Source organism: Garra rufa, chromosome 12 (genome assembly GCF_049309525.1).
Source record: "Garra rufa chromosome 12, GarRuf1.0, whole genome shotgun sequence".
Classification (NCBI taxonomy): Eukaryota; Metazoa; Chordata; class Actinopteri; order Cypriniformes; family Cyprinidae; genus Garra; species Garra rufa.
Genome location: NC_133372.1, coordinates 19,860,469 through 19,925,675, shown reverse-complemented (window position 1 = coordinate 19,925,675; position 65,207 = coordinate 19,860,469). Strand labels below are relative to the sequence as shown.

The following is a 65,207-nucleotide window of genomic DNA, read 5'->3' as shown; positions in this document are numbered from 1 at the left end:
GGAGGAGGACCATCTTCCCACAGTAAGTTCCAGCTCAGAGCCATAGCCTAAGATGTCTGCTAGTCCAGAGCCTGTTCGCAAAATGGCTGCCCCTCCAGAGTCTGCAAGCAAGATGGCTGCCCCTCCAGAGTCTGCAAGCAAGATGGCTGCCACGCCAGAGTCTGCAAGCAAGATGGCTGCCACACCTGAGTCCCCGGCCAAGATGGCCGCCAAACCTGAGTCCCCGGCCAAGATGGCCACCAAACCTGAGTCTGCACCTAAGATGGCTACCGTCAAATCAGAGTCTCCGCCGCCAGAGCGCCCTCCAGTGACTGCGCCGCCAGAGCGCCCTCCAGTGACCGCTCGCTCAGAGCTTGCTCTTCCAGAGTCTCCGCTGGAGACGCCCAGCCCTCCTGAATCTCCGCTGGGGTCGTCCAGTTCTCCAGAGCCCGCTCCTCAAGAGCATTGTCCAGAGCCCGCTTCACAAGAGCGTCGTCCAGAGCCCGCTTCACAAGAGCGTCGTCCAGAGCCCGCTTCACAAGAGCGTCGTCCAGAGCCCGTTCCTCAAGACAGCCTTCCAGAGACTCCGCTGGTTCAGCCCAGCCTTCCAGAGCCTCCGCTGGTTCAGCCCAGCCTTCCAGAGCCTCCGCTGGTTCAGCCCAGCCTTCCAGAGCCTCCGCTGGTTCAGCCCAGCCTTCCAGAGCCTCCGCTGGTTCCGCCCAGCCTTCCAGAGACTCCGCTGGTTCCGCCCAGCCTTCCAGAGCCTCCGCTGGTTCAGCCCAGCCTTCCAGAGCCTCAGCTGGTTCCGCCCAGCCTTCCAGAGCCTCCGCTGGTTCCGCCCAGCCTTCCAGAGGCTCCGCTGGTTCCGCCCAGCCTTCCAGAGGCTCCGCTGGTTCCGCCCAGCCTTCCAGAGGCTCCGCTGGTTCCGCCCAGTCTTCCAGAGACTCCGCTGGTTCAGCCCAGCCTTCCAGAGACTCCGCTGGTTCAGCCCAGCCTTCCAGAGCCTCCGCTGGTTCCGCCCAGCCTTCCAGAGCCTCCGCTGGTTCCGCCCAGCCTTCCAGAGCCTCCGCTGGTTCCATCCAGTCGTCCTGAGATTCCTGTCTGCCCGGTTCTGGTCACGGAGGCCATGCATGGACTGTGTGGGTTCCCACCCACCCCCCCTGCTGCTCCAGTCCCGCCACCTCTGTCTCCTGACAGTCCCTCTGCTCACCCACATCCCACCTTCGGTGCAAAGAACTTGCCGTGGGACTGCCAGTCTCCATCGGTGTCCAGACTGAAGGATCCCTCACCATCACCTCCAGTCCCAGTGTCCTGGACTCCACCTCGGCCCTCCGACCCTGCGGCTCCACCCCGGCTCTGTGCTCCCTCGTCTCCGTTGTCGGCCGTCGGCCCACCAGCTCCTCCGGGCTCCATCGTCTCTCCGGCTCCGCCCCGGTCAGTCGTCGCCCCACCTTCGCCTCTGGACTCTACTCCTCCGGCTGCGCCTCGTCACTCCGTCCTGCCGGCTCTGTGGACCTCCTCCCTCCCGTGGGCACAGCCTCGATCCTCTGTCACTCCGGCTCCGCTGCGTACCTCCGGACCTCCATCTCCGCCGGGGTCGCCAGAGCCTTGGGCTCCGTCTTGGCCCTCCGGATCCTCGGTGTCACCTAGGACCATCGACTCTCCGGTTCCGCCTCCGCTCCACCACCCTCCAGGTTGTATTAGGTGGTTAGAGCGTCTGGAAGCCGCTCCTTGGGGAGGGGCTCTGTCACGTATCTGGTCTATCCTGTCATCATGAACTCTTGCACCACACTTCATGGACTTCATTCCCCACAAGCCACTGCACTAATCACTGCATTCACCTGCTCTCACTTTACTGATTACCGCTCACAGCTGCACCTCATCACACTGTCTGCATTTAAGCCACTCACACACACAGCCACCTTGCGAAGTCTTATTGTTCCTATGGTCGTAATTCTAGGCGTTTATCTCTGTGTTGGATTCTCTGTGTATGACTCTGGACTGTGTACCCCGTTGACGATTCCTGCTACCTGCCATTGCGACCATTGCCTGAGTATTGAACTGTTTACTGGATTTCCTACGTTGTTCCTGTTTTCCGGTGATTACTCTTGATTGTTGACGATTCTCAATAAATGCTGCAAATGGATCCGCACGTCTCAGTCTGACTCCCTGTGACAATAATAATAAAGCCTTATGCCTAAATAAGTTATGTTCCAAATTTGAGGTCGATATAAAAAAATTGGGGTTCCTGTGAGATTTTATTTAAGGCGTTATACCACAAACAGCCACCGGGTGCCATCAAATCTCCATTGAATTTTTTTATGCATTTTTCTGTCACAAATGTCTACATTGCTGTCAAAAAATAACCATTGTTATTTTTTTAAAACCATGTATTTTGTCAAGATTATAAAAAAAATATGACACTTGACTCCACCCACTAAGGTAAAAGATTTTAAAGTATCATTTCCATGGTAAGGCAACATCCGATTTAAAAATGGTTTCCTCAGGATGAATTCTGAGGTTTTAATATTTCAAATGATATACAATTTATGATGATTATTGAAAAAAGACAACAAAAACATCTCACAATAAGTAGTTCACACCTACATGACAGTTTGATTTATAGTAGCAATCAAAAATAATAATATAGAAAAGTACAATTTTCATGTATCTAGCAGATATACTTTTATTTAGTAGAGACTGTGCTTGAATTTGATTAAATAGAATGCTTGGCTACTAACTTAGTGTTGCAGCTTGACTAGTGTTTATTGCATTACCCTAATGACTTGGATTGAAAAATGAGGGCTTTGTTGGGTAAACCAATAACACTTAACAATAAGGTCCCGTTAATTTAACTTAAGTTAATGCATTCAATAACATTAATTAATGATTAACAATGCTTTTGTTACAGTATATTTTCATCTTTGTAAATGTTAATAAAAATACAACTGCTTATTGTTAGCTTATGTTGGCACAGTTCCATTAAATATAAATATTAACAGAGGCAAATATGATATTAATAATGTATTAATAAATGCTGCAATTAAAATGAGCCAGGATTATTAAAGTATTTGTCATTGTTAGTTCATGTTAACTTATGTAGTTAACATAGTTGTAATCTTATTTTAAAGTTTTAACTAATTACAGAATGAGTTTGAGAGATTGTTTCGAACATTAAATTTCATTTTACACTATCAGTCAAAAGTTTTTGAACAGTAAGATTGTTTAATGTTTTTTAAAGAAGTCTCTTCTGATCATCTGCATTTATTTGATCCAAAGTACAGCAAAAAACAGTATCATTTCGAAATATTTCTGCTATTTAAAATAACTGTTTTCTATTTTGAAATTTTTTAAAATGTAATTTATTTCTGTGATCAAAGCTACATTTTCAACATAATTCTTCAATGTCACATGATACTTCAGAAATCATTCTAATATGCTGATTTGCTGTTCAAAAAACATTATTATTCTCAATTTTTAAGACAGTTGATTACATTTTTTTCAGGATTCTTTAATAAATAGAAAGTTCCAAAGATGAGCATTTAACTAAAATAAAAAAAAGCTTTTGTAACTTTTGTATACACTATACCATTCAAAAGCTTGGAATGTCAGGGTTTACTGGTGGTGGCAGGCGTTAGAGTGATGACTCGAGATGAACAGAAGTCGATCCAATGAACGTGTTTATTAAACAAACTTGAAGAGCACAAAGACCAGTAAACATAACTTTAAGACGACACAAAGCAAATGGAAAAGGAAACGACTTATAAAGGGTGAGACTGATTACAAACACAGGTGACACAGATGACTAATAATCAAAGACAGGTGATACAGATAATGATTAAACAAGGACTAAACCAAATGATCAACAACAGACGGGGGAAGACAGAGGGAGAAACCAAATGACCAGTGCAAAACAAAGACAAACAACCAGAAACATGAGGATTTTCGTGACACTACACCCCCCTCCCGGTAGGCGCGTCCCGCGCCGTGACGGAAACACCAGGGAGGGAGGGCGGGCGCCCTGGAGGCCGCTACGGGACAGGACCTTCCTGGTTTGGGGAGGCCTCCAGGGCGGGACAGGCAGCCATGGCGGATCAGGGGGCCACGGCCGAACAGTCAGTTCCTTTGGCCATGGCGGGTCAGGCGGCCACGGCCGGACAGTCAGTTCCTTTGGCCATGGCGGGTCAGGCGGCCACGGCCGGACAGTCAGTTCAGGTGGCCATGGCGGATCAGGCGGCCACGGCCAGACAGGCAGTTCAGGTGGCCAAGGCTGGGCAGTCCCCGTGGCCCTGGCCTCAGTCCTCGGCCAGACCACGTGTACTCGGGGTATGTAGCCCCCCCCCAAAATTTTCTTGGGGAGGTTCAGCAGTTCATAGGGGGGATACTCTGGACGGCTGGACGGAACCAGCTGAGACACTGGACGGCAGGAAGAGACCAGCTGAGACACTGGACGGCAGGAAGAGACCAGCTGAGACTCCGGACGGCTGGACGGGGCCAGCGAAGGCTCTGGACGGCACTCTGGAGGAGCGGGCTCAGGACGGTGCTCTTGAGGAGCGGGCTCTGGACGGCGCTCTTGAGGAGCGGGCTCTGGACGGCTGGACGACCCCACGACCCCAGCGGGGATTCAGGAAGGCTGGGCGTCTCCAGCGAAGACACAGAATGAGTTAGCTCTGGGCGAGCGGTCACTGGAGGGCGCTCTGGTGGCGCGGTCACTGGAGGGCGCTCTGGCGGCGCGGTCACTGGAGGGCGCTCTGGCGGCGCGGTCACTGGAGGGCGCTCTGGCGGCGCGGTCACTGGAGGGCGCTCTTGAAGGCTGGACTGGACCAGCGGGGTTTCAGGAAGGCTGGACAGGACCAGCGGAGGATCAGGAATGCTGGGCAGAACCAGCAGAGGCTCAGGAAGGCTGGACAGGACCAGCGGAGGATCAGGAAGGCTGGACAGGACCAGCGGAGGATCAGGAAGGCTGGGCGGACCCAGCGGAGTTTCAGGAAGGCTGGACAGGACCAGCGGAGGATCAGGAAGGCTAGGCGGACCCAGCGGAGTTTCAGGAAGGCTGGACAGGACCAGCGGAGGATCAGGAAGGTGAATAGGTGCTGTGTACTCCTGAGAAATCGCCATGTCCATCAGAGCCATAATATCCTCCTTGGCCGGGAACTCAGGAATGGAGGCCATCTCGACCGGAAATGCCTTGGTGTCTCCGGGTTGGCAGGTGGCCGGAACCATTGGTGGGGTATGTGGGGGGTCCTGGCTTATGGAAGGCTGGCACGATGTGCTGTGTGGCAGAGGGGGCTGGATGATGAGACTCAATCGGACTGATAGAATCAATTTCTTCAACTTCGAAATCAGACCCATTTAAAAACAGAATGAGATTGACTAGCTCGATCAAGGGGAATTGACAGGTAGGAAGATCGCAGCGAATAATCTCATCATCCAGTCCCAAAACAAACACAGCGCCGAGTGAAGCATCGTGCCAGCCCACCTGATGTGAAAGCTCGAGGAACTCCTCCACATACCTCTCCAATGTCCGACCACTCTGCCGTAGTCTCCATAGCCTGTCCTCAGCCATCTTTAATGTCTTGGTGTCGTCTTCTGTCAGGGTTTACTGGTGGTGGCAGGCGTTAGAGTGATGACTCGAGATGAGCAGAAGTCGATCCAATGAACGTGTTTATTAAACATAAACTTGAAGAGCATAAAGACCAGTAAACATAACTTTAAGACGACACAAAGCAAATGGAAAAGGAAACGACTTATAAAGGGTGAGACTGATTACAAACACAGGTGACACAGATGACTAATAATCAAAGACAGGTGATACAGATAATGATTAAACAAGGACTAAACCAAATGATCAACAACAGACGGGGGAAGACAGAGGGAGAAACCAAATGACCAGTGCAAAACAAAGACAAACAACCAGAAACATGAGGATTTTCGTGACACTACACCCCCCTCCCGGTAGGCGCGTCCCGCGCCGTGACGGAAACACCAGGGAGGGAGGGCGGGCGCCCTGGAGGCCGCTACGGGACAGGACCTTCCTGGTTTGGGGAGGCCTCCAGGGCGGGACAGGCAGCCATGGCGGATCAGGGGGCCACGGCCGAACAGTCAGTTCCTTTGGCCATGGCGGGTCAGGCGGCCACGGCCGGACAGTCAGTTCCTTTGGCCATGGCGGGTCAGGCGGCCACGGCCGGACAGTCAGTTCAGGTGGCCATGGCGGATCAGGCGGCCACGGCCAGACAGGCAGTTCAGGTGGCCAAGGCTGGGCAGTCCCCGTGGCCCTGGCCTCAGTCCTCGGCCAGACCACGTGTACTCGGGGTATGTAGCCCCCCCCCAAAATTTTCTTGGGGAGGTTCAGCAGTTCATAGGGGGGATACTCTGGACGGCTGGACGGAACCAGCTGAGACACTGGACGGCAGGAAGAGACCAGCTGAGACACTGGACGGCAGGAAGAGACCAGCTGAGACTCCGGACGGCTGGACGGGGCCAGCGAAGGCTCTGGACGGCACTCTGGAGGAGCGGGCTCAGGACGGTGCTCTTGAGGAGCGGGCTCTGGACGGCGCTCTTGAGGAGCGGGCTCTGGACGGCTGGACGACCCCACGACCCCAGCGGGGATTCAGGAAGGCTGGGCGTCTCCAGCGAAGACACAGAATGAGTTAGCTCTGGGCGAGCGGTCACTGGAGGGCGCTCTGGTGGCGCGGTCACTGGAGGGCGCTCTGGCGGCGCGGTCACTGGAGGGCGCTCTGGCGGCGCGGTCACTGGAGGGCGCTCTGGCGGCGCGGTCACTGGAGGGCGCTCTTGAAGGCTGGACTGGACCAGCGGGGTTTCAGGAAGGCTGGACAGGACCAGCGGAGGATCAGGAATGCTGGGCAGAACCAGCAGAGGCTCAGGAAGGCTGGACAGGACCAGCGGAGGATCAGGAAGGCTGGACAGGACCAGCGGAGGATCAGGAAGGCTGGGCGGACCCAGCGGAGTTTCAGGAAGGCTGGACAGGACCAGCGGAGGATCAGGAAGGCTAGGCGGACCCAGCGGAGTTTCAGGAAGGCTGGACAGGACCAGCGGAGGATCAGGAAGGTGAATAGGTGCTGTGTACTCCTGAGAAATCGCCATGTCCATCAGAGCCATAATATCCTCCTTGGCCGGGAACTCAGGAATGGAGGCCATCTCGACCGGAAATGCCTTGGTGTCTCCGGGTTGGCAGGTGGCCGGAACCATTGGTGGGGTATGTGGGGGGTCCTGGCTTATGGAAGGCTGGCACGATGTGCTGTGTGGCAGAGGGGGCTGGATGATGAGACTCAATCGGACTGATAGAATCAATTTCTTCAACTTCGAAATCAGACCCATTTAAAAACAGAATGAGATTGACTAGCTCGATCAAGGGGAATTGACAGGTAGGAAGATCGCAGCGAATAATCTCATCATCCAGTCCCAAAACAAACACAGCGCCGAGTGAAGCATCGTGCCAGCCCACCTGATGTGAAAGCTCGAGGAACTCCTCCACATACCTCTCCAATGTCCGACCACTCTGCCGTAGTCTCCATAGCCTGTCCTCAGCCATCTTTAATGTCTTGGTGTCGTCTTCTGTCAGGGTTTACTGGTGGTGGCAGGCGTTAGAGTGATGACTCGAGATGAGCAGAAGTCGATCCAATGAACGTGTTTATTAAACATAAACTTGAAGAGCATAAAGACCAGTAAACATAACTTTAAGACGACACAAAGCAAATGGAAAAGGAAACGACTTATAAAGGGTGAGACTGATTACAAACACAGGTGACACAGATGACTAATAATCAAAGACAGGTGATACAGATAATGATTAAACAAGGACTAAACCAAATGATCAACAACAGACGGGGGAAGACAGAGGGAGAAACCAAATGACCAGTGCAAAACAAAGACAAACAACCAGAAACATGAGGATTTTCGTGACACTAATCAGTATACTTTTATTATCTTTTTATTCTGTGTTTCTATCAAAAGTGATCAAAATGTGATGATAAAGACATTTATAATTACAAAATGTTACAAAAATCATTAAAGAAACCTGACAAAATTCTACTCAGCTGTTTTCAACGTAATTAATAATAATAATGTTATTTTTATTTTTTATTTTTTTGAACAGCAAATCAGAATATTAGAACGATTGTGAATGAAGTAATGATGTTAAAAATTCAGCTTTGAAATCACAGGAATAAATTACATATTAAAATATATTCAAACTGAAAACAGTTATTTTAAATAGTATTAAGTATTTCAAAATTGTACTGTTTATTTCTGTGCTTTTGGATCAAATAAATGCAGGCTTGGTGAGCAGAAGAGACTTCTTTAAAAAAACATTAAAAACCTTACTGTTCAAAAACGTTTGACTGGTAGCGTTTGTAAATTAAATTCTGTATGAAAATATTTATTGACCTCATTCCTATGTTAAAACTGGAATTTTCTGCTCCTTTTATTTGAAAAAAAAAAAATCTTAAAATTTGCAAGCACTTCATTAGATACAAGTTATCAACTTTTGTTGTTTAAAAAATGTTTTAACTTTATACTAACTTTGCAGAACCATTTTGTAAATGAACACAGAGAGCAGATTATGAGTTTAAGTCAGTGAGTTTATTATTTATTTGCTTAGAAAATCAAAATGGTGCAGAGCTGGTTCTACCGTCTTAGATGCAGTGTTTAGGAAGAGATACAAAAAAGTGTACAATATTGAAACATCACTTTGTTTTATCATACAGGAAGATCAAAATAATGACATTCTCAAATGTTTAAGCCAAATATAGTCAAAGATACAAAAAAGAATATCTTCCACTAAGACAACACTACCTGAAAGAGACATGGAGGGGTTTAGGACTCCCATAAGACTGTGTTACAGAGAGTAGCAAATCCGATGATACAAACGACTGACAACCCCACAGCTCGGTCTCAAAAAGACATGGCACATCTTTTATGCTGCAAAATGGTATGTCGAAAGGCACCACACAATACAACTTACTCACAGATATTTTGCAACACACTTTTAAACACTGTCACCAAGAAACCTTAAGGCGAATGTCATGTGCAAACTTGAGAAAAATAGATTAAACACACTACTCTCTACGCAACCCCTCCAATTACAAATGTGCTTTTTCTGCTTCACTGAAGTTCGATTTGCTTTGTATATCCTACATTTATCAAATTTAAAACAATGATTGCATTAATCATTACATTGGTTTGTTTTCACAGCCATTTCTCTGGTTCCCTCTTCAGGCAACCTCAGAGGGAGAAGGACCCCATTATAAGTTCCTGTAGTTTTTCCGGCCTTCTCCCTCCTTAATGAAAGTCCACATGAGAGTATTGACGATGTCGGGCTGGTCTTGTTGAAGCCAGTGACTGGCTCCAGAGATGATGTTGAGACGGAAATGGTTTCTGATGTACAGGCGGCAGGCCTCGGCCATGTCCTGCTCCAGGAAGGCGTCTCTCTCTCCCCACAGCAGCAATACAGGAGATTTCACCTCACTGTGACTCAGTGGGAGGACACTGCACAATACAAATGATACTCAAATTAGAGCTGTCAGCTGATTCCAAATTTCTTAAATAATTGCACATACAGTGCCTTGCAAAAGTATTTTTAGTAAATACTGAGTTAAGGGTGTGAACACTTATGCAATGGAATCATTTCAGTTTTTATTGCTAATAATTTGTTACAAACCTGTTTTGTGCTTTGTCATTTTGGTGTATGGAGTGTACACTGATGTGGGGGAAAAAAACGATTTAAAGCATTTTAACATAAGGCTGCAACACAACAAAATGTGAAAAAATGAAGGGGTATGATTACTTTTGCAAGGCTCGGTAGTGTTTGCTGATAAAATCTTGCAGATGAAAATACAACAAATAAAATTTTGAACAGACATTACAAACAACTGGCTTTAGAAACTAGAGAAACTAATAGTTGAATTTATAAAAATCACCTTGTTCAAAAGTTTACATACACTTGATTCTTAGTACTGTGTTGTTACCTAAATTATCATTTTGTGTGTGTGTGTGATAGTTGTTCCTGAGTACCTTGTTAATCCCGAACAGTTAAACTGCCCACTGTTCTTCAGAAAAATCCTTCATGTCCCCAAAATTCTTTGGTTTTTCAGTGGTTTTGTGTATTTGAACTCCTCCCAACAATGATTATATGATTTTGAGATCCATTTTTTCACACTGAGGACAACTGAGGGACTCATATGTAACTATTACAGAAGGTTCAAACGCTCACTGATGCTCCAGAAGGAAAAAATATGCATTAAGAGCCAGGGGTGTAAACATTTGAACAGAATGAAGATGTGTACAGTCGTGGCCAAAAGTTTTGAGAATGACACAAATATTAGTTTTCACAAAGTTTGCTGCTCAACTGCTTTTAGATCTTTGTTTCAGTTGTTTCTGTGATGTACTGAAATATAATTACAAGCACTTCATACGTTTCAAAGGCTTTTATCGACAATTACATGACATTTATGCAAAGAGTCAGTATTTGCAGTGTTGGCCCTTCTTGTTCAGGACCTCTGCAATTCGACTGGGCATGCTCTCAATCAACTTCTGGGCCAAATCCTGACTGATAGCAACCCATTCTTTCATAATCACTTCTTGGAGTTTGTCAGATTTAGTGGGTTTTTGTTTGTCCACCCGCCTCTTGAGGATTGACCACAAGTTCTCAATGGGTTTAAGATCTGGGGAGTTTCCAGGCCATGGACCCAAAATGTCAACGTTTTGGTCTCCGAGCCACTTAGTTATCACTTTTGCCTTATGGCACGGTGCTCCATCATGCTGGAAAATGCATTGTTCTTCACCAAACTGTTGTTGGATTGTTGGAAGAAGTTGCTGTTGGAAGGTGTTTTGGTACCATTCTTTATTCATGGCTGTGTTTTTGGCAAAATTGTGAGTGAGCCCACTCCCTTGGATGAGAAGCAACCCCACACATGAATGGTCTCAGGATGCTTTACTGTTGGCATGACACAGGACTGATGGTAGCGCTCACCTTTCCTTCTCCGGACAAGCCTTTTTCCAGATGCCCCAAACAATCGGAAAGAGGCTTCATCGGAGAATATGACTTTGCCCCAGTCCTCAGCAGTCCATTCGCCATACTTTTTGCAGAAGATCAATCTGTCCCTGATGTTTTTTTTTGGAGAGAAGTGGCTTCTTTGCTGCCCTTCTTGACACCAGGCCATCTTCCAAAAGTCTTGGCCTCACTGTGCAGATGCGCTCACACCTGCCTGCTGCCATTCCTGAGCAAGCTCTGCACTGGTGGCACTCCGATCCCGCAGCTGAATCCTCTTTAGGAGACGATCCTGGAGCTTGCTGGACTTTCTTGGACGCCCTGAAGCCTTCTTAACAATGCAGTGGAAAGTTATTTTCGGGATTAAGTGAATTTTCATGGCAAAGAAGGACTATGCAATTCATCTGATCACTCTTCATAACATTCTGGTGTATATGCAAATTGCTATTATAAAAACTTAAGCAGCAACTTTTCCAATTTCCAATATTTATGTAATTCTCAACTTTTGGCCACGACTTTACATTTTTCTTATTTGGCCTAAATATCCTATTTTGAACAGAATGAAGATGTGTACATTTCTCACTTAGAAGCTACAGAAGATACTTAAATGTTTCTCAGGAGACAAAATAAGTTAAATTTACCCTGATCTTCAAATGCAAAAAGTTTTCACCCCTGGCTCTTAATGCATTGTGTTTCCTTCTGGAGCATTGGTGAGTGTTTGTCCTGTAATAGTTGCATATGAGACCTTCAGTTGTCCTCAGTGTGAAAAGATGGATCTCAAAATCATACAGTCATTGTTGGAAAGTGTTCAAATACACAAAAATGCTGAAAAACCAAAGAATTTGTGGGACCTGAAGGATTTTTCTGAAGAACAGTTCAGGGACAAACAAGGAACAACTATCACTAAAAAAAAAAAAAAAAACACAGCAGTGGATCATTCAGGTAACAACACAGTACAAAGAATCAAGTGTATGTAAACTTTTGAACAGGGTCATTTTTATAAATTCAACTATTATTTTCTCTTGTTTGTCTCTATATTACTTTCTGACAACCCTAAAAAAACAGAAGGTTAGACCATGTTTAAAGGTTTGGACACACTTCTCTTCTCAGTTCTGCTTTGGACTTATGTGTTCTAAGTTTCTGTAGAAACTGTTATGTCAGCGCCCTCCTACACACACCCACCTGCCCACCTACACACACACACACACACACACACACACACACACACACAAACAGTCAGCGCAGCTCTGCCCTGAGACATAATCAAAGTGTGCTTCAGGAGCAGATGGAGGGCTCAGTCATGCATGCACGTCTCACATGCTCCTAACACATGCACTCTGCAAGCAAATTAAAGCAGAGTATTTACACCAGGGTGTCCACAATTGTTTGGGGTATATTTAAAATGAATTGAAACATCCGGTTTGATTGTTTAGCATTCTCAGTGACACCAAGCAGCTGATTGGATGCTGATATGAACTCATTGTAAAAGAATATCATTACAGCATAGGCAGGGAGTTAACGGCTGTTCATGCACAGTTCAGAGAGCATGAAATCAATCTCTCACCCTCCTGACAGGGACACATGCACTTATGAAATTAGTTCTTACTCTGTCCGACTAAGTCGTGACGTTATAGATTGCTTTGATGTTATGTCTATAACATTTTGAAATAAATACATCACTTTTTTCTTTATAAACAATAAAACAAATCTGTTTTGTTTCATTACTGATGCAACAGTTGAAGTAAAAGCAAATTGTTTAATATATAATATTAAATAAACATAAATATTCATTTCAGACACTAGAGGGCGATATTTTCTGTAATATTAGCTAAGCAGCTTGTTTGGCATTCAAGACACCAAGAAAGCTGTATCAAAAATACCTGAAGACATTTCTGAAGTAGTTGAGGGCCCCAGTGAGGGCCCCTGGCTGTGAGAGGGCATGCAGGTATGCTTCGAGGTCTTCTGTGGTCAGCCAGCGGCCCTTACAACTAATACCTGTGTTCCGGCTGGTGAATAGACTCTTCAGTGCCTATAAATCACCATTAGCAAGCAATGAAAAAGCAAAATGAGTTTGAATAATTCTGTCCTACTATATATTATGTAATCAAGATTACTTAAGATTACTGATATTATTACATGCAGGCATTTTTAAAATGTAAAATCCGTACATAACTGCACTGTATTAAAATATTGGTACATAAAAAGACACATTATATAAAAGTGGGCTCCATAATTCAACCTGGTCCCATCAAAATAGAGCTAAAAAGAAAAAAAAAACATTGATTTTATAGTTGCTATGCAAAATAAGAATATTTAATTTGACAAAAGTTTAAATATTTTTAGCTGTTTTATATTTTACTAGACAACTTCATACTGGATTATTAACCATGCTGTATTTTAACGATAGTTGTTACTATAGGCTGGGCAATTAGAACGCATAATATGCATAAAATAATCATCACACTAAAACTAGTGTGTATCCAGAACTGATTCATAATGACTAAGCTGTGTGTGCTGAAGACAGATGGATAATCTTGGCCTACTGATTCACTCTGTATTCGTAATTCTTACACAAACAAATTCACATGCTGGACCCAAAAGCTGGTCAGTTATGCAAAATGTTGGTTAATTAAAATCATTCCACATTCTAATGTAGTATTTCTCAGTTTATACATATGTACATTCGTGTCATTAACTCATAAGTAACAAAAAGCAAATACATTGTAAGATTTTTAAATGATTTTAAAAGTAGTCTGCAAGGCTGCAATTATTTAATCAAAAATAAAGTAAAAACAGTAATATTGTGAAATATTACTAAGTATAATTCTATTTTAATATATTTTAAAATATAATTTATTCCTGTGATGGCAAAGCCAAATTGTTAACAGCCTCCAATTTTCAGAAATCATTCTAATATGCTGATTTAGCACTCAAGAAATTATTATGCATGTTGCTTAATTTTTTTTTGTGGAAATGAGACTTTAAAGATGATGATGAGGTATCATATTAATCACAAGTGCAGTATGGAGTACCACAAGGCTCAGTACTAGGACCGTTGCCTTATTTAACGCTTTATATGTTACTCTTGTGAGGTATCATCAGGAAAGATGGTGTTAGCTTTCGATGTTACGCTGATGATACTCTATATTTCTTTGTGACTTGACGAAGCATACCAATTCGCAAAACTAACAAAATGCATAGTTGATATAAAAAACTGGATGACTAGTAATTTCCTACTGCTAAATTCTGAAAACAACAACAACAGGTGTTAATTATCTAAAATCCTCTGCATGTAAGTAGCAACCTGATCTCATGACGAATTCTTGCGAAAACGTTTACCTGTGGATGCGCAAGATCCACAATGATGTGAAATACATACCGCCATGTACGTTTCGTGACATATTCAATGTGAAAAGTCCACTGAGTGAGCCTAAAAAAAGTGTTAGCAAGCTTATTACATTCTGGAAGTGAAACATATGGAGCTGTAAACATAACCGTGTACGAAAACTGCCTCTAGTGTTCATTTCTGTTGGAAACTGCAGTGAATTTGTACTTATTGGTACGTATTTTGTGTCTTGCGATAAAGTTGCCATAGGTAGCCTAGGTTTTTCATCATGAGATCAGGTAGCAATGTCTAACACTTGATGAACTTGGAATATGGAGTACCACAAGGCTCAGTACTAGGACCGTTGCTTTTTACACTTTACATGTTAACCTTGAGAGATATCATCATGGAAACATGGTGTTAGCTTTCATTGCTATGTTGATAATACTCTATATACTCTATATTCTTCGTGACCCGACAAAGCATACCAATTTGCAAAACTAACGGAATGCATAGTTGATAGAACTTTTTTTGCAAGACGCAAAATATGTACCACCATGTACGTTTCGTGACATATTCAATGTGAAAAGTCCACTGAGTGAGCCTAAAAAAAAGTGTTTGTTTTTTCCCCTGGAACAGGTAAACATACATATGGTACATTTTATGTGACATTGTTTTGTACATGTGACCGCAGTTCTGACTTGAAAAGTCTGCTGAGTGGTGCTGTAACTCTAATGCTGTACTATCACTGTAGTATCAAAAGCGAATGTGACGTAAAAACACCACAATTGCAAGCATGCCGTTTTAACTTGTTTTTCGATCTCTTATCTTTTAGCTCTTTCATCATGAGTCATGTTTTTCACGGGATTCGTACCCAAGGATTCCACAACCCAAGTCCAATTCCATGTCAGCTGAGCTACCGAGCAAGCTTATTACATTCTGGAAGTGAAACATATGGAGCTGTAAACATAACTGTGTACGAAAACTGCTTCTAGTGTTCATTTCTGTTGGAAACTGCAGTGAATTTGTACTTATTGGTACGTATTTTGTGTCTTGCGATAAAGTTGCCATAGGTAGCCTAGGTTTTTCATCATGAGATCAGGTAGCAATGTCTAACACTTGATGAACTTGGAATATGGAGTACCACAAGGCTCAGTACTAGGACCGTTGCTTTTTACACTTTACATGTTAACCTTGAGAGATATCATCATGGAAACATGGTGTTAGCTTTCATTGCTATGTTGATAATACTCTATATACTCTATATTCTTCGTGACCCGACAAAGCATACCAATTTGCAAAACTAACGGAATGCATAGTTGATAGAACTTTTTTTGCAAGACGCAAAATATGTACCACCATGTACGTTTCGTGACATATTCAATGTGAAAAGTCCACTGAGTGAGCCTAAAAAAAAGTGTTTGTTTTTTCCCCTGGAACAGGTAAACATACATATGGTACATTTTATGTGACATTGTTTTGTACATGTGACCGCAGTTCTGACTTGAAAAGTCTGCTGAGTGGTGCTGTAACTCTAATGCTGTACTATCACTGTAGTATCAAAAGCGAATGTGACGTAAAAACACCACAATTGCAAGCATGCCGTTTTAACTTGTTTTTTGATCTCTTATCTTTTAGCTCTTTCATCATGAGTCATGTTTTTCACGGGATTCGTACCCAAGGATTCCACAACCCAAGTCCAATTCCATGTCAGCTGAGCTACCGAGCAAGCTTATTACATTCTGGAAGTGAAACATATGGAGCTGTAAACATAACTGTGTACGAAAACTGCCTCTAGTGTTCATTTCTGTTGGAAACTGCAGTGAATTTGTACTTATTGGTACGTATTTTGTGTCTTGCGATAAAGTTGCCATAGGTAGCCTAGGTTTTTCATCATGAGATCAGGTAGCAATGTCTAACACTTGATGAACTTGGAATATTGAGTACCACAAGGCTCAGTACTAGGACCGTTGCTTTTTACACTTTACATGTTAACCTTGAGAGATATCATCATGGAAACATGGTGTTAGCTTTCATTGCTATGCTGATAATACTCTATATACTCTATATTCTTCGCGACCCGACAAAGCATACCAATTTGCAAAACTAACGGAATGCATAGTTGATAGAACTTTTTTGCAAGATGCAAAATATGTACCACCATGTATGTTTCGTGACATATAAGATTGTGAAATGTCAACTGAGTGGTGCTAAAATAGTGTTCGTTTTATTCGCCCCGGAACAGATGAATGGTATTATGTGGCGTTGGTTTTTTTACATGTCACGGCAGTTCTGACTTGAAATGTCCATTGAGTGGTGCTATAACTCTGTGACATTTTAAAATAACAAACCATTTGAACTACACCTAAACTTACCCCCAATAGTATGAACAAAAGCGAATGTGACGTAAAAAGACAATCACAAGCATGCCGTTTTAGCTTGTTTTTTGATTTCTCATCTTTCAGCTCTTTCATCATGAGTCATGTTTTCATTGGATTCATACCCAAGGACAGGGGCGGAGTTTTTTTTTTTTTTTTATCTGGATTAAAAAAAACACAAAACAATTTAGCGCTTCGGAATTTTTACAGATATAGCTGATGGAAATGTCTTATCGATAAAATTTCTCATGTGTCGACATAATCTTTTTCCGTTTAACTTTAGCACATAAATTCTAAATCCATACTTCAAATGTCGCAAAAATCTGTTTGGAAACACTTTTTTGTAGAGAAAAGGGGCTTTGCTACGTTGCAAGTTAAAATTTATTCATTTTGTTCTGAAGATCTTGTTTTACGTGGATATTGGAATGATAAGTACAACATTTTAAATTAACTTGTTGGCTTGTTAGCTTTTTATATTTTTGTTCTTGTGTTATGAGTATTGTTCCATTAAATTTAAAGGCTTTGTTCTGAAATAAAAGGGGGAAAATAGCATGTATTTATTTTATTTATTTATTTACTATTTATATAAATAGTTTTTCAATATGTTTGGCTGACTGTATTTCATTATGACAATGAAGCTGCGTTGTCGAGTTAGTAATGCTTAACTGCGCGCAGGAGGCGCCGACACGATCATTTGTTTTTTTTTCCCCCTTGTAAAAGTGGAAACAACTTACAATAGCCTACTCCTTCGTTTGTGGTCATATAAGAGTAAGACATTGTTCCAAACTATTCTAAATATTTATTTTATTAATGCACATTCACAATAAAAACAAACAGTGTGCTTTTGTAAAAAGGAAACAAACAGGATGCCTCAAGAGCGCATCAGAAAAATGAAACTAAATTCTGCATAGCTTGATATAGGCTGCTAATTGTTTCTAATTTTTTTCTTTCGTTTTGTTAATTCATAATTTATTTAGAAAATAACTTTATTTTATTTATTTTATATATAGCTGTATAATGTTTTCCTCCGTTCGCAGAAGCGCTGCAGGTGCGTTACCATGTGAATCCTCACACTTTGTTGTTTATGCTGCTGTTTGCGTGTATAAAATTAATCCATGGAAAACAAATGTAGGTATTTTTAATGGGTCACAGCTGCGTATTAATTAAAATATCCTTTAATTGTAATTTAACAATCTTGTAAGTTAACGGTTAAAAATGTCTTAAAGGTCCCATATTGTACACATTTCTGGAGGTTTATTTTAGTTGTTGATGTCCTTAAGAATATATATTTTCGGTATAAGTGCCAAAATCCATCTCAATATATTTTTACAGCTCATTTTTTAGGAGCTCTGTCAAAAACAGGTCGATTTTGGCCCATCTAATTAATATTCATGAGCCTCTCTTATGATTGGCCTGTTGTTTTCTGAGTGACGCACAGCCAGGCCAATCACAGATAACTACGGTCATGTATCGTTGTAGCCGAACCCAGAGCCATAGAGAGAGCCTAGCCTGCTGATACTCAACAGGATATTTCAGAATGATCATTAATGTTTTTTCTTTTTCAAACACCGAATGCAGTAAGCTACATAACTGTTGCTTTAGTAAAGCCCCTTTCACAATGCGCGCTGATTCTGGAAAATTACAGGAACGAGCGCTGTGTGAACAAAAGCCAGAACCATAAAGGCAGTGTTGTAGTGATGATGCACGTTATCATGCGACTCTTCACGACGAAAAAATATGTGCAAAGTGGAATGAAGCGGGAGGGCCGGCACTGATAGAGAGTGAGAAACTGATATAAATATTGGTTGGACGTTTAGGGGGGAGTATGTGGGAGTATTTGGCTGCTATTCGCAGAGAATTTAGTAACGTCAATGATTCTAATAAGCTCAGGCCGGTCGCGTTCACCTCGGCGCCCGCTCAATTTGTGATCCGCTGTGTAAATCCTTCGGCCGGCCGACCGGGAAAAGTCTCGGTCGTCCCGATTGCCACTCCGCCCCTGCCCAAGGATTCCACATCCTAAATCCAATTCAATGCCAGATGAGCTACCAAGCAAGCTTGTTATGTCCAAAAAACGAAACATATGCTAAGACTTGATGGCTGCTATATCAATTCTTTCTTATCAGTTAGAAACCTAGGTGTGCTATTTGATAGCTATCTTTTCTTTGAAAACCATGTTTCTAGCATTTGTAAAACCACATTTTTCCATCTTAAAAATATATCAGATTTACGACCTATGCTTTCAATGTCAAATGCAGAAATGCTAATTCATGCATTCATGACCTCAAGGTTAGATTATTCCAATGCTGCACTGGGTGGTTGCTCTATACGTTTACTAAAAAAAAATAATTGATGATGTTTAATAAATAGAAAATTCTAATTGTTGTAACAATGTAAAAGCCTTTACTGTCACTTTTGATCAATTTCTTTCATCTTTACTGAATAAAATCATTTTTTATTATTAATTTCTTCAAAAACAGTAGTATATTGACAGCTCACCTTGAAATCATTGATGGACAGCATTAGCTCTGGGAAATATGGCAACTGGAAAAAAAAGTAGTAACTTGACTTGAGCATCTGACTGGGGTGATGAAGGGCATAATCTGGAAAGAAAAGAGAGAACATATGACCATCTTAAGCAAAGGAAACCTCATTGTACACTCATTGTACCCATCATTGTATAGTGTGGCCTCAGGGTAACAAACCCATACAGATCTTACAGAGCTGAATAAATAAGCTTTCAACTGATGTACGGTTCGTTAAGATAGGACAATATTTGGCCAAGATACAACTATTCTGGAATCTGAGGGTGGAAAAAAAATTTAATACTGAGAAAATCACCTTTAAAGTTATCCAAATGAAGTTCTTAGCAATGCATATTACTAATCAAAAATTAAGTTTTGATATATTTACAGTTGGACACTTAAAAAATATCTTCATGGAACATGACCTTTACTTAATATCCTAATATTTTTGGCATTAAAGAAAAATGTATAATTTTGACCCATACTGTGTATTGTTGGCTATTGCTACAAATATACCCGCGCTACTTACGACTAGTTTTGTGGTCCAGGGTCACATATAAATTGGCAATAAAATAGTTAATAATGAAGAGGTGAACATTTTTTTGGTCACACTACTGTAGATCCTGGAAGTCGTTTTAAAATCATTTAAAATCTGGCAGCGTGCTCTATGTTGAGGACACACATTTTTGTTCTGGAGAGCTGCCCTCAGAAAAGCTAATCTTATTGATTTTTCAGCCACCAAAAACACATTACACTTTTGTTAGCGGATAAACCTAAATGTAAAACATTTATAGTCTTATACATTATCTGAATGTTAAAAATGTGTCTTCTGCCCATGAGAAAAAAACATGCAACATTGGAATAAATATGAATGCAATGAATATACAGAATATCTACCTTCTAAGTATTACTTTACATAAAAATGAGAGTTTTATTCCAATCCTTATTTTTTCTTTCCTTTTTCTTTTTTTTTCACAGTGTTGTCTCTAGGCAACATACCTTTTTGATTTCAGTAATGAGACCCATGTTATGTAAGAAATTGGAATCAAATCATGCTTCATAACACGTGCAATAGAGGGTTAAAACCGAAGACACCCTATTAAGCGAAGATACATTTCAAAAGAACAAGAAAAGCAAAAGGTGTAGTCGTGTACGTGTCACTCTTGTCAGGTACTGAGTGTTATTATAAGAGGGTCCCGTGTCTCTGCCAGAAGCCTGCCTGTAATTACCTCCTCCTCCAGGCTGGAGCTTTGCGAGACAGATGGAGGGCAAAGCCCCGTGATTCCCTGGGCCTAACCACAATATTTCATTGTGAATGATGTAGAACATACTAATGAGCCCCAAAAACCAAAACAGAGCCTTTGGGGCAGGCATGATAGAACAGAAAGTCTATTTGTCAGATGTATAGGGCACTTACCAGTGAACACACAGGGGTGAGGGCTGTTCAGCACTATGAGTTTTGTCACCATTTCAGGGTAGTGAATTGCACAGAGCCATGCGATGATGCCACCCCAGTCATGCCCCACGAGAAAACATCTGTTGTATCCTGAGGAGAGGACCAGAAGGAGAAAGCTGACATGTTTGGGTTTGTGTATGCCTTATAATTAATAGGGAAAGTGAGAGACAAGACATTGAAAAACAAGAAATTGTAGCAAAAAAACAGGGAATAGGATCGAGAAATAACGCAAGCCAGACTCAATCTCATATCTTCTAAATAAGCACCATAGCACAATGTGTCTAACCATTAGGCCACAGTTCCAACTTAATAAGCAGGTCAATTTGTAACGTAGCTATCCTTGCAAATTCGATAAAACCTTAATTCGACTCTGAACCACCTTAACGAGTCGTCAAATTTGCAAATCTTCTGCCTGTTACTGATATACGCCACAGGGTAACACATTAGCATAATTCCCGCCTGCTCGCAAAATACAAACACTCAGACTTGCCCACAAACACTTCCGCTAGTTAGTGTGTTCACATCATTTCGAGGAGAGGCTGTGTTTTGCACTGTGAAAGCAAGTTTGTTTTGTTTTTATTGCCGAAAGATGACGATGAAAAATCAGAGGTTAAAAGTATTTTTTTTCCATAACAACACAGCAATACAATTCAAACCTTTTGTTGTGTGCTGTCATTTTACTGAGGACTGCTTCTCTAATCTTGGTAAGTTCAATGCGGGATTCGCTAAACGCTTGTCCATAAAAGATAAGTCCATACCTTCTTTTTTTGGACCAACAAGTGTCTCTAAACCACAACCTTTAAAGGAGTAGTTCACTTTCAGAACAAACATTTACAGATAATGTACTCACCCCCTTGTCATCCAAGATGTTCATGTCTTTCTTTCTTTAGTCGTAAAGAAATGGTGTTTTTTGAGGAAAACATTTTAGGATTTCTCTCCATATAATGGACTTCTGTGGTGCCCCTGAGTTTGAACTTCCAAAATGCAGTTTAAATGCAGCTTCAAAGGGCTCAAAACGATCCCAGCCGAGGAAAGAAGGGTCTTATCTAGCGAAACGATTGGTTATTTTCTAAAAACATTTACAACTTATATACTTTTTAATCTCAAATGCTCGTATTGTAGAGCAAGACCCTTCTTTCCTCAGCTGTGATCGTTTAGAGCCCTTTGAAGCTGTATTTTGGAAGTTCAAACTTGGGGGCACCATAGAAGTCCATTATATGGAAAAAAAATCCTGAAATTTTTTACTCAAAAAACGTAATTTCCTTATGACTGAGGAAAGAAAGGCATGGACATCTTGGATGACAAGGGGGTGAGTACATTATCTGTAAATTTTTGTTCTGAAAGTGAACTACTCCTTTAAGTATGATTATGTGTGCATTTTCAATTGAGTGCTCAAAATATCAAGTTTGTGCTAATATGTGATGTTTCCAGGTAAACCACAATATTACTGTCTTACTGAAATAGTTCTGATAATTTACTATGAACTCACTATTTATTAAGAATGTCAATTTCTTTGTTTAATAATATATTGTATCCACCATTATTGTTTAGTGAAGTGTTTACAGTTTACACAGTTAGCAGCTAAACTTTAGCATTGTATACAGAAAGACAAATCACAACAGACTTGGTCAGCTGACCAATCAGAGCAGAGTAGGTTAATGGAAGGGAGGGGATTACAGACCTTAAGCTCAGAACTGCTTCGAACAAATCGTTTCAAAATCATTGCAAAATGATTTTTATTCTGAGAAAATTACAATGTTTTCTGACCTTAGATGCATTTAAACCTGTTGTAGGACACTTTAAAATATTATATGACCTGCTCATAACTGCTCATAACTCTTTCTACTCTTTCCACTTCAAAAAGCAGAAAAAATTCTCTCAAAAAACATTTTGAAGTTAGAGGTGAAAATTAGTTACTATATGGAGAGAAATGTTTTCCTCAAAAAACATAATTTGTTTATGACTGAAGAAAGAAAGACATGAACATATTGGATGACAAGGGGGAGAGTAAATAATATTAAAATTTTGGTTCTGGAAGTGAACTTCTCTTTTAAGCTTAGAACTGCTTCAAACCAATAGTTTTGAAATCACTGCAAAATGATTCTAATATTAAATGTATATTAAATGAGAAAATTACAATGTTTTCTGACCTTAGATGCATTTAAACCTGTTGTAGGGAACTCCAACACCATATTAGGACACTTTAAAATACCATAAGGCAAGGCAAGTTTATTTATATAGCACATTTCATACACAATGGTAATTCAAAGTGCTGTACAGTCGTGGCCAAAAGTTTTGAGAATGACACAAATATTAGTTTTCACAAAGTTTGCTGCTCAACTGCTTTTAGATCTTTGTTTCAGTTGTTTCTGTGATGTACTGAAATATAATTACAAGCACTTCATATGTTTCAAAGGCTTTTATCGACAATTACATGACATTTATGCAAAGAGTCAGTATTTGCAGTGTTGGCCCTTCTTGTTCAGGACCTCTGCAATTCGACTGGGCATGCTCTCAATCAACTTCTGGGCCAAATCCTGACTGATAGCAACCCATTCTTTCATAATCACTTCTTGGAGTTTGTCAGAATTAGTGGGTTTTTGTTTGTCCACCCGCCTCTTGAGGATTGACCACAAGTTCTCAATGGGATTAAGATCTGGGGAGTTTCCAGGCCATGGACCCAAAATTTCAACGTTTTGGTCCCCGAGCCACTTAGTTATCACTTTTGCCTTATGGCACGGTGCTCCATCGCGCTGGAAAATGCATTGTTCTTCACCAAACTGTTGTTGGATTGTTGGAAGAAGTTGCTGTTGGAGGGTGTTTTGGTACCATTCTTTATTCATGGCTGGTCCTTTAATGACAGCAATGAAATGCAGTGGAAAGTTTTTTTTTTTTTCGGGATTAAGTTCATTTTCATGGCAAAGAAGGACTATGCAATTCATCTGATCACTCTTCATAACATTCTGGAGTATATGCAAATTGCTATTATAAAAACTTAAGCAGCAACTTTTCCAATTTCCAATATTTATGTAATTCGCAAAACTTTTGGCCACGACTGTACATAAGAAGAATTAAAATCATAATATCATAAAAATCATAAAAAATTTAAAATAATAATCGCAACGATAAAAACAGAGAATTTAAGAACATTTAAGATGATTTAAAAATTGATTTAAAATTAATTAACAGTAAAAATGATTATACATAAAGTAATGCAATCTGTTCGGACGTAGCACAGTGCTCATTCAATAAATGCACAACTGAACAGATGAGTTTTGAGTCTGCATTTAAATGTGGCTAATGTATTAGCACATCTGATCTCTTCTGGAAGCTGATTACAACTGCGGGCGGCATAATGGCTAAAAGCGGATTCCCCTTGTTTTGTGTGAACCCTTGATATTACTAATTGACTCGATCCTAGTGATCTGAATTGTCTGTTAGGTTTATATTCAGTGAGCATATCCGCAATGTATGTAGGTCCTAAGCCATTGAGTGCTTTATAAACGAGTAAAAGTACTTTAAAATCTATCCTAAACATAACTGGAAGCCAGTGTAAGGACCTGAGGACTGGTGTAATATGCTCTGATTTTCTGGTTCTAGTCAGAATCCTGGCAGCAGCGTTCTGTATGAGCTGAAGCTGTCTAATGGTCTTCTTGGGAAGGCCGGTGAGGAGACCATTACAATAGTCCACCCTGCTGGTGATAAAGGCATGAACAAGTTTCTCCAAGTCTTGACGGGAAACAAAACATCTAATTCTTGCAATGTTTTTGAGATGACAGTATGCTGATTTAGATTTAAGATAGAGGTTCTTTGTTTGTTTTGAATATGTGCCCTCTAGCTGTGAAAATGTACATATTGTGCCTTTAAGTATGCTTCAAAATCAGAACTGTTTCTGTTTATTGCCAAATATAATTTTTGTTTAACAATTTACCGCAGAAAACAATGATATCATGTTTACACTGTGGTTCATGTATAAGTCTTCTTCTTCTGCAATAATATCACGCTGCAGTTCATTTAGTGTCACATCAAGGACTGACTCAGGATGAATGACACCATCGCTGTGAGCCAGGGTGGAAGTTTCCACCGTCTGCAATAGAGTGATTCCAATGTCGAGGAACTGAGACCCTGGAGCAGGACATCATCATGAATCCTAATAACGTGTCATTGACGGCCTGTCATAATACACCACCAGACGCTTACACACATTCCAGTCTGTGCAAGCAGACAGATGAGTTTAACTACGACATGATATATCGCATTCATCTACCCTTGTCCTTGAGTCACATTGTAGCCGAGCTTAACTAGTGATTGCGTAGCATTGGAAATCTACAGGCTGACAATTAGACTTCATTTTAAGCTGGCTATACTGACAATACAAATCTAAAAAGCCAAGGGCATCTGTGAATGGGTCACCTTCACATTACAGACTATTGGGAAGAGTGCTACATTAGCATTCACCACTACAACAGCCTTATCAAAACCTCTAGACAGGCTGGAATGTGAAATGGAAATAGGGCTGAGATAATGGAGGCAGTCTGTTCTTACCCAGATACTCCACAATGTCCTTGATGTCAGTGACAAGGTAGTCCAGTCGGTAGCTCTCAGTGGAGGAAGGCAGGTCAGACTCCCCGTAGCCTCGCATATCCACGGCAACGACACGGAACTCGCTCTTAAATTCCCTCAGCTGGTGACGCCATGAGAACCTGGCAAAGCAAGGGGCAGATCTTTGAGAAATATTTAGTATGAATTCTACAGGATAAACATGAATGCATTTTTGTTTAAATTAGATCAAGTCTCTCTGTTCTAATGTAAAATAATACACTCTTAAAAGTAAAGGTGCTTCACGATGCCATAGAAGAACCTTTTTTTGTTTAAATGGATCCATAAAGAACCTTTAACATCTGAAGAACCTTTCTGTTTCACAAAAGGTTCTTTGCGGTGAAAGAAGGTTCTCCAGATTACAGAAAGGTAAGATTAAAAGGTCTTTAAAGAGCCTTTGACTTAATGGTTCTTTGTGGAAACAAAAATGGTTCTTCTATGGCATCGCTGTGAAGAACCTTTCAAAGCACCTTTATTTTTAAGAGTGTATTACTAATATTTTCCGTAGTATACATCAGGGCCGTTTCCTCCAAAGAGGCAAGAAAGGCAGTTTCTCCTCTTAAAAAATATGACATAAAAGCATATAAATCCTTAATTTTTTTTAAGTAAAACTGTCCAACTGTGACACCAAGCAGGTAAAGTTACAGTGGGAGTCCATGTCTCTCTTGCCTCCCCTGAGCCCACTGAGTTTTAACAGATCTCCTAAAGCGTGCAGTGGGTTTGGTGGGGGGTAATTGAGAACGAATGGTGGCAATTATTGGTTCATGCAATAAATCCAACCTCTTGTGTTGGAGGTGCACATTCTGCATTTGCGAATCAGTCTGAATGAACAATAGAATGGTGTTAATGGGAAGACTAATTTTAATTTAAGTATGTAAACAACTCACACTTTGTCAAGTAAAAATCAAACTTCAAATATCCTGAAAATACAAGCTTGTTGAAATTAAAGGTTAATTTTACTGCTGATGATTCGACAAAAGGTTTATTATGAAAAAGAACAGCAAAACATTAGTTCATAAATGAAATATATAACTGCTTAAATAAAATATATATTTTAAATTTGTTATTCCATTTTGGAATAAATGTAAAATGTTTAAAAACACTAAACTGATGGGATTTATTCTTGGTTTTAATAAACAGAATAATCTATTACATTGTTAATGTAAATATACAATATAGATTTTTAGTCTAGCATTGTAAGTAATTTTTATTTAACCAATAAAATGTGACTCGGACATGTATTTACATTTAATTAAAAAAGTGCTCATTTCAGAACACCACTGCACGCCACTGGTATACATGTAAATATAGTAGGGATGTAACAATACCAAAATCTCATGATAGGATAATATCACAATATGAAGTCCAGAATATAATATTTTTTGTCATATAAAAAAAAGACAAATGAAAACTTGGGAAAAATTTTGTACATTTTAAAGTTAAATTATTCTATCCAGTGCACTTTGAACGTTCAAAATTAAGAGCTCCAACTCATGTTCTCAAAGGAGTAGTTCACTTACAGAACAAACATTTTCAGATAATGTACTCACCCCCTTGTCATCCAAGATGTTCATGTCTTTCTTTCTTCAGTCGTGAAGAATTTTTTTTTTTTTTTTTCAGGAAAACATTTCAGGATTTCTCTCCATATAATGGACTTCTATGGTGCCCCCGAGTTTGAATTTCCAAAATGCAGTTTAAATGCAGCTTCAAAGGGCTCTAAATGATCCCAGCCGAGGAAGAAGGGTCTTATCTAGCGAAAAAGTATATAAATTGTATTTTTTAAAGAAAATAACTGATCGTTTTGCCAGATAACACCCTTCTTTCCTTGTCTGTGATCGTTTAGAGCCCTTTGAAGCTGCATTTTGGAAGTTCAAACTCGGGGGCACCAGAAGTCCATTATATGGAGAGAAATCCTGAAATGTTTTCCTCAAAAAATATAATTTCCTTACAACTGAAAAAAGAACGTCTTGGATGACAAGGGGGTGAGTACATTATTCATAATGTTTTGTTCTGAAAGTGAACTACTCCATTAACTAAGAAAACTTGAGTCAGAAAGAAGTCAGTGAATGGACTTGTACCTGAACTTTAAAGGGGACTCAATCATTCGCCATGAAAATGAACCATAACTGGTGGCCACTGCGTTCCCAAACACACGGTAAACTGACAGCTCATGCAATAAACGGGTTCACTGCATTCACTGTCAACGGAGGCACAGAAAACACCGGATGACAAACTAATCGCCTGAACGAACTCCCGAAACGTGCAGCGAAAACAGACTTGATGAAGGGATTAAGTTTTTAAGATTTAGTTTGTTAGACAGATGCTGTGCTAAAGCATAATGACCCAAAATACAACTTTAAAAACTTTTTATGTAAGAATAAGAAGTTTAAATTTGTTTTAAAACACTTTTTGCATTGAAGACCTTTTGTTTCATATCATCATGTGACCACAATGATATTGAGACAGTTTTGCTATTGCAATACCACTATATTGATAATACCTTTGCCTCCCTAAAACATAGATATCTATTTAGACACCAATCATTTTAGCCTTTTTATAGTAATCGTACAAATTAGAATGAATTGCATTGAAGTAGATGTTGGCAAAAATCGCATTGAAGTAGATGTTGGCAAAAATCTAAAGGAGCAATTTTATTGACTGAAAGTAGCCAGAAACTAGTTTGACATGTAAAATTCAATATTAGTACTCTGCCACAGTGGTAGCACACCTTAAATAGTGATTGTGTCTATAAAGAATGAAAAGAACAGGGGACACAGAAAGTTAAAAAGCAGTAGAAGGAAGCAGACTATGATTCTGATGAGTCAGTGCAGCAGAGGCTCTCAGGACCCAAACCCAATATGTTAGAATATGGATGAGCGTTAAATTAGCACACACACACACACACACACACACACACACACACACACACACACACACACACACACACACACACACACACACACACACACACACACACACACACACACATACATACCCTATTCTAACCTCTACATTTCTCTATTGCTCAGCAGTGAGATAAATCTTTGACTTGCACTTTTTGAATGCACCAAACTAAAGTGGAGCAGAAGTCAGAGGAAAAGGGCGTCCTCCAGGTCTCCTCTACTCATCCAAGAGTTCATCACTGATTCTGGAGCAGTAGATTGGCCAGTGAAGCAGAAAGGAGCCATGCCACATTAATTAGGCACAGTCCTGTCCTGATCTCAGTTCTGCAGTCTGGCAGCTCACTGAGACGACAGCTTCACTGGTCCCAAGACAGTACGAATGTCACGACACTCCATATCACATTTCAGACTTGTATAATACATTATACTGCCCAATTTACATTTCAAAACAATAACAGATAATGAAAGGGAAGGTTTGAGTCTCAAATATTATCTATGACTCCATGTGTATAATGTGGAATGACTCCACAACAACACATTTCCGATCTGTGCCTGGCAGCATCCCAGTAGAGAACTGTTTCCCTTGTGTGTGTGTGTGTGTGTGTGTGTGTGTGTGTGTGTGTGTGTGTGTGTGTGTGTGTGTGTGTGCGAGTGTGTTTGAGTCTCACCAAAACTCAGGGAATCCATGCAGAAACAGCATAAGTGGCTTTCCTCGTTCTCCAGCAGCAACATAGTGAAATCTGAGTCCAGACTCCTAAAACCATACAGAGAACCAGAGGCAGTTATTCTTCATTGCAAACAGAGGATATGATGAAAGAAGTATGGTCTCTTTAATCACACAGGCCTGTCCATCCTGATGTAAAATCCATTCTCACATCACTCTCTGCTTGATAGAGCTATAAAATGCATCAGAGAGAGGGAGTCGTGTCCGCAGGCTTCGGCTAATATTAAAGCAATATCTTGCATTGACATTTATGGGAAAATTCATACCCGGTTAAATGACAGTCTGCATCAAATTGCACGTGATAGTATCCCTGAGTTGTCTGGCTATTTCGAGAACATTGTTTGCAATGCAAAATTTTCCTTCTGAGTACACACAAGTTGTGTGTGTACAAAAATCATCTCACCTTAAAAAATGAAAATAACATTTCCTCAAGGTCACTTGTTATTTTGCTTTCAGAGATCACAGTTAATGCCAGAGTTTTATATCAAATCCCTCAATCACAGCAGAAGCACAGATCTCTTTTACAATATTTTTCTTCAGAAATGTTTGTATACCACACATTACAATGGGTTACATCCTCAGTAAAAAAAACTTAAAGTGGTTGTTTTCAAGTCTGAGACTTCAAAGGATGCTACGGTTTTAGAAAAGTGCAGTTTCAAAGTACCTAATGTTTAAATGTTATGTTCAAAGCTCTGCAGGTATATACATCACAGCTATCCTGAGGCTCCCTAAGGAGCAGTTTTCAGCACCACTTAAGTGGACAGCGAAGTTCAGGCAATGACTGATTTTGTGGGAAACTGGTCACTCTGCTGTCTGCTGCAGAATATTGCTTAAATGATTACTCAGTGACGGAAACTGCTTGCTTACGGGAGCAAACCAATGGGAAAGAAAAATCGCGAAGAGATCTCTTTAAAATAATAATTTCCTTAAAGGGATAGTTCATTAAAAAATTAAAATTCTGTCATTAATTACTCACCCTCATGCTGTTCCAAACCTCGTTCATCTTCGGAATACAAATTTAGATACATTTGATGAAATCAGAGATTTTTTTTTTTTTGACCCGCTGGTCCTCTTTGGTCTTTCCACGTTCAAAGTAACCAAGAACACTGACAAAACAGTCCATGACATCAGTTGTTAAACCGCAATTTTATGAGGCTATGAGAATACTTTTTTTGCAACAAAAATACGACTTTATTCAACAATTTTTCTCCCCTGCATCACCCTAGTGTCATATTGGAGTACCAGGACACATGCGTGCACTTTCCTTTTTTTTTTTTTGCAAACAAAAAGTATTCCCGTAGCTTAATAATGGCTTAATAGCTTAATAATTTATGGTTGAACCACTGATGTCACATGGACTATTTTGTTGATGTTCTTTGTACCTTCTGGACTTTGAACGTCTAGGGTCAGAAAGCTCTTGGAATATCATCAAAAGTATCTTAATTTATGTTCCGAATGTTCCCATTTTTGGGTGAACTATCCCTTTAAGAAAAAACATAGCTCATCCGAACATAAAAAATATGTTCTACTATCATACCCTCATGTTGTTTCAAACCTGTATTACCTTCGTTCTTCTGCTGAACACGAAAGAAGACATTTTAAAGAATGCGGACAACTAAAAAAAAAAAAAAAAAATCTTTCCTTTTAAAAATTTCTTCATGGCCTTCCTTAAAGAAATCATGGTGCTATGAAACCAAGGTCATGGGTTCAATTCCCAGGGAAAACATTGTTAGTTACTTTGAATAAAAACATCTGCCAAAAGCATAAATGTGACCCCGACCACAAACCCAGTTATAAGTAGCACAGTTATACATTGTATGGGTCAAAATAATCGATTTTTCTTTTATGCCAAAAATCATTAGGATATTAAGTAAAGATCATGTGCTATGATATTTAGTAAATTTCCTACCCTAAATATATCAAAACTTAATTTCTGATTAGTAATATGCATTGCTAAGAACCTCATTTGGACAACTTTAAAACGATTCTCTCAATATTTAGATTTTTTTAACATCCTCAGATTCCAGATTTTTAAAAATAATTATATCTCAGCCAAATATTATCCTGTCCTAACAAAGCATAGATCAATGGAAAGCTTATTTAGCTTCTTTTACAGAAAGAAAGAACAAAAGAAAGAAAGTTTGGACATGAGGATAAGTAAAATGATAGAATTTTCATTTTTAGGTGAACTATCCATTTCATTTTTCTCATAGACAGCAATGAGGCTAAAAGGAGTTCAAATTGATACTTTTGCTTGATCTTCTGCTTCTAGTGAACTATTGCATTATTAACATTGTTCTCAACAATATCTCAAACCATGCTCAGGTTTGGCAAGATACCAAATCTGAAAACATAATCTCAGTGCACTAATATTTGTCATCAAATTTTCATCAAATCATTGAAAAAATGAAATTATGTAAGCCATCCGCATTTAATCTTTATAGCTGTGTACTCAGCAATCGTCTCATTTGTTTCTCTTCTAAGAAAGAAATCTAAGAAAAACATCTGAGACAAGTTGATATTTCAAAGAAAAAAAGGAAAAAGCAACATCTGAGGAATAAAAAAAGCAAAGTTATGTTTATGTATGTTTCCGTATACTGTCAAGCATCCATCCATCTTACACCGTTCTCTTACCTTGATTCTAACATAACAGTGGGTTCCCAAGGACGTGTCATTCAGGCACGCTGGGGGTGTCTCACGAACCGTCCACTGAAAGGTTGTTGACGGTCGTAGGATGATATTCCAGCCAAGTTTGAGCAGCGCTACGCCCGTGCATAGCGCGCAATATCCATAGATGAGAGACCAGTATCCCATAACTCTGATCTTCAGCGTCAGCCCGACTGTCAACAACAGCAAGTTATGAAGCAGTCTCGCCATCTTTACATTACTGCGGGAATACGCTTGTTGATCGCGGCTTGTATTGATTTGTTTACTCAACTGCCTGCGTTTCAAAAACGACGCGCATCTTAATACCCCTGTCGCACCGTCGCGAGCGCAAGCATCTCAACCGGGGAGGATCCCCGTGTAGACCGTACGAAGTCACGCTTGCGTATGACAGAAGAGATGCTCAGTCCCAAAGGTGTTCGCACCTCGGACTGAACCATTACACCCCATCTACACTGACAAAACTAGAAGGCTCTCATTATAGACAACGCAGCTGTCTGGGCCCACCTCCTCCTACTGATTGTCCACGCGCAGAGTTCTGGACTCTCGCGAACGCTGCCGGTAATAAAGAAGAGCAGAAGCTGCGGCGATAACGGGAGAGATCGGGTTATTGTCGCATTTGTAGTGTAAATGTTATGCGATGTTTTACCCTGGATACAACAATAAAATATAGTGTGGCTCATGGTGCATTTAAAGAATGATTTCCCAAGAGCAGTGGGACCTTAGCTCCGCCTAAACCACATTCGATATTTATAATGTAGAGATTTATTAGCTCACAATTAGGAAACATAAATTATCGTTAAAGACGAGGTGATGCAAATAACTTTTGGATTTGGAAAAACGTAGGCTTGTCAATTTGATCAATTACAGCGTGATGATTGTTGAAATAAATAGGACATTTATTTAAGAGTGTGAATAATTCAAAAATTCTTGTACCAACTTTTGTGATTTTTATCTATAATGTTTTGAATGTGAAAAAAAAACACCTAATAGCACAAGACATTACAGAATGAATGGAAACTACATAAACACACTGCAAAAAAGGCTTGTCTTACTTAGTATTTTTGTCTTGTTTCTAGTCAAAATGTCTAAAAATTCTTAAATTGAGATTAATTTACTAAATGAGTTCCTGAATGAATCAGCCGTTTGAACGAATTAAATGAAAGACATTTACCGCCACCTGCTGGCAGTTTTAGTTTCTTATTTTAGAGTATTATTTCATTAAAGGAACACTCCACTTTTTTTGTAAATAGGCTCATTTTCCAACTCCCCCCGAGTTAATAAGTTGAGTTTTACCGTTTTGAAATCCATTCAGCCGTTCTCCTGTTCTGGCAATATCACTTTTAGCATAGCTTAGCATAGATCATTGAATCCTATTAGACCAATAGCATCACGTTCAAAAATGACCAACTCTTCTGTAGTCATATCGTGTACTAAGACTGGTGGAAATGCAAAGCTTCAATTTTCTAGGCTGATAAGATTAGGAACTACACTCCCATTCCGGCGTAATAGTCAAGGAAGTTTGCTGCCGTAATATGGCCGAAGCAGGAGCAGTAATACCACGCAGCACATGTGCAAATGCTAAACTAGCTGGGAACTCATTTCTGATAATACTCCGCCTGCTTCGGCCATATTACGGCAGCAAACTTCCTTGACTATTACGCCGGAATGGAAGTGTAGTTCCTAATCTTATCAGCCTAGAAACTCGCAGCTTTGCATTTCCACCGGTCTTAGTACACGATATAACTACAGAAGAGTCAAGTTTTAAATACAACAAATATGGAAACTCGTTGGTCATTTTTGAACGCGATGCTATTGGTCTAATAGGATTCAATGATCTATGCTAAGCTATGCTAAAAGTGATATCGCCAGAACAGGAGAACGGCTGAATGGATTTCAAAACGGTAAAACTCAACTTATTAACTCGGGGGGGAGTTGAATGAGCCTATTTCCAAAAAAAGTGGAGTGTTCCTTTAAAAAGGGGGGAATTTAGGGATATTTTCACATGCAAATATGATTTGCAATTAATTACATTAATTCATCGACACATCATAGAATTAATTGGATTAAAAGTTGTAATCGACTGACATCCCTAATATGCACTTATTATCTCATTCATAATACTGCTCAGAAATTTCGATCGGTAAGATTTAATGTTTTTCAAAAAGTCTCTTACCAAGGCTGCATTTATTTGATTAAATTATGGTAAAACAGTAATATTTTTAAATATTACACGATAATAATAAAAAAACTCTTCTTTGTTTTAAAGGATTAGTTCACTTTCAGAACAAAAATGTCATCAAAGATGTTCATGTCTTTCTTTCTTCAGCTGTAAAGAAAAAGTTTTTTTGAGGAAAACATTTCAGGATTTCTCTCCATATGTATGGTGACCCCAAGTTTGAACTTCCAAAATGCAGTTTAAATGCAGCTTCAAAGGGCTCTAAACGATCCCAATTTAGGAAGAACGGTCTTATAGCGAAACAATTGGTTATTTTCGAAACAAAGTGACAATTTATATGCTTTTTTAACCTCAAATGCTCGTCTTGTCTGGTCAATACAGTTAGGGTATGTCGAAAAACTCCCATCTCGTTTTCTTCCCCATCTTCAAAATAGCCCTACATCGCTGCAGAAGCACCAACCCAGCGTTTACAAAGTGAACATACAGAGAAAATCAAACGCCCTTACCAAAAAAAAAAAAAAAAAAAAAAGGGTAAAACAGCGATGTAGGATGATTTTGACTCTTTGAAGTTGAAGAAGAAAACGAGATAGGAGTTTCTCGACGTACCTAAACTGCATTGACTAGGATCACACAGACTACGCATGAGCATCGCAAAGAGGAGACGAGCGTTTGACGTTAAAAAGATCAGTTGTAAATTTGTTTCGAAAATAACGATCGTTTCACTAGACCAGGCCCTTCTTCCTCGTCTGGGATCGTTTAGAGCCATTTGAAGCTGCATTTAAACTGCACTTTGGAAACTTACGGGCAACATACATATCGACTATATTGAGAGAAAACCTGGAATGTTTTCCACAAAAACTATTTTTTTTTACGACTTAAGAAAGAAAGACATGAACATCTTGGATGACAAGGGGGTGAGTACATTATCTGTAAATTTTGTTCTAGAAGTAAACTAATCCTTTAATACACTATAAAACGTAATTTTTGTGGCAAAGCTAAATTCTTAGGATCATTAGTCCATAACTGAAGACACCCCCGTGCCTTCAATGATCAACATGATCAATGTGCTAAATAAAAAAAGTTGTGTATATATGATGGTGACATTAACATGTACTGTCAGAAAAATGACTCAAATATAAATATGTTCAACTTAACTGCTAGTGACCACAACGCACAATTTTTACTGAAAATACTTTATTGATTTAATTTTTAGAATGTGATTTCTTTGAAATAATATATTATTCTTCCCCTCAATAGCATGTGACACCTCAGCATGGTGGTGTAATGAATAAAGTGCTTGTGATGAAAACTGCCACAACCATTATAGTCAGAAACGATTTTGAACATATCTTCAGTGCAGTACAATCACCAGATCACACCTTGGAATCAACACGGCTTTGGAGAACCCACCGACTTTAGGCACTGAGAACTGCCTATCATCTCCAAGAGAGAAACTTTATGGCACTGCACTTCCACATGGATACCAAGAGAAATTCAGGAAGTGCAACAACTCCTCTAAATAAGTTTGATTCTTCATAGGCAGACACCTGAAAAAAAAAGGCTGTCCCTGTAACAAAATGCTAAATATTTATACATACATGCTTACGTTACATTTCTGACACTACAGAAATATAGATTTTTTTGATATATATAACTTAAACAGGACAAGTTTAACGCAGCTAGCATATTTTCTGTTTAAATTGCTGCTTTACGTCAAATACATGAAATACCAGCTATTAGGATAAACAGGAATATCCCTTACAGTTCTGACAACAGCTAGCGCAAGAGGACCAGCTATGCAATATTCATACAGCAGAATAGTCGATGGAATGTGTCAAAGAATTCGATTGCAATAATAATCAAGAGAAGTAAACATTCTTCAATATTTAAAAAAAACAAAAAAAGAATAACAAAACATTAAGGAACACAAAAACTGTTGTGAAACGACAGACATGTTCCTCTTTCCAAACTGCCTCGGACAGTCGGCAGCATTTCAGTGCAGGCATTTTTGACTCCAAGCATCATACATATCAAAATAACAAAAACTCAACACTATTAATGGTGCAAATATTGGTCTTACAACATCATATGCTGTCCACGACTGTTCTCTTTTTTCGTTTTTACAAGAGCTAACGTAGTACAAATGTAAAGTGATGCAGCTGTATTGCAGTATTTTTGCCCGCTGATAGACTAAGACCCGTTTCAGTCGCCAGGACTCGTGGAGTAAGTAGGGGAAGGGAAAAGACGGCCTACACTGTTCACCGAACAGTAGCGCAATACACACGAGCAATTATTATTATTTTTTATTTGTTTATATCTCAGTCCAAGTTCTTCTCAAAGGTTGCCATTATGTCACTCTGCATGGTCATGTCAATGACTCCAGACATCTAAGAGAAATAACATTAAAAAGAAAACCATTAACAGCATCATAAAAATCTTTAAAATAGTAATAAAAATGTATTATTATTATTATAATAATTATTATTATTAGTAGTAGTAGTAGTAGTAGTAGTAATAAAAAAAACATGTAGTGTGGTTATTGTTAATAAAACCATAAAGTATGTTTGTTTTAAATAATAAATAACAGAACTTTTGTTATGTTTTAATAATAATAATAATATTATAAATAATAAAATCGAATTAGTAAATCAATATTTTTGTAATTTGTTATTTTACCACTACAACAACTACTACTACTACTACTACTACTACTAATAACAGTTGTAGCAATAATAATAATCATAACATGTATTGTGTTATTAATAAAACTAAAGCATAATATTTGTTATGAACATTAAAAATAATAAAAATAATAGTGGTAGTAGGAATAATAATCATAATAACAGTAACATTTCTTGTGGTTATTAATAAAACTATAAACTAATATTTGTTATGAACAATAATAGTAGTAGAAGCAGTAGCAATAATAATCATAATAACAAATCATGTGGTTATTATTAATAAAACTATAAACTAATATTTGTTATGAACAATAATAAACAACATAGCATTTGTTATTATAATAATTGTAATAATAATATTAATAATGATGATGATGATCGAAACCTAATTAGTAAATAATCTGTAATGTTTATTGTGGTTATTTTACTGATAATAAACAAAACTGATATTTAGTATTTATAATAATATTGATATAATAATAATACCTATTAAAATTTAAGTTTATTGTGGTTGTTATTATTATTGATATTTGTTAAAAATAGTCTTGTTATTTTACTATTAATGACATAATAGAAATGAATAATAAACAGTAATAATAGTAATAATGATCAATCATAATAACAGTAACATTTATTGTGGTTATTATTAATAAGACTAAAAACAATATATTACAAACTATAATAAACAACAGAACACTTGTAATAATAATAATAATAATAATAACCCTGATTAGTAAATTATTTGTAAATGTTTGTTACTACTAATAAACATAACTGATATTTGTTATTAATAATAATAATAATAATAACCCTAATTAGTAAATTATTTGTAAATGTTTGTTACTACTAATAAACATAACTGATATTTGTTATTAATAATAATAATAATAATAATAACTCTAGTTATTTTACTATTAATAATAATAATAATAATAATATTTATAACAACAACACTGTAATATTAACTGTGGTTATATTTAAAAAACCAAGTATAATATTTGTTATGAATGGTAATAACAGAACATTTGTTATATTTTTTAATAATAATAATAATAATAATAATAATAATAATAAACCTAATTAGTAATGTTTGTAATGTTTATTGTGGTTATTATAATAAATTATTATTACAAACATTTCATATTTGTTAATATTTGTGTTATTTTACTATTAATTATATAATAGTAGTAGTAATAATAATAATAATAATAATAATAATAATAATAATAAACAAATTAGTTAATTATTGCCATTTTATTATTATTTATATAACAACAACAACAACATAACAGTAACATGTATTGTGGTTATTAATAAAACTATAAACTATAATATTTGTTATTAACAACAATAATAATAATAGTGGCAGTAGTAGTAGCAATAATAATCATAATAACAGTAACATTTCTTGTGGTTATTATTAATAAAACTAATATTTGTTATGAACAATAATAAACAACAGAGCATTTGTTGTTATAATAATTGTAATAACAATATTAATGATGATGATGATAATAATAATAAACCTAATTAGTAATGTTTGTAATGTTTATTGTGGTTATTATAATAAATTATTATTATTATTATTATAAATATTTGATATTTATTAATAATATTTGTTATTTTACTATTATTTATATAATAATAATAATAAACAAATGAGTTTAAATATTTATATAACAACAACAACAACAACAACATAACAGTAACATTTATTGTGGTTATTATAAAAAAACACTATCAAGTATTATATAAACAACAGAGCATGTGTTATAATAATTTTAATAATTATAAGGTTTTATATTTGATTATTTCGATTATACAATAACCAACATAATTACATAGTAAGAGCAATAACAGCTACAATGTTTTCTGTTTATTAATAAAACCACAATACATTTTATTTTTTTATAATTGCTAATAAACAGCATATTTGTTATTAAACATTATATAGTTATACTATAAGTACCAATGTTTGTGATTAATTGGATTAAAATTCAATATTAACATTTTTAATTTGCATTCTAAAATACTTAACGTGCGAGGTACTCACAGCCTCTCTCCTGCGGCGCTCCTGCTCTCTCTTGCGGGCCATCTCTCGTTCTCGGTCTACAGAGCTCTGTGGAAGAGAGCAGGGCTCAAGGGCTTTAGGGGGATCCAAGATGGCCGCCATCAGAGGCAGCTCTGCTGACTCCACTTCTGGCTTTAAAGGCGGGCAGTCCAACTTTGTTTTTTGAAGCTGCTGTGTCAGACTAGAAATCATTAAAAGGCCACTGTTAGCTAGAACAGCGAGAACATTCGTGTAATAATGACATGTGGGCCACAGGGATATAAGTGCAAATTAATAATAGAAATAAAACTTCGAATTTGTCAAACTCGCCAGGTTTTGAAACAGAGCCATGGGAAGCTGTGTTCAGCTGGAATCACGTCTTCAGCCATGCAGAGATTGAAACTCCTCCAAAATGAAACCTACATAACACTGTTGCCTTAAAAATAAGATTCTGTTTATACCCGCTTTTGTCTGTGCTGCTCTTCTCTCGACCAGCTTCCATCTGCAGTTTACGAGCTCTCTCTCGTTCCTCTTTCTCCATGGCAACTTTGCGAAACTGCTGGAAACTTTCCTTGGATGATTTGATTGGGCAAGGCGTTTGAGTAGCCATCTTACCCAGGCTTGTCCAGGAGTCTGCATGCTTTAGGACAATATCCTTAAACAAACATGAACAGGTCCAGGTTATCGGAGAGAACACCATACAGTGCATTTTTGTTTGGCAATCATATAAAGCATTGGTACCTTTTTAGGCAGGTTGGATTTGGCATCTTGAATGGGCTTGCATAGTTCACTGCCATCGTGCTTGGCTCCTAGAAAATGTGAAAAGAACCCATTTCAAGAAACCATTGAGAAAAAGGAAAGGCCTCTAGAGACAATAACAGCGAAAGAAATGCTGACCGTGCATTTTGAGCAGCTGACTGGAGGGCTCTTCCAACGTCTTTGAGCAGCTCTGCTCATCCCTCATGTTGGTTAATGGACTCTCATGCAGAGGTGACAACAATCTACATTGCTGCAGGGAGAAAGCAAGTACAAAAAGTGATTTGTGTGTCACCAACAACAACCTGGTCGAATACCATCCATCTGCTCTTCTCAGACAAGCTTGATATTAAATTTATATACAAGAGTTTAACAAACAAAAGTGAGTTTATACACAATGGGCCTCGTTCATGAAACACGAGCAGAACAAATTTAATCTAAAATATCTTAATTGGTGTTCCGAAGATGAACAAAGGTCTTGCGGGATTGGACGACATAAAGGTGGGTAATTAATGGCAGAATTTTAACCATTTTAACTTATGGATAACCATAATAAAACAAAAATAACAACATTATTCAACAATTTCTCTGCCGCACATTCATAAGAGTACCACGACATATGCGTGTGGTGTTGCTGACACAGAAGTCGGCATTCTGATGTACAGTCGTGGCCAAAAGTTTTGAGAATGACACAAATATTAGTTTTCACGAAGTTTGCTGCTCAACTGCTTTTAGATCTTTGTTTCAGTTGTTTCTGTGATGTACTGAAATATAATTACAAGCACTTCACACGTTTCAAAGGCTTTTATCGACAATTACATGACATTTATGCAAAGAGTCAGTATTTGCAGTGTTGGCCCTTCTTTTTCAGGACCTCTGCAATTCGACTGGGCATGCTCTCAATCAACTTCTGGGCCAAATCCTGACTGATAGAAACCCATTCTTTCATAATCACTTCTTGGAGTTTGTCAGAATTAGTGGGTTTTTGTTTGTCCACCCGCCTCTTGAGGATTGACCACAAGTTCTCAATGGGATGAAGATCTAGGGAGTTTCCAGGTCATGGACCCAAAATTGCAACGTTTTGGTCCCCGAGCCACTTAGTTATCACTTTTGCCTTATGGCACGGTGCTCCATCGTGCTGGAAAATGCATTGTTCTTCACCAAACTGTTGTTGGATTGTTGGAAGAAGTTGCTGTTGGAGGGTGTTTTGGTACCATTCTTTATTCATGGCTGTGTTTTTGGGCAAAATTGTGAGTGAGCCCAGTCCCTTGGATGAGAAGCAACCCCACACATGAATGGTCTCAGGATGCTTTACTGTTGGCATGACACAGGACTGATGATAGCGCTCACCTTTTCTTCTCCGGACAAGCCTTATTCCAGATGCCCCAAGCAATCGGAAAGAGGCTTCATCGGAGAATATGACTTTGCCCCAGTCCTCAGCAGTCCATTCGCCATACTTTTTGCAGAAGATCTATCTGTCCCTGATGTTTTTTTGGAGAGAAGTGGCTTCTTTGCTGCCCTTCTTGACACCAGGCCATCTTCCAAAAGTCTTGGCCTCACTGTGCGTGCAGATGCGCTCACATCTGCCTGCTGCCATTCCTGAGCAAGCTCTGCACTGGTGGCACTCCGATCCCGCAGCTGAATCCTCTTTAGGAGATGATCCTGGCGCTTGCTGGACTTTCTTGGACACTCTGAAGCCTTCTTAATGCAGTGGAAAGTTTTTTTTTCGGGATTAAGTTAATTTTCATGGCAAAGAAGGACTATGCAATTCATCTGATCACTCTTCATAACATTCTGGAGTATATGCAAATTGCTATTATAAAAACTTAAGCAGCAACTTTTCCAATTTCCAATATTTATGTAATTCTCAAAACTTTTGGCCACGACTGTACAGTGCATCCGAAAAGTATTCAGAGCACTTCACTTTCTCCACATTATGTTGTGTTACATACAGCCTTATTTCAAAATGGATTCAGTTGATTATTTTCCTCTAAATTCTACAAACAATAACCAATAATGACAGGGTGAAAGAATTTTGTTTGAAATCTTGTTAGAAAAATTCATATGTACATAAGTATCGATAGCCTTTGCCATGGCACTCAGAATTGAGCTCAGGTGCATCCTGTTTCCACTGATCATCCTTGAGATGTTTCTAGAAGTTGGAGTCCACCTGTTGTAAATTCAGTTAATTAGACATGATTTGGAAAGGCACACACCTGTCTATACAAGTTCCCACAGTTAACAGTGCATGTCAGAGCAAAAACCAAGCTATTAAGTCCAAGGAATTGTATGTAGACCTCAGAGACAAGATTGTATTGAGGCACAGATCTGTGGAAGGGTACAGAATTTCTGCAGCGTTTAAGGTCCCAATGAGCACAGTGGCCTCCATCATCCGTTAATGGAAGAAGTTTGGAATCACCAGGACTCTTCGTAGAGCGGGGTGCCTGGCCAAACTAAGCGATTGGGAGAGAAGGGCCTTAGCTGAAAGAGCTCCACAATTTCTCTGTGGAGAGAGGAGAACCTTCCAGAAGAACAAGCATCTCTGCAGCACTCCACCAATCAGGCCTGTATGGTAGCCTGGCCAGATGGAAGCCTGGAGTTTGCCAAAAGGCACCTGAAGGACTCTCAGACCATGACAAACAAAATTCTCTGGTCTGATGAAACACAGATTGAACTCTTTGGCCTGAATGCCAAGCGTAATTTCTGGAGGAAACCAGGCACTGCTCAATTAATCCCTACAGTGAAGTATGGAGGTGGCAGCATCATGCTGTGGGGATGTTTTTCAACAGCAGGAACTGGGAGACTAGTCAGAATCGAGGGAAAGATGAATGCAACAATGTACAGAGACATCCTTGATGAAAACCTGTCCCAGAGTGCTCTGGACCTCAGACTGGGGCAACAGTTCATCTTTCAACAGGACAACGACCCCAAGCACACAGCCAAGATAACAAAGGAGTGGCTATGGGAGAACTCTGTGAATGTCCTTGAGTGGCCCAGCCAGAGCCCAGACTTAAACCGGATTGGACATCTCTGGAGAGATCTGAAAATTATTGTGCACCGACGCTTCCCATCCCACCTGAAGGAGCTTGAGAGGTATTGCAAAGATGAATGAGAGAAACTGCACAAAAATAGGTGTGCCAAGCTTGTAGCATCATACTCAAAAAGACTTGAGGCTTTAATTGGTGCCAAAGATGCTTCAACAAAGTATTGAGAATGGCTGTGAATACTTATGTACATGTGATTTTTATTGTTTCCAGCAAAAATATCAAAAAATACTTAAATCAAGAACGATTTTATAGACAAGTAAATACTATTGTCTTATTTTCAGAAAAAACAAGTCAAAATTAAGGGAGTTTTTGCTTGAAGCAAGCAAAATAATCTGCCAGTGGGGTAAGAACAATAATATTGTTTTCTGCTTGAAGTAAGGTTTTGCTTAAAACAGTCCGCGTAAACATGTCTGATTTTGACAGAGAGGATGGACATTCTACATCAGAACTGCATTAGCAGCACCACACACATGCATCGTGGTACTTCTTGTAAATGCACGTCGAAGACTGACACGGAAGAGAATAAATGTAGAACCCTGCATGTGGGTGAGTAATACATGACAAAAACATTTTTGGGGAACTATCCCTTTAAGAAAGTGTTTGTAGCAAACAATATTAAAGCCAATTTATTTAAAATGACAAGCTAAAATGAACTAAACTACACAAAAAGAGTTTTTCCTCCATATGAAGTTTAGCAGAAACATAACTTACCTCAAACTCAGAGCTGGAGGTAGGCTGGCATCCTGTGACAGGCATGGCTGCAGGAGGTGAGGTCAGTGGTGACAGAAGAGGAGGAACGCCTGCAAGATTGAGGGGGAGATGGAGTTAACTCTGAACTGATATCCTGTTTTACACGCATTAATATGGGACTATAAGCGAGACAGCAATGACATGCAGCTGGGAAGAGAACAGCCATATTGATGACAAAACTCAAACAACCGGTTACGATGAAAATACGTTAACCCACAACGGAAGAGGAAAGTTGCAGATGCACAATGTTAACACAGCGAGGGGAGCTAGCGAGGGATGGAGATTGGCGGGCGGCGGAGTTGACGCATCAAGCGATCTCTTACCTTCCTGCTCAGACTTATGCGGAGGCTTCTCTGCAGCAGTAGGCGATGGGGGGCCAACCTGAGAGACCTGTGGGTCAAGAGGGCCAAGCGAGGGACTACGGGGAAACAATGGATCGGAGCGGAGCGAGGTGGATATATGTGGGGAGATCGACAAGTGGGAACATTTGGGTGGGGTGGATGTTTCGTCTTTACAGGGGGAGGGGGAGGTGGAAGAAGTGTTACATAAAGGGTTGACGGCCTGGTCTGGAGGTAGGCTGAGAGGTAAAGGGGCAGTCCCGGATTTACGAGGTAGTGGGGCAGCTTTGCCACTAGGTCTGGATGGCTGAGGAGGCAGCCGGCTGTGTAACGCTGTTGTGAAAGGAGGGTAAAGGGATGGATAGAAAAGTGTTAAAGTGATAACCCGCCAACAACTATCTGGGCTCCAAATGCAGTTTTAAATTGATGATTTCGATTTTTGGATGGCATCTCATCATGATGTGGCAAAAGTGAAAACATCAACGTGAACAGAAGTATGAACAATGGCACTGAGCCTAACCTGGGATTGCCATCATGGTGTCCTCAGCAGGATGCTTTGCTTGTTGTGACGCAAACAGGTCTTTGGAGTCTGCCTCTGGGCGAGACTGGCACGTCACAACTGAGGCAGAAGAGTCCTTTACCTCAGCAACGGCCTGCCGCGATGCCTGTTTGGGGAGGGGGACAAGGGGGCAATATTTCACTCAGGAAAAATCTGGCACTACATGAAGTGAAATGCTCCACGTGCCAAATATTAGGAGTGGGAGTAGGCCATTTAATATTGGTGGTCTCTTATTGGCTTGTGTGCTTTTTACCTTGTTTTTAATTTTGTTGGCATGGCCAGGGGCTTTGCTTTGCTTCCTCTTAGCTTTCTGTTCTGTAAGACACGCACAATGCACACTGAGGTCATTTCACTTCAGTCATGGCTGCGGGTAAGGCCAACCTCATTCCGTTCCTGCTGATGTACTCAGTTTATATTTTATTACTGGAGGTTAGAGAAACTGTATATGCAGTTTAAGTACTATAATGTGTGACAAATAATAAAAAATAAATAAAGTGATGTTTTTTTCCCTTAAGTAAAATGTCTACAACTTGTGAAAGAGTTGTGTGACGTAAATAAACAATGTGAATAAAAAAAGAATGTGAAATGACAAAGCAAAGGGAAAGAAAACACAACACTTATCTTAACATACAACAGTTGTCTATGAAAATGTGCTTTATTTAAATCTCTGGGTGTTAAACACCAAGCTCAATGGTTAGGCTTTATACCTGCTTAGGTAAATAAAATTCACACATCTACAAAATATGCAAGACTTTAAGCATGACAGCTTGTTTTGGTCCTACTTTCCATGTTCTAACTATAGTTTACAATCCATGTACCTCACATACAACATATCGATGTATGCTTTTACAATCTATTGTAGATTATCATTACATATACATCTCTGCATAACCCAAACACCCAAACCATAACAAGTACAAAAGGTAAAAATTACAAGGTAATGCAACAAGGGAACCACACAGTAATGATTCAAAGCAGCAGTTTAAAACGGACCAGCTGTAACTCTTAACGGAGACAATAGCATGTGACACAAACAGCTGTGCTCTTCATTATGTTTAGTGAAGGTCCGAATTGGAAATTGGTATTTCTTCTAAACCCATTGTTTTTAATTTGAAAGTTCTGAGGGTTTATAAAACAAGGGAAACCCGAAACCAAGAGCCAGCTGGTCTTAAACTACAGCAAGAACATAAATAAGTGATTGTGATGAAACAAGAACAAAATATCAAACATCAGAAAACAAATAAATAATAGCACCCAACAAAAACTACAGAAAGAGTGTGAGAGAAAAAAATAATTTGGAGCCAAAAGTGCACAATTTTCTTTAACTTACAAAAAGTTACACAAAAAAGGAACATACACCATTTTTTTAATTGGGAAAAAGTTGAACTGTGTAACCTTTCAAGTATTTGTCGTCCAGTTGGTGTTAAGGTGAAATAAGTGAAAGTTTCTAATGCTTGGGACGTGTCCGAGTAAGCTTTACAATTTTTTGGTTTGTTTTCTGCATCAGTGGCCAGATAGATAGCAGGGGAAACAGACTGGCCTGAAAGACAGTGAGTGAATTAAAAGGGTTGGTTGGTGGGTAGGTGTGAAGCAGCTAACCTGAATCAGAGTCACAGCTATCAGAGGAGCTAGAGTCACTACTACTGCTGTCAGAGCTGGATGAGCTGCTGCTGCTGTCACTCAGACGAGACGGACGGCTCATGTCTTTAGGCTCCCCTTCCGCTTCAACTGCACACAGAAGGAAAAACATACAGGTTTATACTGCATCTATGACTACATAAAGGAACAAACAAATACAGATGAGGTCAAAAGTTCACATACACCTTGCAGAATCTGCAAAATGTTCATTTTAGCAAAGTAAGAGGGATTATACAAAATGCATGTTACTTTTTATGTAGTATTGACCTGAATAAGATGTTTAATATAAAAGACGTTTACATTTAGTTCACAAAGTTGAATTTATAAAAATGACCCCATTCAAAAGTTTACATAAGCTTGATTCTTAATACCGTGTTGTTACCTGAATGATCCAAAGGGTTTTTTTGTTTTTGTTTAGGGAGTCCCTTATTTGTCCTGAACAGTTAAACTGCCCACTGTTCTTCAGAAAAATCCTTCAGGTCCCACAAATTCTTTGTTTTTTTCAGGATTTGTATATTTAAACCCTTTCTAAATTTTGACATCTTTTCACACCGAGGTCAACTGAGGGACTCATATGCAACTATTACAGAAGGTTCAAACACTCACTAATGCTTCAGAAGGAAACAAAATGCATTAAGAGCGTTTCGAATTTGAAGATCAGGGTAAAATTTACTTATTTTGTCTTCTGGACAACATGCAAGTATCTAATGTAGCTTCTGAAGGGCAGTACTTAATGAAAAAATAAAATATTTAGACAAAATAAGGAAAATATACACATCTTCATTCTGTTCAAAAGTTTACACCCCTGGCTCTTAATGCATAATTTTTCCTTCTGGAGCATCAGTGAGCATTTGAAACTTCTGAAAAACAGTGGGCAGTTTACCTGTTTACCAGGACAAACAAGGGATTCATGAACAACTATCACTAAACAAAAAAAATATAAAAAAAAAACCCCGCTGTGGATCATTCAGGTAACAACAGTATTAAGAATCAAGGTTATGTAAACTTTTGAACGTGGTAATATTTATAAATTCAGCTATTATTTTCTCTTCTGGACTATATGTAAACATCTTTTATGTGAGATATCTTATTCAGGTAAGTACTACATAAACAAATAACATGCATTTTTTATGATCCCTCTTATTTTGGCAAAATTATTAACATTTCGCCAATTCTGCAAGGTGTATGTAAACTTTTGAAATCAACTGAAAATGCATATACTTACTTTTGGCCTTTTTATTGTTTGATTCTCCATTTGTGTGATGCATATCTTTATCCACTTCCTTGATTTTAGACTTCTTCTCGAGCTTCTTTTCTAAAAATATAAAAAGATAACCAATAAATACAAGTTCCTAATTTTGTCAGGGTATCTGTTTTGTTCAGAAAAGTCAAATTAAGCACTAATCTTGTTAAAGTTCTAAATAAATAAATAGTATTTAATTAGATTTTTAGGTAAAGCATACACGATTTTGAAAAAAAAAAAAAAAAATCTTTATGAATGCCTTCACGCTGAAGTGAAAATACTGTATTCCTACAATCTGAGTATTACATTTTTTTCCAAATAATGACGAAAAGTGTCTCCTGACACTTGTCCCCCATATGTAGTTGTAGTGTGAAAAACATATGCAAATATTTTGGATTTGCATACCATTTAGTTGTATTACACCAGGTGTGAAAGGCTTTTAGTACTACTTCTCACATCATTTTATTTGCATCTTTCATATATAATGTGTCCTAGCATGAAAAGCTGGTAATATTGACAAAACCGTACTTACTGTCACTTTCTTTCGGTTTCTTTTTGAGGCAAGCGACAACATAACACTCAAGAGCTCGAAGAGTTGAAGGTTTGAGAGTCTCAAAGTCAATCTCGATCTCCTCAGGGTCTGTGTCTCTGAGTAAGGGTTCTCGTGCCTTAATGATGTTCACTACTTTGCCAAGCTTGTCTCCAGGAAGCTTGTTAATGTCTAGACTCAGCTGCCTTTTCTCCTCATAAGACATGGGTAAAGTATTCATCTCTTCCTCAGAGTCATACGCTCTGCTCTCTTTCCGCCTGAGAACAAAGTTGATGTAATTTTCATTTCATTGTCATTTGTCTTAGCATAAAACTCAATACAATACACTTAGGGTAGAATTGGACAAGAGGGATGATGTGTGCCCACACGCACTACACATTTTCTTACCCTGATGACTTGCTGTTGGACCTCTTTTGTATTTTTGCCGGTTTCTTCATTTCTTCACCTTTTCGCTTACTGGACTCTTTCTCTTTCTTCCTCTTCTTCTTGGACTTTTCCCTTTTCTTTGGTTTCAAGAGAGGTGTTTGGGTGAGTAACTGCAGCTGCTCTCGTACTGCTTTCAGCTGGTGATAGAAATTACATTACATAAGAGTACATACACTGTCAATCTAAACGGAGCTATTTTCACTGCTACTGTAAAAAATGGGCAGCATCCAAACCCTCACAGCAGGCTGATTTTGAATGCTTCCACTGGCAAAGAAGACTCAACTTATCAACATGTTATTATCAAACCATATTACGCTTATGCACAACACCTATTAAAGGATTAGTTCACTTCTAGAAAAAAAATTCTTACAATTTACTTGCCTCCATGTAGGGCTGTCGCGGTTAAGGAATTTCCCTTGCGGTAATTTTGAGTGGCTCAGTAGCGCGGTATGCGGTATTACCGCCATATAATTGTGTGTAGGCTGTTACAATGTAAGGTCATATTCAGAAATCAATAAACCGTAACCAAATCGCGTTGATATATGAAGTGAAGTAAACAGTACTTGCATAGAAACCTAGCCAGAAAGAAATGCAAATTTTGAAGAAAAATGTCAGACATACTTAGAGGCTTTGCATCTGAAATCTTCATATATAACAGTTAACGCGCACCCTCGAGTCTGACTGGACAAGAGACTTTCTGTCAGTATTTCACCTGCGTGTTTTAGGCGAGCTGTCAGTCAGTGCAGTTTCATTTTTACGCCACAAGATGGAGGCAAGAGACTATCTTTGAGTAAGTCTTTAAACCGTTCATTCAACTATACGTTCAAAAACGCTTATTTATTCAAAGAGAGACGTAATGAAACACGATGTTGAAATCATTTTAACTTTAATCGCCACTTTTAAAGGCTCAGCTGACCAGCAGAGCATCGATGTTAAGACAGAGATTTCACTTTCCTTGGACATGACAAGCTAGTTTCACATACATACCTGACTCGATCTGAAAGACAGACGCAGGTAATCAGCACAAGCTCAGTCGATCTCTCTCTCATTCGCTGTCTGTTTAGGCTTGTTAAGTGCATATCTACTGAGCCTCATAATAAACACATTATGTTATCATTACTAACTTATTACTAATTTAATATTCAGCACATAGGCATTAAGTGAGAAGGGCAAATCCTTAGGAAAAAAGAAAACAGGCAAATATCACGGTTGCTGCGGTTGTTGCATTCCTCTGCGGTTATGCACGTCAATAGCGCGGTATTGCGATATTGCGGTTATCGCGACAGCCCTACCTCCATGTCATTTAAGATGTCCATGTCTTTCTTTCTGCAGTCGCAAAGAAATTAAGGTTTTTGAGGAAAATATTCCAGGATTTTTCTCCATATAGTGAAATTCAATGGTGGCCAACGGGTTAAAGGTTCAACCTGCGGTTTCAATGCAGCTTCAAAAGGCTCTACACGATCCCAGCTGAGGAATAAGCGTCTTATCTAGCAAAATGATCCATCATTTTCTAATGTATATACTTTTTATCCACAAATGGTTGTCTTGCACTGCAATGCACTTATGTGCCATTATTTTATCACCAGGGTTTAAAATTAACACCCGCCAAATGTGGGTAAAAATCATAGACTGTAAAAAATATGGACGGACTATCCGTGACGTCACCCGTAGGATTCTGAAGCGCTATTTTGAAGCCTGTTGTGGGCGGGATTCGGCCGTCGCCATCTTGGAATCGCGTCACCGCGCGTCACTCCCGGATAATCAAAAATGGGCAAAAAGGCAGGACGTGGGTGGAGCTGGTTGCTGAAACCACGCCCGCCTAGCGCGACAGCAGCGGCAATCCCCCTGTCACTCAAGTGGCCACGCCCTTAATTATGCTGAACTTTAAGGCTTAATATAACTTAAACGGATGAGTTATAAAAAAATTCACCCCCCTCACAGTTGACATGAAGGGCAAAACTAGCTATATAGACCAAAACCATTTTTTGAACCAGGCTGTAAACATACTTTTTTTCTGCTGTAAAGTTGGGCATTTTAACATGGGGAGTCAATGGGACTGACTCTCTTTTGCAGCCAGTCTCTAGCGGCCAATCGATGAATTGCATTTTAAGACACTTCCGTGTTGGTTTCAATAGAGAGAGCGGGAGGTTGCCCCATGGTAAAAATCAGCTATGGCGGATAACCATGTCAAATCACTAGCCAATTTGGTGGGTTACTTTTCATAAATTGTTCACCAATTTATTGGGGAAGTTCATGTAAGCCAAATCTGAGCAGATTTAGCGCAAATACTTAACTCATGACTCATCATGATATATTAAATACAGCCTAATTGCACAGCATCTGCGCATATCTAGCTTACTTGGACATACTACTATGCAACAAATAAAGGCGTGCCGTGTGCTCTGGTTTCCTTTGCATTGAAGCAATAACAAAACACTATTAAGCATTCAAATAATTTCTAGAACCACAGATTTGCTGTCTGCACATCTAACAGTGTCCACCTACTTTGTCATTCACTCCTGACAAAAAGTGGTCAGATATTGATAAAAAGTTACAGCAGCTGCTTCAGGTAGCCTACCTGTAACTTACTGTTTAACTGATCAAGATAATACCAATCTTTTATGAAATTAGTTTTTTTTTGTTTGTTTGTTTTTACTGAGCCCTGTGACTGTGAAGCAACAAATATATTTAATCATAGAAAATATATGCAGTCTTCCTAGGACACACATATACACAAATTTAGACTGATTATATGAATAGTTTTCTTTGTGTCAGGGCAACAGTTCAATGAACAAGAAATATAAATTAGGTAATATAAATTGTAAAGACAATATTGTCTTTTTTGCTCCATTTCAGTAAAGAAAATGGTTCCTTACTAAATGAACGTGCGCTTTGAACAAATCCGGTGAGTCAATGATTCCCTGATCCATTCACAAAAAGAGTTTTTTACTTTGTTCCTGAATGAATCCTTCGTTTTGAAAGAATCAACTGCATAAATGACTCAGCGACTCGCTTATTCACCATTTTTTTGGGGGCTAGTAGAAGTTACAAATGGCTGGTAACTTAATTTAGTAGCCAAATTGGCTGGGGAGTGAAAAAGTTCATTTCAAACACTGGTTACCACATTGGAATGGTCACACGTTGTTTATTTCCTCATCTGTGTACTTTTGTTCAAGGTGGTAGGGTAGGGCAAAAAACTCCATCTCATTCCACCAACCTCATGCGTGACCCTTCCAACATGACTACATAACGCGTAAGGTTGAGCTAGTGCAAGACAAGCATTTGTGGGTATATAATCTTTCAGTTTTTTCTTTTTTTTTAGAAAATTTTGCTAGATAAGATCCCTTATTCCTCGGCTGGGATTGTGTTGAGCCCCTTAAAGTTGCAATGAACCTGCAATTTGGATCTTCAACCCGTTGGTCACCATTGAAGTCCACTATATGGAGAAAAATCCTGGAATGTTTTCCTCAAAAACCTTAATTTCCTTATTGCTGAAGAAAGATAGACATGAACATCTCGGATGACATGGGGGTCAGTAAATTATCAGGAAATGTATATTCTGGAAGTGAACTAATCCTTTAAGCTTACCTTATTATAGTGTTGTGCTGTAAGTAAAATCAATTTGCAATTTGAGTCCTTCTCAGCATATTAATAAATGATGGTGCGTTCACACCGGACGCGACTTGCGCGGAAAAAACGCGCTATTCGCGCGTAGTTGAACGCTTGAACATTTGAGTTTACTCGCGTCATTCGCGCGTGACATTTTCTTCACAACAGACGCAAATTCGCGTCATGGGAGGGGCTTCTGCCACTCGTCAGCGGGAAAGTAGTTGTAAAATTGGTGAATGAGCTCAATTTGCCAGCTTTAGCTTGCTTGTAGTCTCAATATGTATGTATATGTAGGTCAAATTGAGTAGAGCGTTTTTTAAAACTTACAAGATTGTCCGACCTCTTCACTCACTTTCTTCCTACCAAGATCCTTTTTAGATGTATCGTACAGCTCCGAGTAACCACAGACAGCAACGGTGATTTTGTCCTCCATTGTTGTTTCGGATTTCTGCCTCCGTCACTACTAGAGCAAGCTCCTGATTGGTTAACGCGGCACGGATTTTCGCCAAAGTTCAGATTTTTGAACTCGCGCGTTTCGCGTGATTCGCGCGAATGGCGCGGCAATCGCTTGAAACGCTCAATGCGTGCCGCTTCATTCGCGCTATTCGCATGTTTCGCGTCTTTGCATTGACTTAACATGTAAATCACTCGCGCTTGCCGCTTCATTCGTGTCCGGTGTGAACGCACCTTGAGACTTCTCTTGCTTCTCGTCAAAGTACATTATGGAATTGTTTTCGCTGGAAGGAATATATGCAACACTGCCATCGAATTTGCTGAAGGAGGCAGTCGCCACATGGGGCGTGACCACGATGTTGTGACCGTATCCGTGAAGGGACTCAAACGTCTAAGTGCGAAGCTTACCTGTTCCTCCAGGTTGGCGAGCCTCTGAGCTCTCTCCTCTTCATCCTCTTCTGTGTCTGAGGAGTTTTCGGATTGAGACGATGATTCGCTGTCACTGCTCTCAGAGCTGGACGGACTGTGCTCTCTCTCCTTCCTTACTTTGTTCTGACTAGAGGCTGGGGTTGAATTCCTCGGCTCGTCAGGCATCTTGGAGAAGCGAAACTCAAAAACATCCTGAGTAAATAAAAAAAAAAAAAAGCATTCACCTTGTCAGGAAAGACTGAATTTTTTGAGAACAATATGCAAATATTGCATTTACTTAAATTAAAAGATTTTAAAAGATGATCAATCCACCATAAGACATACCTGGAGTTTCCTTGCCATATTCACTACCTCATGGCCGGGTGGATTGTATTTGTAGCAGTTTGAGAACATGAGCCGCATATCAGCAGCGAATTGCAATGCATCCGTGTACTCACGACCTTCCATTTTTTTCTGTTAGAGGAAAAAATATGCCCTTTAAATATCAAACAAAAATAGTGAGCAAAGCTCATCCAGTAATATTAACACAACCATGGTACTCACTTTGATGGTACTCATATCCATCGGTTGGTGAATGATTTCATGATAATCAAGAAGGCCCAGTGCCTTAGCATCCACAGGCTTATAAAAGGGCCAGGCGTAAGCAGAATGCTTTTTGGCAAACATCTCTTTCAAGATGGCATTGCAGTATTTAAGTCTCTCTGAGAGTTTGGTCCTTCTGCCCACCTGATGCTGTGGTGGTGACTCAGGAAGGTCTTTACAAGGAGGTTTGATGGGTCGGCCGCTGCCTCGCCTGGAGAATAATTTAAGGACTTTTGGTTCTGTTACACAAGGGGACGACTCACAGCTGGTAATGGAAGAGGCAGTAGGGGTTGTAGTGTCTGCTTTTCTTTTCACACCATTTTTCAACTGAAAGACAAGGTATATGAAGATTACAGTTAACTGAAAAAATATGGAATCTGTGTTTTCCTCAGACTATTCCACCTTTAGAGAAGTTAGTTACCTTTACTAATATTTACATTGATTACTCACATTTAAACACACAGGAGCAACCAGATACCCAAAGTTAGTAATTTGCATAGAAGACGCCTAAATCTCTATGCAAGGGCTTTCAGCAAAACCTTTCCTATACAGCCTCTAAATGCTCTCTAAAGACACATTATTGCCTGAGAGCAGACAAATAAAGACCCTTCAAGCAATGCATGTACAATCCTCAAAACAAGTACAAAACAACATAAACACCTCTTATGGAGATCTAGAATACAGGTATTTGTTGCATAGCAATATAAAATGTCATCTTAACACGTTAAAAAGACCACAGAACTATGTGATTTTTGCTTGTGTGTTGTTTCAACGGTCTCTACATTTTTTGTCAATTTATGATACATTACCAATTAATATATATTGATACAGCATGATTTGTTTGTGACAACCCTTGTACAGATTTTGCACACAAATTTAGTAAGCAGGGTAATGAATGAGACCTGTTTTTTTCCTTTTCCAATAGAACATTACAGAGATTTGATGGGAAGTGGGAGAGAAAGTGGGTGACGGGATTGGTCCACAAGATGGGACTTAAACTTAAAGGGGCTATATGCAATTTTCTGAAATTTAAACTCGCGACTGACACCTGTGGCCAAAAAAAGGAACTGCTCTTCCTTTCTGCTCGCTCTAGCAGCGCGCGCTCGTTCGTGCAATCTTCACAAGTCATCCGCTGCAAAGAAGTCAACATTATGTTTACAGAGGTAAGAACAATCAAATACATATATTGTTTGAGAAACTAAGTTTGTTTGCAATAATAGGCTAATTGCTGACTAGCGGTGGTGGCAGAGTGATCTGAAACGCTTAACATGAACGCGCTTGACGTCACATTCGCAGACAGCGCGCGAAAAATCCGACCCGACAGAAAATAGGAAAAATAGGATACAGGCTTATAGGTGCACCCACTGTGAGCTGACAAGGTGTCAGTATGCTCATCAGGAGATGTTTGAGTCATAAATGGTCAAATAAAAAGGCTATTGTTACGTTTATTTTGGGGAAAAAGTCGCATATAGCCCCTTTAAGTGAATACCACCATGCTATCGATGGCAATAAGACCTGTTATTCTTATTTACAGGTCAACTCAAAAGTTTACATAACACATTTTTATTTAGTACTGATCTGAATAAGGTTTTATTTACATAAACAACGTTTACAAATCCACAAGAGAAAATTATAGTTGAATTTATAAAAATGACCCTGTTCAAAAGTTTACATACACTTGATTCTTAATACTGCGTTGATACCCTGAATGATCCACAGCTGTGTTTCTTTGTTTAGTAATAGCTGCTCATGAGGCCCAAATTTGTCCTGAAATGATAAACTGCCCGCTATTCTTTAGGTCCCACAAATTATTTGGATTTTCAGCATTTGTGTGTATTTGAACCCTCTCCGACAATGAGTGTATAATTTTGAGATCCATCTTTTCACACTAAGGACAACTTAGGGACTCGTATGCAACTATCACCCTAAGGTTCAATCGCTCACTTATGCTTCAAAAGGAAAAACAACGCATCAAGACAGTGGTTCCCAAACTTTTTCTACTGGGCCCCCCTTTGTACTACAGCATGTTACAGTATATGTGACGCTATTGCAAACAGGAACAAGTATATAGACTTTGCGTTTCCATTGAGAATAAGCGGTACGCGAGTGGAGCATTCATATGGGTCATGAACAACTCAACGGAACGCACATTTATAGGGTGGAGCGGTGCGCATTTTTCTCTTCCTAATCCCTATAAAAATCAGCTGACTGTACACTAGCCTTGCCGCGCCCAGGGGTCACGTCCCCCAGTTTGGGAACCAATGCATTAAGACCAAATTTAAAATCTTTTTGAATTTGAAGATCAGGGTAAATTTAACTTATTTTGTCTTCTGGGGAACACAAGTATCTTCTATAGCTTCTGAAGAGCAGTACTAAATGGGAAAAAATGATATTTAAGCAAAATAAGAAAAATGTACACATATTCGTTCCGTTCAAAAGTTTACACCCCTGGCTCATAATGCATCATTTTTTCTTTCTAAAGCATCAGTAAGCATTTGAACCTTCTGTAACAGTTGCATATGAGTCCCTCAGTTGTCCTCAGTGTGAAAAGATGGATCTCAAAATCAAACATAGTTGGGTTCAAATACACAAAAATGCTAAAAAAACAAAACAAAACAAAAGAATCTGTGGAACCTGAAGGACTTTATAAAAATAGCATGTTCCTATCAAATCACTATAATTACCACTGTAGTACAATCAGTAATAACGCCTGAGTTCACTTGGTACTAGACACTTATGATACTGCTGAGACATGTAAAAAGTGCAAGCGCAGGTGGTTTGAGAGGAACTGACTTTGGCTGTGAGTTGTGCAGACATGGGAGCGGAGGGAATTGTGTGGAGGGCATCCGGAGGGATGACGGTCACTGTTTGTTGGAAAACCACCTCAGACACAGGAGATGGTGGCCTCTTTATCACTGCAAAAATATGCAAATATTAACATCACTTTCACTCTCCACTGTCAAACACAATGCAAAAGCCAGAAAAAGGTAATAATTTTCAATTAATGCATTTAATTTAGAAGGTGTGATTACCTGCTGTTGGCTTCCTTCCTCCTTTCACAGGAGCTTTAGTTGTCAGAGCAGAGATCTCAAACTCCTCCTCAGGCATCTTTGCCACCTTCTCCAAAAAAAGCTTCTCAAGGGCTTGAGCCATCAGAACAATGTCATCTCCTGGCTGAAACCACACACACAAAGAAGTTTGAAAACAAAGGATGCATATCAAATCTTCAATTGTAAGCAACATTACATAAAACTTACCCGATTGTACACGTAACAGTTTGTGAACATTTTGTTGACGTCTTCTATACACTCCATTGCCTTCCAGTAATAATTGTTATCAAGACGCTTTCTAATGGTGCTCAAATCCATAGGGTTCTTGATGATTGTATAATAATCCTAAATTAGAAGTGGAAAAAATTGAGATTACCAATAAACATGAGCTAGCACATTTTAAAAACAGCACCTACAAACTGTGCAATCAGTAAAACAGCTTTAAATTACAGACTTACTGGCAAACCGAGTCTGACTGCATCCACAGGCTGTCTGAAGGGCCAGGAGAATTGATGTCTCCACAGGGACTTAATCACCACTTTTTCTAGATACTGCAACTGATTGGTGAGGCGCCCAGGCTTTTTGGGGTTCTTGAACTCGGGGGGAGGAGGATTCCCATTCATGGTGAAGTTCAGTGGGGGTTTCACAACAGACATCGTCTGAGCCGATCCAGGGAGTGGTGACCAGTATGGAAAGGGCTTTTGCAAGTACACCTAGGCAGCACAGTGAGCATTACACATCCACTGTCTGCGCCACTGTAAACAGGGAGAGCAGTGTCAACATCCTCATGCCATTCTGCACTGCTGTTTATTATCTTTAGGCAAATCAGAATAAGCAGCAGACTGGATTAAACCTATCTGAATCACACAAGTCCTTTTGTGACAAGTGTAAATGCAGACGTAATAGCTTTTTTAGTAACGCACACGTGCTGTGCTCAGGACTACTGCAGGTTTCATGCAGTATGCACTGCCCTCTATTGCCTAATAAATGAACACTACAATGGCTTTGAGCTCCACTCCAGACAAAAGTGATCTTTGGAAGCTTAAAATGCAATATCTCAAATACCCCACCCAAAGCAACTTTTAACAAACCTATATTAAGGCTAAATGGCTAAAATGCAGTATAAAGAGGCCAGTTGCATAAACATAGCCTGTAAAACTGTGTTTTCGGAACTAGTTTGGCCAACTAGCAGTTAGCCAAGGGGTAAACAGTCTTACTTTTCAATCCAAATTAAACCGCTCCACTATTTTGTAACTAATTTTAACAAGTTATCTAGAAGATAATTACATGACTAACTTAACTCAAGACTAGTCTAAGCAGTTTATGCAACCGGCCCTCGAATTTTCCTTTCTTTTCTTCCAAATGCAAATAAATAAAACAATATACAGACTACTTATCCTACGGAATTAAAATAGCTGTTTAGATGAAAACAGCCAAAGTGACATTTTTCAACAGACTAATATAAAATTCAATCAAAACTCTAAATAAAAATAACAAAAACTAATGAATTAATAATAATAAAAAAATTACACATATACATATATCAGTAAGTGATATTGGTTTCTGGCAACTATTTTTCAAGGTCAAACTAAAAAAAAAAAAAAAAAAAAAAAAAAAAAACTAGAAAGAACAAGATATATGGCCTTATTTGCCCTATGCTTACCTACTTAAAAAATTGGCAAGTTACTCATTAGATTAATAATAAAAGCACCTCTCACTATTAAAATTGGGACAGTAAAAACATGCTTTAAAATTCAAATTGCTTTAGTCTCTGAAGCTCTCAAGTTGCACTAAACTTCATCACACTTACCCCAAACTAAAAGGTCATCTTCCTGCTCAGTAAAACTGTATTTTTTTCCTCATACTCAAAAACATTTACGAATTACATTGATTATTTTGTGTACTTTATTTAAACAAATGTAAAAGAAATCACTGTACAAGAAGCCTATGAACAAATTTCAAAATTTATTTACACAAGAAAAACCATTCGAAAAAAAAAAAGTTATCTTTTCATTTTTTTGTAAGCTATATAAAACATTTAGTTTCACACTGGTTTGCTTATGATTGGGGAGGGAATCGTTTTGTTTTTGGAGGGGAGAAGGGAATGTCCATTTTCATCGATTAAATCCACTTGAAAGATAAAGATTCATGTTTATTTTTTTACAATTAAAAGTTTTACAAGTTCACAATTAGTCTATACAAATGTAACGACGTTGTGACAGTTTATTCTTGTTTGCTGTGGACAAACACGTGCCATTCAATTGGGCAAATTACAGGCTGCACAGAGAGTGACATTCATCTACTAAGACCAACTTTGTAGATCAAAACAGACCGGCAATATAATAATGAAATTGACTTCATATACCTATATTCAATAAGCGTATTATACGCCATATATTGCGTTTGTATTTACTCAATCCAGGGCCATGCGTTATATAAACCCGACGACCGCCTATGGATGACGCAACACTAACTTCCGGCTCAATATTAATGCCACAGAAGTGTCGCCTCTGCTTAAATAGTACGTTTAGGGACATCCGTTAACTTACACAAGCATAAAACACACTTTAGATAACTAGAGATTGGTTTACATGAATTCCACGAATCATCATGTTAGCAAGCCTCGAGACACAAAATGGCGCCTAGCTAGCTTTAGCACAACTAGCCGCACATTACCCCGCCCCGTCAGATGCTGACATTGAGCTCAGTTAACAGTCCCTCCCCTAACCATTCCGCCAGCTAAATGAAGCTAGCTCAACCTGGATCCAAAATTTTACCTTTCCGTCTCGGGAACAACAAAGAAAGTTTAATCTGCCGAACTGAGACAGACGTTGCAGTGCAGGACGAGCTCTGCTGGAAAACTTCACCAACCGAAGGATCTTGTTGATGCTTTGCGCCCGAAAACCCCTCTTTAAAAACGGCTTAAAGATTTTTGCGCTTAGTTTTCAACGCCAACAGAACAAATTAACATCATATACATGTATACGTTTGAAATGTCTCTGTTTCTTTGAAAGGTTAGTCATCAATGGCGGACGTCTCTCACGGCAACCGCCTGGTATTTATACCCTCCTGCTGAAAGCGCCCAATCCCATTGGACAAGACCCCTCACGTGCTCCCTTCTTCCCCCTCGCGTCTTTAACGCCGAGAAAATATTCCTTTTAAAAGTATCCCATCGAAACCTTCCTCTATTTTATACCCTGAATAACTCCGAAACGCTGTTTCACAAATAAACCCGTTTATTTGTTACGACGGCGGACGAACTCCTATAAGAAACAGACACGTACGTCAGAGTATTTTTTTTAAAAGTGCGACATAACTGGTCTCCGGACATCACATGACCATTCTAGAACATTCTGTCGATCGCTAAAGCTCAATTCCCCTCTTTAGTGTCTGTTAAATTATTACATTGTGGCTCTTTTCCGTGGCTTTGGTTGTTAGCTTCTGGCGAGTGTTGGACATCGGTCATCCCTGCAGCTTGAAAAATCTCACAAAGAGAACTATGATATGATAGAGCACTGAGCAATGCTGAAGGGAGGCGAACGCAAACTAATGCGCAAGCGCATTTTCTTGACAGTGATTGGCTTCTCAGTTGACGCTCAATTGACGCCTCATCTTTTGTGTAAGAAACGACGTACAACCAATATTAAACCTCTTAAAGCAAGATTTATAAGTGTTAAACAACACAACCCAAGAAGAATACATAGAAAGAAAGAAATTAAATTAAATACCAGAAGACATAGCCTAAATCAAATTGTAACACAGTAGCTCAGGTATATTTGTAGCAATAGCCAAAAATACAATAGCCAATTGTATGGGTCAAATTTGTCATTTTTTCTTGTATGCCAAAAATCATTAGGATATTAAGTAATCATGTTCATGTATCATGTTCCATGAAGATATTTTGTAAATTTCCTGTGGTAAATATATCAAAACTTAATTTTTGATTAGTGATATGCATTGCTAAGAACTTTATTTGAACAACTTTAAAGGCGATTTCCTCAATATTTAGATTTTTTCGTGCACCCTTAGATTTCAGATTTTCAAATAGTTTTATCTCTAATTGTCCTATTCTAACAAACCATACATCAATGAAAATCCAATTTATTCAGCTTTAATTCAAAAAAGGTAACCCTATGACTGGTTTTGTGGTTCAGAGTCACATATAAAGATTTAGGACATTCTTTTTTCCCCCAGCCGCTTTAAGAAAAGACAAAAAAATTTTGCTGAACATTGTTAAATGCCACAAAACCTCTGTATATTATACTTGGTTGAAAATGTAGGCTTTGTAAATTTAATTACAATAAAATTATATAAAATAAATAAAATTTGCTTCACAAATGAAAATATTTGTATCATTTACACGTTGCTACAATGTTGTTTCCAGGGATGGGCAGTATTTTAAACACATGATGTATGTGAAATACAAAATATTATTTTGTATTTTGTAATTCAAATACATTTAATCTTAGTATTTTTGTATTTTCAAAATACATAAAATACTATTTGCCAATCAAACTCTTTATTAACAAGTATACATGAATAACTGTATTAACAAGTATACAAAAATACTAGGCTAAATACAAAAATACTAAGATTAAATATATTTAAATACAAAAAAACATTTGAGTTTTTCTAAAGATATTTAAATGCAAATAGTATTTCAAATACATGTATTTGAAATACTGCCCATCCCTGCAGGAAAATACTAAAATACTATGATTAAATGTATTTAAATGCAAAATACACTGATTAATTTTTTTTTAAATAGTATTTTGTATTTCAAATACATGTTTGTAACATCCCTGGCTGTTTACCATTTCTTCTACGAAACACAAAGGGAATTTTAGGTACCATGCTAAAAAAAACAAAAAAAAAAAAAAAAAAACAATAGACACCATCACAAAATTTGTAATGGTTTTACTGGTTATGGGACTTGCACTGGTTTAATGGAAACTGTAATGGACTACTACTGGTAATTGGTTGCCTTCTAATAGTGGCTTGATAAAACCACTAAATCCTAATGGAATATGTCCTCAAAACACATTTTTAATGGTTTTAATGGTTAAAAGCTGATGGTTTGTAATGGTATTTGTAGGGAAAACCATTAGAATTTCTATGATGCTTTCTATTGTTTTTTTTTTCAGCAGGGTAGTATGAAAGCATCAGTCACTATTCACTTTCACTGATGTTTTATCCGTACAACAAAAGTAAATAGTGACTGAGTCACTCTAACTAACATTTCCTATTATATTCTACGAATTGAAAATAATAAGTATTTTGAAAAACGTAATTTAATTTTAGATGATCTATCACTTTATTCTATTTCACTTTTTCAACAACATTATTTGAAACAAACCCTCCACAAGAGGGCAGCATATGCCCTATTTTGAATAGAAAAACCTTCCAATATGTTTTCTACCTGGCAGTGCTCATATACGAACCTTACAAAATAACCACATGCACTTTTTGAATAGACTTGCACATTTTACTGAAAGGAATTGTTAAACAGTGTCCTCTGCTTAACTGTGCTTTTATAAATATTTAGAGAGAGCTATATGACATAACTTATGTCATACATGTTGATTCATGTTGTCATGTTTGTTTTTATTCTCATTTTTGTCCGTAAGGCAACTTTAAGGGAATCTCTACTTAGCCATACATAAACGTCCCCTGTATTTGCTCATACGTCAGATGAAAGGCTTCATCATGCCATGTGGCTCCAAGGTCAAGAGTTCAGAACCCGACATTCCACAGGGTCACTTCTCATATATTTAGAAAAACACTTTCACAACAATGGATAGAGAGAGAGATATGTATTCATGCAGCTACTACATATGTATACATTTTTTAAAATAAAGCTGCTTTAAAAGGTTCTTCACAGCAATGCCATAGAAGAACCATTTTTGGTTCCTCAAAGAACCATACAGTCAAAGGTTGTTTAAAGAACCATCTCTTTCTTACCTTTTTATAATCTGTAGAACCTTCTTTCGCCACAAAGAACCTTTCGTGAAATAAAGGTTCTTTATGAAACCATTTAGACAAAAATGTCTTATTAATAAAAAAAACATCTGTTTATTGTTAGTTCATATAGGTCCATTAAATGATTTGAATAGATACAACTTTTTTTATTTGAATATTTGAAAATGTTAACAAATGGGTTAACAAATTCTCTATTATTTTACAGATGGTTTTCCTTATAATTTGATCAAATTTCCTTAAGCTTTTTAAAGAACAGTTTAATTCAAAGCTTTTGACAAAGAGCAAAATGCGAGAAAAACAAAGGAAATCAAAGAATTAGGGCAGGGATTCATGTTCAGGACTAGATTTCGTTGCATCTTCCTCCCCGTCTGTGCAGATGCTTTGAGTAGGCCTGGTTCTGAGGCATACATATGCATGAGAAGTGAAAAATGACATGAAGCCTCTGAGTACATCTTCATTGACACTCAAAAGCAGCATATCAATGTTTTCAAGACGGCAAGAAGCTCCAAAACAAAGTTTTCCGTCTTGCAAGGGTGCTGTCTCATTAGTGGCAAATCACGACTCTGACATTTACACTGTAAGCAGTGGTAAAGCATTTCCATTTCTTTTAGAACGGGAGCAGAACATTTCAGTCAGACAACATAAGTCTGTTTGTTCGGGAAAACAAGCCAGGAGAGGAGGCAGAGGCAGGGAAGAAAAAAAAAATGCAAATGCAAATCAAAAGTAAACAAATATATCCTGCAAAAACAAATAGACACAAACATGCATCTGTGCATGAGTTTAACTCACAAACATAGGATACAAAGGATGGTGCATTTTTCCTTTGCTTATGTTTAAAACTAAACTAAGCGTATCTCTGACCAAATGCAATTTCAAATTAAAAACAGCATAACCAAAGCTTGCTGTAAATGAGTTTTAGACCACTTCAGGTTTTGGCCCGTTTATTTGTGGCAGTTAATTATTGATTCTAAAGTAGTAGGCACACATCCCAACAAAACTAGAATAGGTGCTCAGTCAAAAAGAATCAAACTTAAAGATCTGCCACTGTTTTACCTGCTCTTTAATAACTTTTAATATAATACATCCCAAAAACGGTCTTGCTCAGGCAATGCAAACAACAAGAAGACCTTGCTTGGGTCGAAACGTTGCATTGCAATAAGCTAGTTTTTGGTCCAGAAAGAGGTGGTAGTGTCTGAGAAAAGGCCGGTCTAAAAATCAGGTCAGCATGCTCTTTGCCTTGAATCAAATCAGTTGGCAATGACAGACTGATCCTGCTATCTCTAAAACATTTAACAGACACATACAGAAGATCTGATTTACTATATATCTTTCATATCAGAGAAATTATTCAAATTTCACCTATGATTTCACCCTTAATTCATGTTAAGTCAAGACAGATTTTCATTTAAATGTATTGGAATAAATGAAGGCAGATGAGGTGTTTTAGAATTATAGTTTTTTTTGTGTGTACTTCTGAGGGTTGTGGAACCATATTGAGTTAAATGGAGGACTTTTGGATGGTGCTTGGCGTAGATGATATTGAGACATCATCGGCTTCACCTTTGATTATGGTTGAGGTCATGTTATGGCAAGTGTTTATTGTGGTAAATCAGGGTGAGGTTAAGCATCCCACACATGGAGCATTTGACAGGGCTTTCAAAATAACAAAATAGAACTTGTACAGTAATCAACCATACAATAAAATTCATTAAAATGTCAGTGGTTTTATATAAGAATAAATAATAATCAGAATGTACATTAATCATGTCTTTAAAATGTTACTTGGACATGAATGGACATGAATGTTTAACTTTGACACAATACTGGCCACTTTTTTAATTAAATCATTCTGTACAGTTCATGTGGAGTGACACAACTCTAATTTGGGCTCCCTTATTATGACCTCATAATAATCCTAAAACAAAGAGGAAAATGTTATATGAAGAGGACTTTGCTATGTGTAAAAATAAGTTAAAAATGTTGAAGAGAATTTGTGACCAACATAAATTGTTAATAAAAGCATAGAAAAGCATACAAATTGCACTGGACTTTTAAAATTCTGTCAACTGTCCCATCGTTTGATATGACTAGCAATAATTGTATAATAATAATTATTATTATGTTTATAGTAATAATATTATAATAAAATAGTACAACAAAACAAAACAAAACAAAACAAAACAACAAAAACAAAACATTATTATTATTAAAAATGTATAGAGAAGCATAGAAAAAATGGCTCTGAACTTCTGTCAACTATCCTATCGTTTTATAGCTAGAAATAATTTTGGAATAATAATTATTATTATAATGTTTATAGTAATAATATTATAATAAAATAGTACAACAAAACAAAACAAAACAAAACAACAAAAACAAAAACAAAACATTATTATTATTAAAAATGTATAGAGAAGCATAGAAAAAATGGCTCTGAACTTCTGTCAACTATCCTATCGTTTTATAGCTAGAAATAATTTTGGAATAATAATTATTATTATAATGTTTATAGTAATAATATTATAATAAAATAGTACAACAAAACAAAACAAAACAAAACAAAACAAAACAAAACAACAAAAACAAAAACAAAAACAAAACATTATTATTATTAAAAATGTATAGAGAAGCATAGAAAAAATGGCTCTGAACTTCTGTCAACTATCCTATTGTTTTATAGCTAGAAATAATTTTGGAATAATAATTATTATTATAATGTTTATAGTAATAATATTATAATAAAATAGTACAACAAAACAAAACAAAACAAAACAAAACAAAACAAAACAACAAAAACAAAAACAAAAACAAAACATTATTATTATTAAAAATGTATAGAGAAGCATAGAAAAAATGGCTCTGAACTTCTGTCAACTATCCTATCGTTTTATAGCTAGAAATAATTTTGGAATAATAATTATTATTATAATGTTTATAGTAATAAACATAATAATAAATATTACTGTTACTATGTTATTATTATTACAACAACAACAAAACAACAACAACAAGATATTATTATTTTTATTACAACAACAACAAAAACAAAACATTATTATTATTAAAAATGTTGAAGAGAATTTGTCACCGATAAAGCATAGAAAAACATACAAATGTTCTGAATATAGCTAGCAATTTCAGATTAATACATATTATTATAATGTTTATAGTAATATATATAATAATAAATATTATTGTTACTATATTATTATTATAATTACTACAACGAAACAACAACAAAACATTATTATCATTATTACATCAAAAACAAAACATTATTTATTATTATTATTATTATTATTATTATTATTAAGAATGTTGTAAAAATGT

At 38.3% G+C, this 65,207-nt stretch overlaps 2 protein-coding genes across 3 annotated transcripts; both read right to left on the bottom strand.

Moving 5' to 3' along the window:
* Positions 1-8,570: 8,570 nt before the first annotated feature.
* Positions 8,571-32,101, bottom strand: ephx4 (epoxide hydrolase 4). The gene is made up of 7 exons (XM_073851919.1): positions 31,529-32,101; positions 28,839-28,924; positions 25,214-25,371; positions 20,630-20,758; positions 19,187-19,290; positions 12,868-13,016; positions 8,571-9,486 (listed from the first exon to the last, which is right to left on the bottom strand). Exons 1-7 carry the CDS (start codon positions 31,769-31,771, stop codon positions 9,243-9,245), a joined length of 1,113 nt encoding a protein of 370 aa, XP_073708020.1. The 5' UTR covers positions 31,772-32,101; the 3' UTR covers positions 8,571-9,242.
* A 2,826-nt stretch (positions 32,102-34,927) lies between these two features.
* Positions 34,928-59,433, bottom strand: brdt (bromodomain, testis-specific). Of its 2 annotated transcripts, none has more exons than XM_073851230.1 (21): positions 59,304-59,433; positions 56,357-56,653; positions 56,106-56,243; positions 55,881-56,022; positions 55,642-55,763; positions 52,810-53,175; positions 52,591-52,719; positions 52,246-52,458; positions 47,737-47,912; positions 47,332-47,606; positions 46,782-46,871; positions 45,518-45,646; positions 44,172-44,233; positions 43,880-44,024; positions 43,345-43,692; positions 42,983-43,071; positions 39,366-39,477; positions 39,210-39,277; positions 38,930-39,123; positions 38,472-38,670; positions 34,928-36,124 (listed from the first exon to the last, which is right to left on the bottom strand). In XM_073851230.1, exons 2-21 carry the CDS (start codon positions 56,552-56,554, stop codon positions 36,056-36,058), a joined length of 3,264 nt encoding a protein of 1,087 aa, XP_073707331.1. In that variant the 5' UTR covers positions 56,555-56,653; positions 59,304-59,433; the 3' UTR covers positions 34,928-36,055. The 2 variants fall into 2 exon arrangements, with proteins under 2 accessions (XP_073707331.1, XP_073707330.1); XM_073851229.1 differs by having other exon boundaries at positions 58,676-59,391.
* Positions 59,434-65,207: the final 5,774 nt, after the last annotated feature.

Bases quoted from the DNA above. Each gene is read 5' to 3' on its own strand.
- ephx4 (XM_073851919.1), bottom strand. From the start codon at position 31,771: ATGGCGAGACTGCTTCATAACTTGCTGTTGTTGACAGTCGGGCTGACG. The intron at 20,759-25,213 runs GTAAGAACAGAC...TCCTCTCCTCAG, and splicing joins GGACATTGTGGAGTATCTGG to GATACAACAGATGTTTTCTC. The intron at 13,017-19,186 runs GTGAGCTGTCAA...GGTGATTTATAG, and splicing joins TGTCCATCAATGATTTCAAG to GCACTGAAGAGTCTATTCAC.
- brdt (XM_073851230.1), bottom strand. From the start codon at position 56,554: ATGTCTGTTGTGAAACCCCCACTGAACTTCACCATGAATGGGAATCCT. The intron at 52,459-52,590 runs GTATGTCTTATG...TTATTTACTCAG, and splicing joins ATATGGCAAGGAAACTCCAG to GATGTTTTTGAGTTTCGCTT. The intron at 44,234-45,517 runs GTTAGCTGCTTC...CGTGTCTTACAG, and splicing joins TAGCTGTGACTCTGATTCAG to AACAGAAAGCTAAGAGGAAG.